Raw genomic sequence first — 72,089 nt, 5'->3', positions numbered from 1 at the left:
AACAGTCACCGAATTGATTTCTTGGAATCAAAATTAGTGTAAATGAAGATTAAATGTTCATATTTCCGAGCCTATGAGGAACATTGAACATTGTTGGTAATAATTGCTCGAACTTAAAGTCTTTTATTGATCTAATCTAAGAGCTTGTTTGGATTTTATCAACTAAAAGAAGTTTACTTAAAGATCATATTTTGAGTAAAATACTTTTGTCAATTTTGAGATATTAGAGTTTCTTAATATCTTAATTACCAACCAAGATAAACATAAATTGAAGTTACATTACATCTTACAACATAATGCTCAAATAAGACTTGAAACCGGAAATATCTTTTAAATTCTGAATTTAGTCTTTAATTTATCTGTTATGAAGTTTAATTTTATGTTAACAAACCCCCATTTTACTTTATCAATTGGTAATGAAGTCGTGTGAGACTATGGTTAAATATTAAGTCTCGTATCCCTATGGACCGACCCTGCTTACTCTATACTATCTTTAGTATATTTTTAGTAGCAGTGACTTGTGTTTTATTGTCATTATTTTATCCCTTTTATTTGTTGGTTTGACACACTAAACAATATATGTATCATTAGCTTGTTCACAATATCCTCCCTATCTATTCCATTTTCATTCTACACATAAGTAGTGCTATCCACCCAAATATCTGATTTAACTAATCATGTTACCTATCATCCTTATTAGATGATCACATAACAATGTCATTCAATCACCGCTACTATCAACTGAGAATGCCTATCCAAAGCACTACCACTTCCTACTGATGACCTTTATCTTAGAGTCTTGGTCACACACAAACAATAAACTCCATCTTAAAGCATTGTCCAATTTATTTAGTGATCTCCATATCAAAGCATCACTCTTTTATATCAAGAATCTCCATATTAGAGCATTCCATGAATCCAATTAATAACATTTATCCTAGGTTCTTATGAATTTCATTTGATAGCTTTTTATGTAAGGACATTATTGTTGTAATATGTACTCCAAGATTAACGCCATTTGGGGATAGCTTTATCTGGGTTAACGTCGTTTGGGGATAACTTCACGTTGGTCAGTGGAAGTACATTGATCAATATATGTGAGCTTCTAACAGCATGAAAGCACTGGTGGGTGCTTGAGCTGCCGTAAGGCAAGAAATTTAGATTAAGCGAAGTTCAGTACATGAAGGAGAAATAAATGTGCTCTTGGTTTGTCCTAAACCTTGTCTTATGAATATAGGTTGGAATTGAAAGATTCAAATGGATAGGAACATATGCACCTTAAAAGTTAATTGGCTAAAGGTTTTGCTCTAATTCATGAATATGGTTATGATGAAATACTTTCTCTAATAGATTCTAAAGATCTTATCTATACGGATATTGGTTGTATTAATTGCATTCTCAAATTCACAATATGATTACGACATCCCTCTTCATATTTCGAATTGTGAGGAATGACAATTAATTGTTTAGATTTCAGGATATATGTTTATCACGTCTTGAAAGATATTGAACACACACACACTATCCAGATAAAGTGCATAAGCTTAAGAAGCCTAATTAGAGGCTTGACGAAGCATCACAGAATAGGAATTTGTATATCCTTGAGAAAGTCAAAAGGTATTGATTTCTAGAAGTCCAGTTGATTTCTGAGTACCTGTCAAAGCTAGTGGGAGCATAATTGTTATGCCTGGTATTGCATGTTGACAATACTATCGATAGGGAACAATGTCTCTAATGTGTAAGTTGCAAAAGTTGGGAACTGTTACGCTATAGTGGACATAAAGGAGAGGGCACTTATACTTCATTTTGAATCTAAAGGTTTAGATTGGATAATTTAATAAAACTTAGTCAAAGGCATAAAATGTTGAAATGTTTCGACATTGGGTATTCTATATATGGAAATATTATAGCAAGAAATTGAACATATATTGAACCCTTGTAATATTGAATCGAGTCCCATATGCTTTGGATATAGGATCGATTACATGTGCTATAATATTTTTTTAATCTAAATTTTCAAATGCTCTAAGCATTGTGAGAAAAAAGGACTAGAATTTTAAGTGACTAGAACTATTACATAAACTGTCAAGAACATTCTGAGGTTTACTGAAGATTGGTTGCTTGTGGACAGTTGGAAGTATGGTATTGTTTTGGAAGAACCATAGTGACATGTTTTGGATCGAGATGATTCTTGGTCAGAATTGATGGTCATATGGGAATATGGAAATGATTCCATAATGGGAGATGGGTATATGGAAATGTCTCAATAATAATAGTTTGCTATAAAATCTACAAGTGAGTTGGAAACTTTAATGTAAGAAAGGTGTTCAAGGAGTGTACCTTGAATTTGAGACCTAATTACCATGGAATTGTTTCTAGTAACAAAGTTCTAGTGGAATATTCTGTAATATTGGAGAGTCTTTGAGACTTTAGAATCTCGATATCACAATAAATCAATGCATGTAAAGTTGGAATTCCACCACATCTTGGATAGCGATAAGAATTTAGAACCTTTAATTGAGCATCATTGGACTAATGTCTAATCGATCTATTCATAAAGGAAGGACCATTGAGATACATAATATGCATGTTCAGAACATGACATGATTGATGTTATCTAAGTCAAGTGGTTAGTTGATTACTCGAAACATTATATAATGAATAAATTCATAATTATTATGGTGATTAAATAATATAGATTTATTTATGATCAATGGGTTTGATGCCAAAGTTAATTAATTTATTATTGTGTTTCACTTTTCATGTTTTACTTCCCTGAGTAATTTAAATATTATTCAAAATTTCACAGTCGTTCATACTTTTGGAAGTAAGTAGTGAATTAAGACTGTCATGAATTGATTGTAGATTGTCGATTGAGGTTAAGACATTGCAGTTAGAGTTGCTATAATATTCATGATTACTTTAAAAATAGAGATTTTAAGTATTGGATAAACCCACGCTTAGAGATTACTTCATGGATCTTGTCATGAGTAATTCTAAGATGATAATATCTTTTATTCTTAAACAGAGATATATAGTTCATAGTTTATAGATCAATTGTGCATTGGTTTACTCAAACGCATCTCGTAACTGGGTGTTATAAATGGTTATTCCATGTGTGATTGATGTGTGAATTGTATGACTATATAGTCAAAGTAATTCGTTCCTTTTGCCCTAACAGGAAAAGCGATATCATTGGGCCCCTCGATGATTTGATGTTGACTATATAGTGCTGGGCCCAACCAGGACTAATTGATGTGTTAAATTTGAAATCCAATCAAGTCTTTACAAATCGAGAAATCGGGAAATAGAATTTTGGACAATGAGATTGATTCTGATCCATATCTCGTGTTCATACGATATCTTGAAAAACGAAGGAATAACTGATCACTTATCTTAGGGCCAATAGCTGATTTGAATCAGAGTTCGACAGTGGCTTTGGACAATACTCTTTGCTGCTTATTTCAATGTATATACTTGCAATTGTAGTTATAGACTTATCCAAGTGGGAGACTGTTGGATTAAGGTTTCTAAGCCAATAACTAAATTGGTATATTCTTGAATTAGAAGCAAAGTCCTTTTTGAGTTTCCCCTAAAAACTAGTAACTAATTAGAATGACAGTTGGAGATAGGGGATAATTTGTTAGTTTATTATACGAATAATAAACTAATTGGAAATTGAAATATATGATTTATTAATATATTATATGATTAATATAGTAATTAGAAATAGTAATGACTAATTGATTAATTAGAGTTAGTTTGGATTTAATTCTAGGATTAATTAGAATTGATCATTCAAGGACTCTTTGGTTTCCATGGGAGTTTCCTTAAACAAGTATAAATAGGACACCATAGGTGCCTATTTTCGTCCCACCTTTACTTGCTTTCATATATCCGAATTTATGCTCAAGCCTCCTCTCTCCTCAAGTCTTCTTGCTACTAGGGTTTTGGGTACAAGCCATTAGAGGCATCCATTCTTTTGGTGATAGCATTCCAAGATCTAGAAGAAGGATTCCACTTTGATTATTAACAATAATAATCAAAAGATATGTAACCCTAGTTTTGTATGAATTTCAATTTCATAGCCTCTCTCCTAGGGTTTCTTTATATTCATAGTTAGTTGCTATCAATAGAAAAAACATAGGTTCTTTCTTAGTTGCATCTGAAATTAAGGGTTTAAGTGTTTTTTCCACCACATGTAATTTTTGTTTATAACCGAGAAAATCCATCACTTTTGAGCTCTTGTATGGTCGGAGATGTCGTACCCCTGTATGCTGGGGAGAGGTTGGTCACAGGGTCATGGGAAGTGTAACACCCCAAAATTCAATTGTTCAATGAAGGGCCAAAAGTGTAAATGTAGGAAAGGGACTCGACGAGTAGGTCCGTCTACTCGCCGAGTCGGAGCGGGATTCTATCGCGGTTTAAGCGGCCAACTCGCCGAGTCGGCGGCTTGGACTCGACGAGTTGGTGCTGAAGAAAGAAAACCCTAATCCTAAGGGGTGCACCCTATTTAAAGGGCTTTATGTCCTTCTCCCAGCCTCCTAATCCCCCTGAGAGTTCCAGAAACCCTAATTTCGTGTGAGACTCCATTGTTGAGGAGATTTGAGCTTGGAAGAGGAATTTGGTGGAAGGGGCTTGAGAAATTAGAGGCTAGCATCAAGGGGCTTGTGTAGATCTGGAATCTACATCGGTTTGGGCACATCTCAGAGGTAAGGAGCCATTATCTTAAGCTATTTCCTTTTTGGTTCATCCTTGGTGGTTGATTTGGAGTTCCTTAGCTTGGTTGTGAGCTATTTCGAGTTAGAGGCTTAGATCTGAGGTTGCTACTTCAGATCTAGGGTTGTGATGGTCCATAATGTCATAAAGTTTCTGTTTAAGAGTTGTTGGTGAAGCCCCTTAGTCCTTAAACCTAGCCATAGTGTGTTTTGGACCTATATCTCATTGGTTTCACGTAAAGTTTGCAACTTTATGTGAGGGTTAGGCTGTAGAAGAGTGGATCTATGGATTGGAGCCCCTGCATGGCTCGAAAAGCCTCTGTATGGATTAAGAACCGAAGAGACTCGGCGAGTCACATGGGTGTACTCGACGAGTTGTATGAACATATGCATGGACTCGGCGAGTTGGAAGAACAACTCGGCGAGTCTGTTGAAGATTGCCTTGGACTCGACGAGTCTGTTCTTGGACTCGGCGAGTCTGGTCGCAGAACCCAACCTCTGGTGGTTAAAGCTTTGGTTTAGTGAGTCGGTTGGCGACTCAGTGAGTTGGACAGGATGGGATTCCGAGATCGTTGAACTCGACGAGTCTTGGGGCGACTCGGCGAGTTAAGTCGTGTTATGGGAGTTTTCTGAGTATGGGAACTCGGCGAGTCGACGGGTTGACTCGGCGAGTAGAGTCAACCAGGAAGGTTGACTTTGACTGAGGACTTTGACTTTGACCACGAGTTGACCAATTTGACTTCCAAGGATACTTTGGTAATATTGGTATTTATGGAATTGGTTCCTTGGTAGTGTTCTGTGGTCGTGTCGGTGATCGGAGCAGCTTGGTCTTATCTTTTCAGTCGGCAATTGCAGGTGAGTTATCCTCACTATATCGACAGGGTCTACGGCACCAAGGCCGGCCCTTTATCGGATGGAAATCCGGGTATTGTTTGTTATGTTATTGCTTTGCTAGATCTGCATCCTGGTATTTAGGATGGCGTTATGTTAGTGACCTGGTTAAGGTCGGTACCCGGTATATAGGGTAATGTTATGCTAGTGACCAGTTAGGTCGGAATCCTGGTTAGGATGTTGATCTGCTATATGATCTGTTAGACTGTTTGTCTGGTTGAGGATTGTTATGTGATAAATTGTTTTATGTGCACATGGTTGTTTGACGGGGGTTGGGTTGAGGCGGGTCCTGCTTTGTGCTGTAGGCCAACATACCCAGGGCGGACCGGATATTCCGAAGGCCCAGCGAGCGGTCCGGATAGGCGGAAGGCCCCAAGAGGGCGGACGAGACGTGCCGAGGCTCGGAGAGTGGACCAGGCCGACTGAAGGCCCGGTACGGGCGGACCAGTCATACTGTAGACTCAGAGAGTGGACCAGGTGGATTGAAGGCCCGGTGCGGGCGGACCAATCACACTGTAGACTCGATGTGCATGGCTAGACTCGGAGGGTGGACCGGATGGACTGAAGGCCCGGTGCGGGCGGACCAGTCACACAGTAGACCTGATGTGCATGGCTGTTCTATTTGCGATATGTTATGAGTATGTTTATGTGTGGTTGGTATTTTGGGGGTAACTCCTTAAGCTTTCGGGCTTATAGTTTCAGTGTATTGTTTCAGGTACTTCAGGAGATCGTGGCAAGGCGAAGGCGTGATCGTACCGCTCCTCATGTTTTATGACTTATGTGATATGGTTCTGGGGGATACTCTGATGTTTAAACTATTTTGAAAACGAGATGTATGAATTTAATGGTTTTTGAATGAATTAAAATGTTTTAATTTGGCTCAATTTTTATGGGTGTACAAGTTGGTATCAGAGCCTTGGTTTGAGTGAATTGGAGGAACATTCGTGTGAATCCAGTCTCAAATCAAGGAGAGATTTTCAAAAAAATGGTTTTCAAAAGGTTTTCAAAATGAGTAAAGGAGGACGCAGAGGGTACGATCAGCCGGAGCCAGTAAGTAGACCCCAAAATACCATGCAAGTTATTTGATTATGTGATATGTTAGAACAGCATGCTAGTACTAGGCTAGGGATCTTCAGGAATTTGCATGATAAAATTGCCTGATTATATGATGCCTGCTAGCCTAGGGTTTTCCTTATATGAGATATTCAGCTTTCCTCTAGGAGTGAGGATTGAGCGCTCGCCGTGTGTGTGTTTATAGTTAGAGTGTTGTGGTGATACTTGAGACAAATATGGGTAGGTGTGGAAGGTAGTATGGGCCCGTACTACTGAAAGCACAGGACCCATACACGTATCAAGGAAGTCACAACTCTCTAGGGTATCGGTTATGAGCTAGTTCCTCGGGTGGATATGTGATATGTCCAAGGGTCTCGTTGGTGTATTGCAGTATGGCGATTATGAGGCGTGTCGTGACTGGATCCGGATCGGGATCAGGACAGGGTGAGCAGGAGGCCCCTGTGGCACCTGAGATTATCGGCCAGGAGGGGCCAATGTTGACAGAGGATCGGGTCAGGGAGATCATTCGCGAGGAGGTGGTCGAGATTGTCTGGGGTTAGATCCCGGAGTTGTTTGGGACTATTAAGTCCGCTATGAGAGAGTACTTCGATGATCGTTATGTACCTCTTACTGAGACGGCTGCCGCGACAGCTACATCGGCTGTAGCAGCGACAAGGGGAGGATCCGGTCGAGGTTTTCAGTATCGGGACTTCGATAACACGAAGCCCCCTACCTTTGATGGAGTTCAGGATCTTATCATTGCTATGAGATGGTTGTCAGACGTGGAGGGTTGTTTCTTCACGTGTTCATGCCCTGCGGATCAGAGGGTGAGGTGTGCTCTGAACCTTTTGAGGCTCGGGGCGAAGGATTGGTGGAGGTTGACTACGGGATCTTATTCGGATGCGCAGCGGGCTGTAGTTACTTGGGATCAGTTTCGGGAGATGTTCAGCACTCGTTATGTTCCACGGGTTGAGAGAGAGAGGTTGGCTCAGGAGTTCCTGGAGCTGAAGCAGGATTCAGAGTCGGTGACGGAGATCACCATGATGTTCACTGAGAGGGCGATGTTTTGCCCGGAGTTCGCGTCGGAGCAGGCTCAGATGTCCCGGTATCTGAGTATCCTCAAGAGGGATATTAGATAGTTTGTGTCAAAGCAGAGATGTGATACCTTATTAGAGTTTCAGGAGGCCGCCAGGCGGCGTGAGGTGGAGATTAAGTTGCAGTTGCGAAAGCAGAGGCAGGCACCGGTGCAGTCGCAGCCAGCGCCGAAACGGTTCAAAACCGTTGATTCCAGGATTGGGGGTCAGAGCAGCCACACTTGTGAGAAGTGTGGGAAGGGGCATACCGGAGTTTGTAGGTCCAGTGGTGCGTGCCGCAAGTGCGGGAGAGAGGGGCATTATGCGAGGGATTGCCGCCAGTCAGCCCCGGTTCAGGATATGAGGATTTGTTATCACTGCCATCAGGTTGGACACTTGAGGGCCAACTGCCCACAGTTTGCTGCAGGATCGGTGCAGGCTCCATCACCGGCCACTTTGAGGATTACTGGCGGGGGTCAGGGTGGAGCGGAGCCTCCGAGGGCTCAGGGACGCGCATTCCAGCTTACAACAGAGGAGGTCAGGGCAGAGCCAGATGCAGCTGCGGGTATGTTTCCATCTTGTTATCTTGTTATTTGTGGTATTGTAAATCTGTCTGCATTGTTCCGCGTGTTTGTAGTATGATTGAGGATCTTAGTAGTTAGGAGTTGTAGTTAGCGTTCAGGAGAATTCTTGGTCGAAAGATAAGGTATATGATCTCGTTGCTAGGAATAGCAACTGCGATGCGAGAAGTGTTCAGTTGAGATTCGAACTTCCTTGGAGTTCGGGATGTGCGATGACGGGAGAGTGTTCTGTGGAGGTTGCTCACTCCGGAGGGATTTAGTTCCGAGAGAAGAGGAGGGAAACTCTATCAAGTAAGGTCGATCGAGTTATGTCGGTTTGTCAGTGGAAGTGAGTAGTTGGTACACTATGCGGGGAGAATTGGAAAATTCTCCGGTAAAACAGCAAGTATCCAGGGTTGGTTAGCTGCTTATATTTATCAGTGTTGTTAGCCGAGAGTGTGGCATGATGGGAGCAAGTGATAGACAAGTGGGGCAGGGAACAGACCATGGTTTCAGGTAAGGTAGTTGGTCGATGTGAGGCCTGGGTTTAGGCCATGGAAAGGATTCCGGGATCGGGACTGGAGTTCGGAACCCCAAGAGGGCTAGAACAGACTGCATGGGAGAGATTCCCGGGAAGGATGGTTCAGGGTGACGTACGATAGTTTTGAGCGGTCCGGATAGACTGAAGGCCGGAAGGCGTACCAGTCAGGCCAAAGGCTTGGGGAACGGTCCAGAGAGGCTGAAGGCCCAGGAGGGCGGTCCAGACATGCTGAAGGTTCCGTGAGTGGTCCAGATAGGCTGAAGGCCTGGAAAGGCGGTCCAGTCATGCTGAGGACTCTGTATGTGTTAGTGGACCGGTAGGAGGAGAATGAGTGAATATGTCACCATGCAATAGTAATCGATATGGTATGGCCCCAAGTATTGATCATGATGATGAAGTTGGCTGGAGGCCGTGCGTGGGCCTTGTTAGTTATGTGATCGGATACGGAGTATATGGGAGTTCGAGAATAACAGTTGCTCTACATGGATAGTGTAGAGTGGTGTTTAGCTCAGTGGCACTTATAAGTGCGGTAAGGGTTGTTGAGTAGACTTCCTGGAAAGGAAAGGTATGTAGCTCCGGAAGGAGTATGGGTCCTCTGAGAGGGAGGCAGCAGAGTAAAAGGATGATCGAAAGTGCTTCGGTTATTGGTAGTAAGCACTGGGATTGTACCATATATATGGAAGCACATACGGGTTGGATGCCCGTTGAGGTTGTGGCAATGTTGGATGATGCGCAGGCATGTTTTCAGTCTCCTTGGAAGAGGAGGAGGATAGTGGTTCCAGATTGGAGATTAGGACAGAGGAAGGTGAGTCAGCAGGATAACAGACGCGGGAGTAGTCTGGACCGGTGCTGAGGACGGTATAAGGATATTACAGTCGGAGGTCAAGGACCTAGAGATCGTGATAGGGAGGTGTAGGTGGGTTGCACTCCGTTGTGTCAAACCGAAGGGTTCGAGGGTAACGCAAGGACAAGGTCCTTAGTTCCGAGTACGGATGTAGACTTGAGTTATGTATGTGGAGGTATTTCAATCTGGGGTATTCCATCATGAGGATGACCGGACCCTATGATTGATTCGACATGGTGTGTTTGGTACTCCAGCCCGAGGCTGTTTGGGCCAGGTACAAGTGGTTACGCGATATGTTGGGTTGATGGGTTATGGGAGCCGAAGGATGCGGTATCCTGGCAACGCGTAAGAGATAGAAACCAGAGGGTGGAACAGGATTCGTTCCAGGTTGCAAGTTATCAGGGTTATCGCCAATTTTGGGCGAAGGAAGATGGATTAGTGTCTTGGCAGAGCTCAGTGGGTGTTTGTGGTATCTAGCGTTCGCAGGGCGCGAGGGTGTGTCCCTGATATGAAGGGTTAGTATTACCGGGTGATTCGTGGTTAATTCGTGGTGCTATTGAGTTGAAAGGCCGATGATCGGCTTGGAGTAGTGGCACGGATGCCACGTGAGAATAAGCCCTTTTAAGAGAGATGCAGAAGTAGGGTTTGTAAGAGCGTGAGTTGATTGAGAAATCGGAGCCTGCAGTGCAAGGGGTTTGTTCTGAAGCGTATACTACAGTAGGCTTCGAGGACGAAGCCTAATTTAAGTGGGGGAGAGTTGTAACACTCCAAATTTCAATTGTTCAATGAAGGGCCAAAAGTGTAAATGTAGGAAAGGGACTCGACGAGTAGGTCCGTCTACTCGCCGAGTCGGAGCGGGATTCTATCGCGGTTTAAGTGGCCAACTCGCCGAGTCAGCGGCTTGGACTCGACGAGTTGGTGCTGAAGAAAGAAAACCCTAATCCCGAGGGTTGCACCCTATTTAAAGGACTTTATGTCCTTCTCCCAGCCTCTTAATCCCCCTGAGAGTTCCAGAAACCCTAATTTCGTGTGAGACTCCATTGTTGAGGAGATTTGAGCTTGGAAGAGGAATTTGGTGGAAGAGGCTTGAGAAATTAGAGGCTAGCATCATGGGGCTTGTGTAGATCTGGAATCTACATCAGTTTGGGCACATCTCAGAGGTAAGGAGCCATTATCTTAAGCTATTTCCTTTTTGGTTCATCCTTGGTGGTTGATTTGGAGTTCCTTAGCTTGGTTGTGAGCTATTTCGAGTTAGAGGCTTAGATCTGAGGTTGCTACTTCAGATCTAGGGTTGTGATGGTCCATAATGTCATAAAGTTTCTGTTTAAGAGTTGTTGGTGAAGCCCCTTAGTCCTTAAACCTAGCCATAGTGTGTTTTGGACCTATATCTCATTGGTTTCACGTAAAGTTTGCAACTTTATGTGAGGGTTAGGCTGTAGAAGAGTGGATCTATGGATTGGAGCCTCTGCATGGCTCGAAAATCCTCTGTATGGATTAAGAACTGAAGAGACTCGGCGAGTCACATGGGTGTACTCGACGAGTTGTACGAACATGTGCATGGACTCGTCGAGTTGGAAGAACAACTCGGCGAGTCTGGTCGCAGAACCCAACCTCTGGTGGTTAAAGCTTTGGTTTAGTGAGTCGGTTGGCGACTTAGTGAGTTAGACAGGATGGGATTCCGAGATCGTTGAACTCGACGAGTCTTGGGGCGACTCGGCGAGTTAAGTCGTGTTATGGGAGTTTTCTGAGTATGGGAACTCGACGAGTCGACGGGTTGACTCGATGAGTAGAGTCAACCAAGAAGGTTGACTTTGACTGAGGACTTTGACTTTGACCAAGAGTTGACCAATTTGACTTCCAAGGATACTTTGGTAATATTGGTATTTATGGAATTAGTTCCTTGGCAGTGTTCTGTGGTGAAGATCGTGTCGGTGATCGGAGCAGCTTGGTCTTGTCTTTTCAGTCGGCAATTGCATGTGAGTTATCCTCACTATATCGACAGGGTCTACGGCACCAAGGCCAGCCCTTTATCGGATGGAAATCCGGGTATTGTTTGTTATGTTATTACTTTGCTAGATCTGCATCCTGGTATTTAGGATGGCGTTATGTTAGTGACCTGGTTAAGGTCGGTACCCGGTATATAGGGTAATGTTATGCTAGTGACCGGTTAGATCGGAATCCTGGTTAGGATGTTGATCTGCTATGTGATCTGTTAGACTGTTTGTCTGGTTGAGGATTGTTATGTGATAAATTGTTTTATGTGCACATGGTTGTTTGACGGGGGTTGGGTTGAGGCGGGTCCTGCTTTGTGCTGTAGGCCAACATACCCAGGGCGGACCGGATATTCCGAAGGCCCAGCGAGCGGTCCGGATAGGCGGAAGGCCCCAAGAGGGCGGACGAGACGTGCCGAGGCTCGGAGAGTGGACCAGGCCGACTGAAGGCCCGGTGCGGGCGGACCAGTCATACTGTAGACTCAGAGAGTGGACCAGGTGGATTGAAGGCCCGGTGCGGGCGGACCAATCACACTGTAGACTCGATGTGCATGGCTATACTCGGAGGGTGGACCGGGTGGACTGAAGGCCCGGTGCGGGCGGACCAGTCACACCGTAGACCTGATGTGCATGGCTGTTCTATTTGTGATATGTTATGAGTATGTTTATGTGTGGTTGGTATTTTGGGGGTAACTCACTAAGCTTTCGGGCTTACAGTTTCAGTGTATTGTTTCAGGTACTTCAGGAGATCGTGGCAAGGCGAAGGCGTGATCGTACCGCTCCTCATGTTTTATCACTTATATGATATGGTTCTGGGGGATACTCTGATGTTTAAACTATTTTGAAAACGAGATGTATGAATTTAATGGTTTTTGAATGAATTAAAATGTTTTAATTTGGCTCAATTTTTATGGGTGTTACAGGAAGGACCAAAGTAGTACTTCAGACCATGAAGCTTATTCAACAGATCAGGCAGAGGTTGTAGATAGCTCAGAGTCGACAGAAGAGTTATACCGACCGACGCCGATCGGAGTTGGAATTTCAGGTCGACGAGATGGTAAAACTGAAGGTCTCACCTTGGAAGGGTGCGATACGCTTCAGGAAGAAGGGGAAATTGGGTCCCTAGTATATTGGATCCTTCTGTGTGATCGCTAGGGTAGGCAGGGTGGCCTACCTGTTGAATATGCCAAGTGAGCTCAGTCAGATCCACAACACTTTTCATGTATTCAGTTGCGGAAGTGTGTGTTGGACGGTGAGGTAGTGGTCCCGTTGGATGATATTCAGGTCGATGAGCGCCTAAATTATATTGAGAGACAGGTGGCTATATTGGAGAGTGCATTTTGAGCCCATTGGAGTGTTTTGGAGGTGTACTTGAAGAAGAAGAAGGTGGTGAGAAGAGCTTGGAGCTTAAAAGCGTCTTGGATCTGGGATTTCCTTCATGCTAGCAACCTCCATAAGGTATAAAGTTTACAACTTGATCACTCCATCTTGTAGATCTAGAAATTTCTTCGTTTAAGACTCTTTTTGTCCCAAATATTGTAATTCTTGAGCATGACATGTTCTTGACCCAATAAGTCGTTCTTTCAGACCTTAGGATGGGTCTTAAGTCATAAAATGTGGTCTTGATGGTTAGTTTTGCTCCATGCATGCTATAGAAGGTCTTAATGTATTAAGATGTTGAAATTTTGTGTTTTAAGCACTTAATGGACATGCAAAGTCATAAAGTTGGATCTTGAGGATATTTTGGCATTGGATCTGATTTTGGACGTGGAGATCTGGAGTATTAAGCTCTTAATAGGGAAAGGGCTGAACTGGCACATACGATGGGCGTACCAAGTGGTACGATGCATGCACGTGTTTAGTCCCCAGTAAGCTGGTCAACCACCGAGTACGCCCCGTGTACAGAAGAGTATGCCCAACGTACTTGGCTGAGTCGACTCGTTTGGGTTGGCTCAGCTAGGTTGACTCGGATAGGTGTTGATTTGACTTCTGACCGTTAACCAGGTTTGACCAAGGGTATTTTGGGGAAAATATTATTAATGGGTAATGTTGTGACATTTAGGAGTTGCGTTGAACCAATATTTGGGAGCAGAGTAGTGATCAGCTATTCGTCAGATTTTGAGGTGAGTTTTCCTCACTATACTTACGAGTTGGAAGGCACCAAGGCCAGTCCATTGGATTGATATCCTGTTATACATTGATTTATGATATGATGAGTGAGGGATAGACCTGTATGATTATATGATAGTTGCTGATATGCATAGACTGGTAGATCTGTAGGACTACCTGTAATTTTTGGTTGCATAATTATCTGTCTGTTTGATTTTGTTGTTATCTATTATATGTCGACATATTATGTTGGGTTGAAACTTTACTGCTCTGTGCGTAGGTCAACAGACCAGAGGTATTCTAGCCCGATGGCTGAGTGGATCCGAGGGTATTCTAGTCTAATGACTGAGTGGGCCCGATGTATATTGGTATCCCAGTCCGATGACTGAGTGTACCTGTTGTATATTGACATTCCAGTCCGATGACTGATTGGGCCCGGGCTAATCCACACCGATGGCTGTGGACCCGGGGGTATTCCAGTCCGATGACTGATTGGACCCGACATGTTTGTTTGTATATGATATTTGGAACTTGTAACTCATCAAGTAGTCTACTAAGCCATGCCAACTCAGCAGTGACGCGTCTCATTGAAAGGTATTCAGGTTCAGCTGAAGATAGAGAGACGATGGTATGCTTCTTTGACTTCGATGAGATAGGAGTGTCTCCAAATAAAATGAAGAACCCGCTGACAGATCTTCATATGATTGGGCAAGCAGCCCAATCCGAGTTACAAAATGCTTCAACTTGAAAGGATGCATTTTTGTTAAAAAACCAACCTTTTGTTGGACTACTTTTGCGATACTATAAAACATGAATGGTGGATGCATAATGTTCTTGACAAGGATTTTAATTGAATTGACTTAAATGTTGAACAACATAAGACAAATATGGTCGAGTATGAACTAAAAAATTCAACTTTCCAATTAATTTCCGATATGTAGTAGGATCTTTTAAAGGATTGTCCATCGAAGGCATCAATTGAGGCTTAGAAGGCAAAGGTGTTAGCACTTTATTTGAAGAATCAATAGAATAGAGATCAAATATTTCATTCATAAACTTTTGTTGATGAAGAATTATACCATCTGCAGTTGAACGGAATTCTAAACAAAGAAAATAATTTAGAAATCCTAAGTCTTTGATTTGAAATTGAGCGTGAAGAAAATACTTCAAATTGCCGATCTCTTGTGAATCATCTCCAGTAACCAATATTTCATCCACGTTAACAGCAACAATGATCATTGAACCATTACTTTTCTTGTGGAATAATGAGTGATCGTTTTGAGAAAGTGAATATCCTTTAGATCTTAAGGCATTTGACAGCTTTGAATACCATTTCCTGTGAAGCTTGTCGTAAGGCATGGAGGGAATTCTTAAGTTTTCACACAAGTGAAGGTGAAGATACTTGAAATCCAGAAGGAGGCTTCATATAAACCTCTTCATGCAAGTCTCCATGTGAAAAAACATTATTTACATCAAATTGATGTGTTGGCCAATTCTTTTTAACTGCAAGTGCAATAATGCAACAAATGGTGTTGAATTTGACAATAGGAGGAAACATTTCGTGAAAATTTATCCCTTCTTTTTGTGTAAAGCCCTCCTTTGCCACAAGGTGGGCTTTATATCTTTCAAGAGTTCCATTAGATTTGTATTTAACTTTGTATACCCGCCTGCATGATGCATGAGATTGGTTTCTTGCCTTTTGGAAGCTTACAACCTCCATTGTTTGATTATCCTATAAAGATTTTAATTCATTGACCATAGCTTGTTACCATTCTGGATGTTCCTTTGCTTGATGATAAAAGGAAGGCTCAAATATATGAGACATTACATTGAAAGCATAATGAATTAGGACAAAAATTTGATAATGTTCAGAAATGTCACCATTACAGAAATTGGTGATTGTGTGATGACAAGAATGAAATGAAGATGAGTGACATACATAATCACGCAAATGAGAAGGTGGATGAGTGATACGAGTTGTTCGTCTTAAAGGAACAGGTTGAAGTTCTGTTTAATCATGTGTAGATTTTGTGGTAGATGCGGATTTAGATGGTATTGGTTCAGGGGTATATTTGGAATTTGTAAGAAAAAAGAAGTATTTGAAGTGTGAAATTGGTTTTTAGGTTTGGAAAGTAAAGGGAAAACATCTTCAAAAAATTTAACATCTCTGGAAAGAGATATGGTGGAGTTTGCTATGTTTAAGACTTTATATGCTTTTGTACGAGATGGATATCCAATGAATATGCAGGGATTTGATCTAGCCATAAACTTAACACGACCAGCAACTATAGTTTGAACAAAACATAAGCATTCAAAAGCCTTGAGCATAGAAAGATCAGGCTTTTGATTGTATAACATATTTAAGGAGTCTTATTATGTAAGCCTTTGGATGGAATTTCATCAAATAAACAACAATCTTCACACATTCACTCTAATAAGCTATGCCCAATCCTCATTGAAAGAATAAAGCTCTAGCTATTTCAAGTATGTGACAATGTTTTCTTTCCACTAAATCGTTTTGTTGTTGATTATATGGCGTGGAAGTTTGATGGATAATGTCATTCTATTGAAAGAAAGATTTCCCTTCATTTATTGAGCCTAGTTCATACGCATTGTCTGAAAGAATGATCTTTAGTTGTTTTGAAAATTATGTTTTCACAAATTCAACAAATCCTTTTATTAGTGTAAAAGCATATCTTTTTTTGTTCATTAAATGCACCCAAGTATGCCTGCTGTAGCCATCCATAATTGTAATGAAATATTTATATCCATCATGAGAAATATGCTTGTAAGACCCCCATACATAAAAATGGATAATTTCATAAGGAGTATTGGTGATTGTAATACTTTTTGGAAAAGGAAGTTTATGTTGTTTAGCTTTTGCACAAACAGAAAAAGGATCAACGTGATGAGAAGAAGAAATAAGAGAAAGTATTTGAAGTTTATGAAATGGAAGATGGCCAAAACGTCTATGCCACAACAAAGCATTACAATCAGGTTTGATTACAAACGTATTGAAACAAGCTGGGAATTGTAAATTGAAATACAAAGTCGATTGAAGAATATTATGATAAAAAAACATAAAGATCGTTCACTCGTTTGCCAAGTGTGCCAAAAACAAGTATATTCTTCAATGAGGGGCCCTGCATTAAACAACTTGAATCGGTGAAGATTATCAAGTTTTGCAGTTGAGAAGTGAGTTTTGTTATGGAGAGGAAATTGTATCTGAAATAATGCATGAAGTAAACACCATGAAGAATGATGTTTTCACGAAGTCTTACATCACCAATGAAAGTAATAGGAGTAGAATGACCATCAGGAAGACTAATGTGAATTGGCTGAAGTAATTTGGTCATGTATAAGAAAATAGAACGATTAGAACATATGTGATCAGTTGCACCAGTATTAATGATCCATGTTTCACCAGGAGTTAATAATGAAGAAGATTTGTAAATATTTGTAACAAATACACTGAAGGAAATTTTTTTACATCCATTGTTCAAAGAGCCTTCTGTGATTGAGGAATGAATTTGATTGACTGTTGATGATTGAGTAATAGTGTTAGTACTCAACAGTTGAAGCAAGTGTTCATATTGTTCTGGTGAAATAGAAGAAGCAGACATGGTGGTGACATTTTGAACTGTAGCTTTATGATCTTCTCTTTTGGATTTTAGGAATTTGAAGTTTGCAGGGAATCCAACCAGCATCTAACACTGAGCTTTTGTGTGGCCAAACTTCTTACAATGATTACAACAGAGTTGTTTCTTGTTTGTAGAATTTTCATTTGAAATATGCATAACAACAACATCTGAATTAAAAAAAGAAGATGCAGTAATACCTCTTTGTCTCTCTTCTTGAACGATCATTGAATAAGCTGTAGACACAGTTGGTAATGGCTTCATTATTAATATCTAACCACAAAGAATTTTATAAGACTCATTAAGTCACATCAAAAATTGAATGGGTCTTTGATCTTCTAAGAACTTGTGAATTGTAGCAACAGATGTGCAGGAGCAAGGTGGAATTGCTTGAACGATTCTTAATTCATCCCAAATTTTACTCAATTTGGTGAAATAAGTCTAAAAATCTTCAGATCCTTGTGACATAGAGTACAAGTGTTGTTGAATCTGATAGAGTAAAGCACCATCAGCTTGTTCATAACGATGATTTAGTTCAATCCATATTCCTCTTACAGTTTGAAGGAAGAGTAAGCACTCTGCAATGTTTTTGTGTACAAAATTTAGGATCCAACTTATCACCATTGAATTAGCTCGAAACCAACTGGAATACGATGAATCAGACGAAAGAGGCTGCTGAATTGATCTATCCACAAATCTGATTTTTTTTCTTAGCTAAAGCAATCGTCATTGATCGCTTCCGTGAATGAAAACCAACTCCATTAAATACGGATGTTACTAAAAGAGAATTTGGATTATCAGAAGAATTAAGAAAATACGGACTGGATTGATCAAGAATTGAAGAATTAACATAATTTAATTGAGACATGCTGATTGAATTGAAAAAAGAAATAAAGAATTGAACAAATGATGAGGAAAAAACGATTTCAAAAAAAATCAATTCAGAAAGAAAGATCGAGAACCAAATCTAATACAATGTTAAGATCAAGAGAGAGAGAAATTCTGATCATTCTTTCATTGACTGAATTCATTAAGTTACAACTGAACCAAAGGAAACTATTTATATACAAAGATTTGTCTAAAAACTAATTGTAACAAATAGTAATATAGAACTGACTAAAATGCCCCTGAGTCTATAAGAGACAATAACAATTGTAACTAACTTCCATGTGGGAGACTATAAATGGTGATATAATCAGATTTGTGAAATTCTTCGAAGAGACGGGAAGGACTTCAAAGGGTTGCAACTCATCTTTTATTACTCTTGTCCTGAAGACTAAAGATCCTTTCATGCTTAGAGACTATAGACCCATCAGCCTCATTGGTTGTATGTACAAAATCATCACCAAGGTTCACGCTTCTAGGCTAAAGGTGGTGATTGGTAGCATTATAGATGAGACATAATCACTATACGTAGATGGCAGGAACATTCTTGACGGGCCTCTAATTATGAATGAAGTATGTACTTGGACAAAAAAGTCGAAAAAGAAAACTTTTTTGTTTAAAGTTGATTTCGAAAAAAGCTTTCAATTCAGTAAACTGGAGTTTCCTAGAATCAATCATGGAGTAGATGGGGTTCAGAATAAATGGATATTATGGATTTGGGGGTGCCTCCAATCGGCTAGGGCCTCGGTTATTGTTAAGGGCTCTCCCACCCGTGAATTCCCGTTATCGAAATTAGTCCGACAAGGCGATCCCTTTAACCTTTTCTCTGCATTATTGTAATGGAGAGTCTGAATATAGCCATGAGAACCGCGTGTACAAAGTCCATTTTTAGCGGCATCAAACTTCCAAATAATGGTCCTTTGATCTCACATCTACTCTATGCCGACAACGTTATATTTGTGGGTGAAGGGACTCATGCTAATATAAAAAACATTGTTAGGATTCTTAGATACTTCCAAGTCTCATCGGGGCTTAAGGTCAATTTTCACAAATCAAAAGTAATTGGGTTATGTGTGGAAAATAGTGAAACAAGGATGTGGGCAATCGAACTCGGATATCTAGTGGAGTCTCTTCTGTTTGTGTACCTCGGAGTTCAGGTAGGGGCGAACATATCACACAAGAAATATTGGCAACCCATTATTGAAAGATTTCAGTCTATGTTATCGGACTGGAAAGCTAGACCTTTATCTTTTGGTGGAAGCGTGACATTGATCAAAGTGGTTCTTGGTAGTTTGCCGGCCTGTGATTTCTCATTATTCAAAGCACCTGCATGTGTTATTGAGGAATTAGAGACGCTGAGAAGAAATTTCTTATGGGGAAGTTCAGTTGTTGGGAGGAAGATCAATTGGATAGCTTGGGATAAGGTTTTATCACCAAAAAAAGAAGGTGATCTCTGTCACACCCCAAAACCGGAACGGCGGAAACGTTATGGGGTGGAGGACATCATGTTTAGTATCACAAGACATGTATCATAGTAAGCAAAGTAATGAACAACCGTTTCATTAGAAAGAAAGTGTTTACAAAGGGTGTGTTCACAAAACATGTTGGATATAGTGTCTAAGTCCATAACTATATTTGGTATGTACTTGACCCGACCCGGCATGGTCCATTTGGGTTGCACTTCACCCGAACAATTTATGGATAATCGTTTGAGAATAGTATAAGTTATGATTTATTAATATATTATAAGTCCTAATATATTAATATAAAATCATATTATTTAATTAGTATTGATCTATAATTAATCTAGAATTAATTTAGAGATCAAAAGTATGACTAATTAAATATGGGCTCTTGTATTTATATAGTGTGGGCTAATGCTTATTTGGAATGGGCTAGGCTTGCATGGAAAGTCCATGGATACTCCATGGAGCTTTAACCCATGGATCTCATGGAAATGAAAAGACATGGGTATTAGGGTTTACATGAATGTAACCCTAATCCACCACACTATATAAAGGAGGCTTTGGTTCTTGAAATCACACGAGTTGTGGCGAGTAAAGTAAGAGGGCCGATTTCAAGAAAGGTGATTACTATTCTCTCAAAATTCCAAGTTTGTGGTGATTTGTGATTTCCATTTGAGGCATCCACACTATTGGTGCTAGGCTCTAAAACTCCAAGCAATCAACTACAACTACAAGGTAAGTAATTCTACTAGCTTTATTTGATTCAAGTTCCCCATGCCATGCTAGATAGGATAAGAACCTTGGAAAAATAATTATTTGCATGTATCTTAGTCAAACATAGATCCAAGGTTTCTAGGGTTGCATGTACACCATAGGAGTGTTAGAATGTGCAAAACCCATCAAAACATAGAATACATAAGCAAATAACAAACAAGACTTGAAGCTATACTGCTCCATCTTCTGAATCCCAGTGCGAGTACCTGTCTACTAGGCTCCTGAGAATACAAGTTATTTGAAGGAGTTGATCAGCAATTAAGCTGGTGAGTTCATAAGATTTTAGTGATGTAAGTAAGTTGTAAAATGTTGTTGGAAAATGTAGTTGTAACATGTAGTAAGTTGTAAGTTTTGTTTAGAAAAGTTCGCCTGTTCCTCCAGGAAATTCTATATTTCCTGCCTTGAAGAAAGATAAGTAAAATGACTCTACACTCCTTTCTATGTGTACTAAATGGATACAAGTTACATAAAACTCAGAGTAAACAAACAATCGATTGTGTGTATCAGCCCTAAGCCCACAACCAAACAAGGAACAGGGAATGAGGCAGATGACACACATCCCATTGGTTGTTAGATCCTTATTGTATATAACCCTGGTGTATCCTCTTGGTACTCACGGAGTTAATTGTAATAGTTCCTTTGTATTTGAATGAAAAGATTCTTTAAGAAAACCCTTATTTCTTATAATAACATGGTGACCACAGTGATTACTTCTATAATCACTAAGTTTATACAGGCTATATATGATCTAATATCGGATAGAGAGTTAATTGGGTGAATCTGCCCTAAGCCCACAACCAAACAAGGAACAGGAAGTAAGGCGGAAAGCACACATCCAACTATATATTGGGTATTAATGATATATAACCGAACTGTATAAACTAAAATATTATAGAGTTAGTCACCTAAGGTCCTTTGAGTTTATACTGGTTTAATAAAATGGATTAAACCCTTAACTGGTAAGTTTCTAGTTTTGTAAACCAAACATTCTGATTTGGAAAGTATGTTTTGTACTAGAAAGCTGTGCATTAACTCTGTGTCCTACGACTTGACCCATACCTGGTACCCTTATGATGACACAATGTATACTGGACATATATATCTAGAATCGAATAGATAATAGACTGGGTGAATCTGCTCCAAGCCCACAACCAAACAAGGAACAGGAAATGAAGCGGAGAACACACATCCTATTACCTGTCGGATCCTATTGATATATATGTATCCTTTTATGTATACATTAAAGCATCATAAGATTAGCATTATGGTCCTTTCTATTAAACGTAGCCTTCTACCAAGGTCTCAACTGTTATGTATGTTTGTTTCTTGTATGAGTGTGTATTTTCCCGAGTGAGACTCTCATTAACTAATTATAGTTTATACATTAACGAATGTATGAGAAGATCTCAAAGTAAATGTAATAGGGAAAATAATGTTTTACCCCAGCAGTGACACTGCTGGCTAAAAGTGATAAAAATACAGACTCCATGTAGTATTAAATGTACAATACACCTCGGGGAGTCTGTTTGCCCTTAATCCTTAATTGGTTAATTAAAGGTCTGAATGTGAACTCATATGTAACCATGCTGATCGACGGCTGAATAACTGATGACCCTCTGGTGTCATATGTAGTGTGGTAACATTCTGTCACCCCTTGGCCTTATCGGCTGGGACTGTAGCTAGCAGTCGGGGTGTAGGAGTGTCTGTCCCGTATAGATCTATACATACAATGCCCGCTCTCCCTCCAGGAAACTCTGGTTACAAAGTGATACCACAATGAAGTGTTGTATCGAGAAGTAGTATGTCACATTCTAGTTATAGTATTCAAATGTTGTATAGTATGTTATAGTGTAGTAATGTTTTCTCTGTACTAGTGTATAGTATATCCTCTTGTATAGTGTATAGTGTGTATTGTTTCTCATAATAGTGTGTTCTGACTCGTGTATGAACTGACTCTAAACTATACCTATTATAGTTTACTAGTAATGTTTTCCTTGAACTGTTATTGAAAAGACTCTTTTATCTACTAAGTTATGCTTGCACTTTAAAACGGAGTTTTGATAAAACTATAAAGTAACATAACTTTAAAAGAGTTTTTGAAATGTTTTGACAACTTATAAATGACATAAGTAATCCTTTTGAAAATGTTTATAACAAACAAATACACAATTAACATTATGTTCAACTTGTATCCCCCCCTTAAAACATTTAAAACAGTTAAAAGATTCATTACGGGGTATGAACTCACCTGATGTGGGTGATTCAACGAATATGCGCGTAAGGATGAGAAGTTCCACGAATGTAACTCCCGAGGCTTAACGAGTCCTAAATGACATATAATGGCACATTTTGACATAAATATAGTGTTTAGAAGCAACCAAATGCAAGGAAACACCTTACGGGACTAGGAAACACTTTGTCTAAGTGTTGGAATCACATGTGATTCAATTTAAGGGAGTGTACGACCACTTGAGGGAGTGTGCGGCCATGGGTGTGCGGCCAGGGAGTGTGCGGCCGCACACTCATGGTAAAGAGTGCACAAAACGTTTTCCAGATGGTAGGGAGGCTCATAGGACTGATGCCCATCAAGTGTTGAAGCTAGAAAGGCACTTTGGAGGCCCTTAAGCACTACACAAAGGGGTGTACGGCCACATGGAGTGTGTGCGGCCGCACACACCATATGTTCTTGAGTTCTGGGCAGTTTCAAGGACTTAAACTAGTGTTCTAAACAAGATTCAAGTGTAGGGAAGAAGTGCTTACTATCCGGAAGCTAGAGAAGGCCCAAAATCGCCAAGAACAAGTGTGTGTTCTTGGTGTTCTTGGTGAAATGGATGAAGATTTGAAGATCTAGTCAAAACATGATTTCCAATGGATGAAATCAAAGAGTGTTAATAGTTTGGAAGGATTAACAACAAATCAAGTGAAGAACACTTACATTCTTGAAGATCTAGGCTGAAAATTGGATGATAATTGAGAGAGAAATCGAGTTCTAAGCCTTGGAGAGTGAAAAGGAATGAATGAAGGCTAAACCCCTCCTTTGTACACGTGAGTGTGCTGCCAGAAGAGGGGTGTGCGGCCGCACACCCATGTGTGCGGCCGTACACTCCTTGTGTTGGAGTGTAAGGCCCAGTTTTGATGCTAGAAGTGTACGCGGTCCATTCCTATGCTTAATGCTTGAATGTACTGACCTTTGGGCCTTTAAATGGACTCTAAACGAGGGTAAATGATAGCAGAAATGAGTTTGACACTCAGTCGAGTTGACTGGCGGAGCTTTACCAGGCAAAATTTAAAATTTTTCGGGTTGTCACTGTCTCAGGATTGGGTCGCTCAAAGCGCAAAATCTGTCACTGTTATGTAAATGGCTTTGGAGATTACATATTGAACCAGGTTCTCTGTGGAGTTCGGTCATTTATGGGATCCATAATTTAGAATGAAAACCATGGCATAACTTCTCGAAAAAAACCTTATCACGTGTATGGCATAATAGTTCTAAAGTCTTTGAAGATCTTGCTATGATGAATATTTATGCTGATGATATCTTCCAACAACATGTCTTCTCGGGGAACAAAACATTGCTGTGGAAAGACAAGTGGTTCGCCCGCAACACACTTCAGGAACTGTTCCCAAATTTATATGCTTCAAAATCCCAGAATTCTTGCTTCATTTCTGAAAGGAGAGAGGACGGAGTCTTTAAATGGACCTGGAAATCAACACCAAATTCTGATTAGGCTAATCAAGAACTGGTCAACTTGAATTTGGTTTTATGTGGTTATAACTTTCTGCATGAACATGATAAATTCTGGTGTAAGCTTAACCCAGACGGTAAGTTCACAGCGGAAGCTTTGTGGAGACTTGTTGACTCAAAAATCACGATCACAGGAGGCGAAGCATTTATATGGCTTAAAATAGTCCCGATAAAGGTGTCCAACTTTGCTTGGAGGGCAAAGCAAGGGAGGATTCCGGTTGCAACTGCTCTGTCAATGAGAGGTGTTCAAACTGACTCACTGATCTGCAAGCTTTGTAATACAGGTGAAGAATTTGCAGACCATCTGCTTACGAGCTACTCATTTTCTTTAGAAGTCGTTAAAAGGATTCTTAACTGGTGCAGAATTCCTCAAGGGCAATTTACAAAGGTGGCAGAGTTGCTAGATTTTGGTACGCGATGGGGAAATTGCCCCAAAAAACGCAAAAGGCTATTAGCCATTCTATATGGGCTTATTTGGCGAATCTTGAAGGCTAGGAACAACAGAATCTACAACAACATAGTTCAATCCCCGCGATGTTAGTTGACAATGTCATCTTATTGGTTTTCTCTTGGCATAAATTAGGGGTCTCATAATTCATGTAAATGATTTGAGTGGTGTTGCTCTCCTTTCTTATGTTATAATATGTAAACTCTTGTTTGTCTTTCGTGCCGCTAGTTTCTTGCTAATCTCGTGGTTTTTTTATAATATTATTTGCCGTTTACCAAAAAAAAAAAATAATAAAGAAAACTTCTCAAGAGTAATCAAGATTTAAAGGAGAAATACGGAGACTATGGAGATATACATACTTCCCCAATAGAATATAATAATATATTTACTAATTTAAGGAAAAGTTATTTTAAGATTCAAATGTATGGCAGGCATGCATATGGTTTTGTTTGTGTGAATTGTGATGAAATTGGTTAAATCTTCTGACTTCTGATCCTTTCTTTAATACTACAAGACTGATTATTATTATTTCTATTTCTCAATGGAAAACACATAAAAAAGGCACATAAATATATAGGTGATTTTGTTTTCGTTTTTCTATCAACCCTAAAATATTACATCTTCAAACCAAGTGATTCAATACTATCGAATTATACCTTGTATGTAATGCGATGATATATAGGAAGTACATGAATTATGTCTTGTATGTAATGCGATGGTAGATAGGAATAACATACAAAATCACTAAATCATGAGAATAATATATTATAAAATAGCAAAGTTATTTTAATACATAAAGCATTCAAACTTAATAATATTAATATATAACTAAATTTACCGTGTACAATAAAAACATTATAAAATTAAGAAATCATATACACATATAAAATATTATAAACATTGATTAAAAATGATAGAAAAATATAATTTTGGGCTGGTATATTGATTTTTTTATTTATTTTGGTTCAAGGACAAATGTCATATAAAAATTGAACACCTATGTTGTTAAGTTGAACGGCACATGGATCAAAATCGTCAAAAAAAACATCAATATAAGGACCACATTTGTAGACAAATATGTAATATCAGTAGGAACTAAAGACATAATTTTACTTAAATGATAAAATAATAAAAAAGCTTTTATATATTAATAAAAAATATTTATGTAACAAGTAATAACCCAATATAAGGACCACATTTATAAACAAATATGCAAATAAGTTTAACCTTCAACCTTGTTATATAGTAAAAAGAAAAATGGTTTAAATATTTTGAATATTAATGAACAATTATTAAAGTCATATTTCCATTACTAGTAATAAGTCAAATAACTCAGTAAAACGTCTGCAACTCTGCATACTATAATTACCTTCTTATTCTTGGAAAAGAGAATCCCGTTTATTCTCCCTTTCAAACCCGTTTTCCCTCATCATGCCTATAAGAAAGAACTAACCTCATTTGAAAACAAGCACACCTCTCTCATCTTCTTTCCAATATCTGTCTCATAAAGATATCACAAAACTTATTCCGATCATAGTTTTTTCTGATAGATATATGTTGCTTTTTTTGGAGATAGAAGAATAGGATAATGGGAAAGAAAGATAATGTTTGTTGGAGCTGTTGGAATATGTGCTTCGTAAGAAGAAATGAAACCATCAATGAATCTATTCATTTAAGGATATGTGGGTTGTGTTGTGGTGGTGTAATTTCTTTCGAGGCCACCTATTCCAACGTCTTCCCCAAACTATCTTCCCCTCCCTTCTTATCCTTTTATTTGGTGCTTGGTGAAAAGAAATGGTGATTATGGCGTTACTTAGTAGAGTTGTTTACACTTTTAAAACTTCTTAAGGAAATCTCAAGTATGGTTTCTAAAAATGAAGTTTATGGGAATGGGAACTGCATGTGGTCTATGGATTTCAATGATGTTTCTTTTCATTTTTTGGTTTTTATTTCTATGTTTGATCTATTTGATTTGTTTTGCTTATGTCTTTGGTTGTGCTTATGCTAGAAAAATTGTTGTATGGAAGAAGTGTTGGTGACTTTTTTTTTCAACTAACTGGATATTTTTTATTAAACGGCTTTTGGCTTTGTGGTATTATATTTGGTTTGATAATTTTTTGGTAAAGAACTCGTATTGACAAGTGGGTAAATAATACATCGATTGAGAGGGAATAAAAACACTCTAGAAACCAACTTATAATGTTATGTGATTAGGTTGTATAACATCTTAGTAATTTTACATTTTGTGCACATTAGTGGTTTTTTTTATATATTTATCATCATGATTAATATAAAAATATGGAAATGAAAATTATTTGGAAATTGATTTGTAAATTGTAGGTTTGATACTTTGATCTAGGTTTTCAATAAGTAACGAAAGTGCTTGTTTCGATTTGGTCTTGGATGCTTAAATGGACTTGTCTGTTTCCCTTTTCTCCTGGAAAACCGTTTGGAACTCCTGTCCAACTTGAAGATTGGATAAAAATAGGCTTAAACTGGAGTGATCTCAAATCTATACCTTCTTTTGGGCTATTTGTAAGGCTAGAAATGACTGTTTGTTCAAAAACATTCATAGCAACATGAATTCATCAACGGATGAGTTACAAGTTACTCTTTCAAGTGGTTAAAACATAGATTGAATTGTTTTTTTTTTAAACAAGTTTGATTGGTTTTGTGCTCTTAATTTTCATTATTGTATTTTGTAACGCTATAGTGCCTTGCTATTTTTCATCTTTAATGTTTTATGCTTTAGTTTAATTTAGTTGTTCAAATTGAAAACCTAATTAATCAATTAGTTGTTCACTTGATATTTTGTTGGTGAAATCAGGTTTAAATCTTTAATTGTGAATTTTTAAATATTTTATTTTGTTTGTAGTGTTTTATTGAATTTTTTTAAAAAGAAAATGATGCAGATCAAATAGCCTTAAATTACATGAAGAAAGTTGAACATCCAAAGAATTTTCACATCTTTTAAGTTGTTGCGTTGCTGCCTTTGTTGAGATAAAGTCTCAATTTATTGTTTTGGTATTTTTTAGTAGTTGTCTCAAACTTGAGGGACCTTGGTTGTTATTTCTTTAATTTGGTGTTTGAGTTTTGCTTTTAAAACTCTCGTTGACGTCTTTTGTTCAGAGAGACTTAATTTTCTTTTGGTGAATAAAATTAGGGGTTGGTTTTCCCTAATATTTGTGAGTTATCGGCATTCAATTGAATCAACGATAGTTCTTTTTTATTTATTCTTTCAATTAGCCACGTACGCTGCATCAGAGTGGTATCAGTTTCCAGCCTGATCCTGTGTTATGCCGCCTCGCAAACTAAGGAACGGTAACGCTGCGACGCCCATGTATGATGCTGATTTACGCAGGGTTAATGCAGATCTACGACGTTAGGTCGAACTTCTGACCCAACGACTTGATGCACTAAACCAGGAGCAAGACGATGACACTGTTACAGCAGAAAATCCTTGGTTTCATCGAAACCCTTCCCCTGAACATTGTGATCGTCATTGGGAACGTGGCTTCCGGGTGGATATTCCTGATTTCGATGGTGGTCTCAAAGGTGATGAGTTCGTTGACTTGTTATCGCAGGTTGAAGAAATTATGGACTTTAAAGAAGTCCCAGATGACCGTCGTGTCCCGTTAGTCACGACCCGTCTACGTGGCCGTGCGCAAGCTTGGTGGCATCAATTGAAACAGACTCGCATGCGTTCTGGTAAGGACAAGATTTCAAGTTGGGGGAAATTCAAGAAACATATCCGTGCTGCGTTTTTACCTTATAATTTTGAGCGAGAATTGTATCAACGATTTCAAAACCTCCGTCAGGGCCCTCGCTCAGTTGATGATTACACCACCGACTTTTACCAATTGCTCGCTCGTACTGACCTCAACGAATCACCAGTTCAATTGGTTTCTCGTTATATTGGCGGCTTACGTCTACAATTACAAGATACTTTGAACATGTTTGACCCGTTAACCATTGCAGAAGCACATCAACGTGCTTCTCAAGCAGAAAAACAGTTAGCAAGACGTGCAAATGTGAACTTTCGTCAACCTTCTAGTTCAACAGGTGCTACTGGTTCTTTCACTCCGCCTGGTCGAAAATATATTGAACAAGCCCCACCCCCACCAGTTCGAGGTCCTTGTGTGGTCCTTCATAAGGACGTCCACGAGGCGGTATGCGTTGCTTTAGTTGTGGTGAGTCTGGTCACCGACAAGCCGACTGCCGCAAAGCACCCGTTGCTACACATGGACTCTTTACCAATGACACTGTTGAGGTTGATCCGGATCATATTGATGATAAACCCATATATGATGATTACCCATGTGATGAGGATGTCCATGAGGAATATGTTGCAGGCGATACCGGTCCGCTCTTGATGTTACGACGTATTTTCCTCACCCCACGTACACCCGATCAAACAGAGTGGTTACGCCACAATTTACTCCAGTCAACTTGTACTATTGGTGGGAAAGTCTGGACCTTTATAATTGATGTAGATAGTTGTGAGAATGTGATTTCGGAGCTTGCGGTTTCAAAATTGGGGCTTACTTTGGAAACTCACCCCAAGCCGTATAAGCTTGCTTGGCTCAGTAAAGGTATTGATGTTACCGTTTCCAAACGTGTCATGGTGAGTTTTTCTATTGGTTCGACTTATAGTGATAATATCTTTTGTGATGTCGTACCGATGGATGCTTGTCATCTCCTACTGGGGTGCCCTTGGCAATATGACCGGTCTGTTATACATGACGGTCGTTCCAATACTTACTCGTTCATGTGTCGTGGCAAGAAAATTGTGTTAGTTCCGACTAAACCTCGTGTGGGTTCTTCGGTAAGTGTTGCTCCACCAACTACTCTGTTGTCTCGAGTTCCTTTTCAAGCAGCCATGGAAGCATTTGGTATAGTCTTTGTTTTATTTTGTGCCCTAGTGACTACGGCTAGCTCTGTTGTTCCAGCTCTAGAGATTCAGTCATTACTGCATGAATTTTCTGATGTATTTACTGAATTATTACCCTCGGTTTTACCACCATTGCGTGATATTCAACATCAAATTGATTTGGTGCCGGGTGCTCCACTACCAAACCGTCCCCATTATCGTATGAGCCCAATAGAACATGAAGAATTGCGTAGACAGGTAGAGGGCTTGCTTGGTAAGGGTCATATTCGTCAAAGTCTTAGTCCTTGCGCTGTACCAGCCCTAATTACTCCAAAGAAAGATGGCACTTGGCGTATGTGCATGGATAGTCGTGCTATTAACAAGATCACAATTCGTTATCGATTTCCTATTCCTCGACTGGATGACTTGTTAGATCAATTGAGTGGTGCTTGCGTGTTTAGTAAACTGGATTTTAAGAGCGGATACCATCAGATTCGTATCTGTATGGGAGATGAATGGAAAACTGCATTTAAAACTCGTGAAGGCTTATACGAGTGGTTGGTAATGCCATTTGGTCTCTCTAATGCTCCTAGCACATTTATGCGCATCATGAATCAGGCGTTACGCCCTTTCATTGGAAAGTTTGTTGTAGTTTATTTCGATGATATTTTGATTTATAGTATCAATCCTACTGTACACCTTGAACACTTGAGAGAGGTTTTGTTGGTCCTTCGTAAGGACAAATTCTATGTTGCTGCTGCAAAATGTGTTTTTCTAACTGAGTCGATTCAATTTTTAGGCTACGTGGTCTCCCGAGATGGACTTCGAGTTGACCCTAGTAAAGTTGTTGCCGTAAAAAACTGGCCACACCCTAATTCTATCACGGAAGTGCGCAGTTTCCATGGTTTAGCATCTTTTTATCGACGTTTTATTCCACACTTTAGTTGCATTATGGCCCCAATTACTGATTGCATGAAGGGCACTTTATTTCGCTGGTATGATGAAGCTGAAGACGCTTTTAATGAAATTAAGCATCGTTTAACCTCCGCCCCTATTCTTGTGCTTCCGGATTTTTCGCAACCATTTGAGCTTCATTGTGATGCCTCAAAAACTGGTATTGGTGCAGTTCTTAGTCAGTCTGGACGACCTGTTGCTTATTTTAGTGAGAAGCTTTCGGGTGCTAAGCTTCGTTTTAGCACATATGATATGGCATTTTATGCGGTTGTTCAAGCCGTGAAACATTAGCGTCATTACCTTTTTCAACGCGAGTTTGTTCTTTATACTGATCATGACTCACTCAAACACTTTGGAAGCCAAGATAAAGTCTCTCATCGACATGCTTCCTGGCTTTCTTATTTGCAACAATTCACTTTTGTTATCAAGCATAAGGCGGGCGTTTCTAATCTTGTCGCTGATGCTCTGAGTCGTCGTCACAGTTTACTCATAGAGATGTGTGTTCATGTGCCTGGATTTGATTCATTTGTGGACCTGTATGCGGATGATCCTTTGTTCTCTCATGTTATTATCAAACTTCAGCAAGGTGATACTACCGACTTCTTACTGGAGAATGGTTTTCTTTTTCGCGGGGTTCAACTGTGCATTCCAGATTGTAGTCTACCTGTGAAAATTATACAGGAGCTACATAATGAAGGTTATGTTGGGCGGGATCGTACGTTTCAGTTGATTACACGATCATATTATTGGCCTTCCATGCATAAGGAAGCTGGGAAATTTGTTGCTCGATGTCGTATTTGCCAGCTAGCAAAGGGTGTCGCGACTAATGCTGGGTTGTATATGCCTCTTGCTATTCCTACACAACCATGGTCTGATGTTAGTATAGATTTTTTTCTTGGTCTTCCCTGAACCCAGCGTGGGAACGACTCTATTTATGTGGTGGTCGATCGTTTTTCCAAGATGACTCACTTCATTCCATGTAAGCGTACGACTGATGCTATTCTTGTCGCCCAACTTTATTTTCGTGATGTATATCGTCTTCATGGTCTTCCCGCCTCTATAGTTTCCGACCGTGATACTCGGTTTGTGAGCCACTTTTGGAGGAGTTTATGGCGCATGGTCAACACCTAATTAAACTTTAGTAGTGCTTATCACCCCCAAACGGACGGCCAAACTGAAGTTGTGAATCCTCTCTAGGCAATCTGTTACGTAGTCTAGTGGGGGATCAACCTAAATCATGGGATTTGAAGTTGCCACAGGCTGAGTTTGCCCATAATCATGTTGTTAATCGCAGCACATGTTTTAGCCCTTTTCATGTGGTGTACGGCTTAACACCACGGGGCCCTCTTGACTTGCTCGCTTTTCCAAGTAAAGTGCGACCATATACTACTGTCATGGTTTTTGTTGCGCAACTGAACCAAATTCACCAACAAACTCACACTAACCTTACTGCTAGCACTGTGAAATATAAGGCGCATGCTGACCAGAAACGTCGCGCTGTCGAATTCGAGGTTGGTGATTTTGTTTGGGCGATTCTAACTAAGGATCGTTTTCCTGCTCATGAGTATAGTAAGCTTGCTGCTAAGAAGATCGGCCATGTCGAAATTGTGGAAAGATCAATCCTAATGCATATCGCCTTCAGCTGCCGAGCCATGTTCATACTTCTGATGTGTTTAATGTGAAGCACCTCGTTCCTTTCGTCGGCGATTCCTCCTCTGACGATGATGTGGCTTCAGATTCGGGGTCGAATCTTCCCTACCCTGGCGAGAATGATGCAGATCAAATAGCCTTAAATTACATGAAGAAAGTTGAACATCCAAAGAATTTTCACATCTTTTAAGTTGTTGCGTTGCTGCCTTTGTTGAGATAAAGTCTCAATTTATTGTTTTGGTATTTTTTAGTAGTTGTCTCAAACTTGAGGGACCTTGGTTGTTATTTCTTTAATTTGGTGTTTGAGTTTTGCTTTTAAAACTCTCGTTGACGTCTTTTGTTCAGAGAGACTTAGGGGCTGTTTGGTAGGATCTGAATTTTTAAGATCTGAATTTTTAAGAGATCTGAATTTCTAAAAGGGTCTGAAATTTTAAGAGCCGAATGTTTAACATGCTGTTTGGTTGAGACCTCTGAATTGCTGTGCTGAATTATTAAAATGACCATTTTACCCTTTTGTTTTATTTTTTATTAAATTCAACTGTTTGTTTAGAAAATAACCTAATAAATTTCTTAAATATGTATTAAAAAAATATAAACACCATATAAAATCCAAATTTAACATAAATCAAAATTAAACGACACAAAAAGTAGTATAAATTTTCCAGAATTGTGCAACAAACCAAACAAAAAACATCTAAAGACATTTCACAACAAAAGTTGATACATGAATACATCCTTTCAAAACTCTAACTTTCATTCAACAAATATAATGAATCTATATAAATCATCTACCTACAATTACACAATATCCCCCACACTACACTGCATCCTTCTTTCCTAGCCAAATGTCAAGTAGTTCAATACTTGTTTCTTCAACTGCTTTTATAATCAATTCATTGATTAATCTTGCTTCTTAGTTTACTCCATTGTTTCTGGTATCAAACCACAAGTCAACTTGTATGCAAATATTGTATACAACCCACCATCAACCATTATCCAGCCACCATATCCATTAATCCAAATCCAACATTACCGTCCTTCACTCTTTCCTGAACCAACGAACACCACCCACACAAACACCATTCCTACATTTTACCACCATCACCACAAACTATACCGACAAAACCAAATCACCCAAAAAAACACACAAAAAAATTGACCATTAACATCAAATATAGATTACAATTGAAGAAATCAGAAATTGAATAGCATAACATAAGAACTGATTAGCATAACATAAGAACTGATTTGGAGCATAACAAAAGAAGAGCAATCAATTTTCAGAAGAAGAGAATAAACTTGTTATCGATTTCTGATTTTGGACTTTAGGGCACAGAAAATGCTGCTGAGACGAAACAAACGGGGTTGCAAGGCTGTTGGGACGACGGCGATCGGCTGGGCGGCGTCGTTTCAGGCGGTCTTCGGCGACGGGAACTATGTGAAGGAAGCAGACTCGAGCCGGGGAAGAAAACGCAACTCGAAAATCAGAAATCGCTACTGAGACGAAACAAACGGGGTTGCAACGCTGCTGGGACGTCGACGATCGGCTGGGCGGCGTCGTTTCAGGCGGTCGTCGGCGACGGGAACTAGGCGACGGAAGCAGACGCGACTGGGGAAGAAAACGAAGGAGGAAGACGCAAGAACAGGAGAATAGGAGGCAGGTATGTCTGACCGTGTGGTTTAGGGGCAAAACAAGATGCGCGTTTCTTTTTTTTTATTTTCAGACTTTGTTCAGGATCTGAAAAATTAAGAGGTGTTTTTGATTTTAAGAGGTAAAAAATAAGAACCAAACAAACGATCTGAATCTGAATTTTTCAGACATTGCCTCTTAATTTTACAATTAAGAGGTAAACAAACGAGACCTTAATTTTCTTTTGGTGAATAAAATTAGGGGTTGGTTTTCCCTAATATTTGTGAGTTATTGGCATTCAATTGAATCAACGATAGTTCTTTTTTATTTATTCTTTCAATTAGCCACGTACGCTGCATCAGAGTGGTATCAGTTTCCAGCCCGATCATGTGTTATGCCGCCTCGCAAACCAAGGAACGGTAACGCTGCGACGCCCATGTATGATGTTGATTTACGCAGGGTTAATGCAGATCTACGACGTCAGGTCGAACTTCTGACCCAACGACTGAAATGGTTTTTTAAACAGTCTTAAAACCGAAAAATAAATTTATATATATTGCGTGTGACATGCTTTTTATGGATTTTTTTTGGGGGGGGGGGGGGGTGGAATGAAAAGTTATTTCACCGCATAAAATGGTTTCAATAAGCTAAATGCCTATTCCATTAAATGTAGAAAATACTAGTAAACGAAAAACAAGACACTACTAAGGTCCCGTTTGATAGTTTCTGTCTGGGAAAGTGCTGTCTGGTAAAGTGCTGTCTGGGAAAGTTTTCTGACTGGGAAAAAATCATGATGTTTGATTGTACATCTGATTGACTGTTCTGAATGATGAAAAAAAGTAATAATTCAATAAAAAATAAATTTAAAAAAAGTTATTTTAAAAAATTAATAATCCAATAAAGAAAAAAAGAGGCGGGGTTTGGTGTATAATTGTCTTTCCAGCCCATTCAGCCAGAAAGATATGATTTTGGGGCTTTCTGGGAAAGACATATCTTACCGGGAAAGACCCATTCTTTTGTGCAAATCAAACAGTCTTTCCGGTCCATTCAACCAGAAAGATCTGTTTGGACCTGGAAAGAGCGTATCAAACGGGGCCTAAAGACCATAAGAATTATATACGGCACCACTCAAGTTCAAAATTTTTAGGCGAAAAAACATCATAAATGGTCCCTGTGGTTTCCCCAAATCTGAAGTTTAATCATCGTGGTTTAAAAACGTCATACATGGTCCCTGTGCTCTCAAAACTTTTGATGTTTGGTCCTTTTTGCTAACTCTGTTAGCTTTCCACCGTTAAATGAAGGGTATTTTTGTCATTTAACTATCCAGGGACCTTTTATGAGGTTTTCTTTTCTTTTATTTTTTTAAATTAAATTTAATATGTAAGGTCTCTCCTCTTTCTCTCTCGGAAGCCTTAAATGGAAAAACCCACCACCATAAATTAACACCTTACACCATCACCACTCTTCCATAAATTTCACTACTGAGCACCCACCAACTTTCGAGCCTACAGATGGTATTCTCCACCCCATTAAACCTGCAGAAAGTTAGGTTCAGAAGGAAGTCATTATTGTTCGTTTGTTTTTCTGATACACACCAGAAAATGAGGGGTGGGGGTGAGAGCACACATGTGAAAGAGAAAGAGCTAAGGGTTGTTGGTCGTTTTTTCAACTACAGGGAACCATTGGATCGTCACCACCATTAACCCATCAAGATTCAAGACCCTCTACACCATTGTTAAATTTATGAACCCTAAATCACAAATCATCACCCTCCATATTTCATCTTCTAATATGAATTCAAGATGTGGATTTCATCAGGTGGATTCCTTGAAATAAAATATGAAATTGTGTCTTTGTGTGTTTTCATTTCTAAAATCAATTTGGGTGTGTTTTCCTTTACTGTAATCGACAAAATCAGGTATTAATGGTGTATTTACATCATATCTAAAAGATTTAGATGTCGATTTTGGACCAACAGTCGATGATATCATCTCTACCTCCTCTTCTTCTTCCTCTTAACTACTGTGTTCTTCCGATTCAGATTCCGGTAGGCTATAGAAAGACAAGTCATCACTGTTACCAACACTTCTTTCCTCATCTGTTTGATTCAGATTCCGGTAGGCTATAGAAAGACAAGTCATCACTGTTACCAACACTTCTTTCCTCATCTGTTTTCTAAAGGCCGCTCACGACTTCTTCATCAAAAACTATGGAGTTTTGACATGAACTTGTTGGACTAGTCTGAAAAAAACGAGAGTTGTTCGTCATCACCGGTTATATCTGCAATTACAGAAGTTTCTTCGATGGAGAGTTCGAGTTCTTGAAAGAGGAATAAAGATGCTTTAATTCAATCCTGGAGGTGTTAATTCAATGATTCAAGTCACCGATCTTAAAGATATGCCCAAAAGAGAGCTTTGTGTTGCTTCAAATCACATCCTTTGTGTGTGTATGTGCGATGTGTTATAATTTTTCGGAGAGTTATAAGAGATAGAAGAGGAAACACGAAGAAGATGAAGTAAAAGTGTACATGTGGGTACAGTATGTGTGTGTGTGTGAAGAGAGAGAGAGAGAGAGAGAGAGAGAGAGAGAGAGAGAGCGCCCTCTTATTTAAGATAATGGCGGTGGTGAAGGGTATGTGGTGGTTTGGTAGGGGGAAGTTATCGGAGGAGGTGGGAACCGGAAACGCCAATGGTGGGAGGTTTGGTTCACCAGCAGTGAATCGATGGATGATTAGATTAGGAAGCAAGGATCGATGAAGGTGAATGGTTAGACTGGGGAAGAGAGAGACCTTGGATATTAAATTTAATTTAAAAAAATAAAAGAAAAGAAAACCTCAAAAAAGGTACCTGTATAGTTAAATGACAAAAATACCCTTCATTTAACGGTAGAAAGCTAACGGAGTTAGCAAAAAGGACCAAACATCAAAAGTTTTGAAAGCACAGCGACCATCTATGACGTTTTTAAACCACGAGGATTAAACTTCAGATTTGGGGAAACCACATGATCATTTATGATGTTTTTTCTTTTTAGGCCGAAGAGTTTCAAACATGTTCTTTAGAAACATATTTTCGAACTCATTTTCCATACTAAAGGATGAACAAAGTACAAGTACGTGTCATTTTATGGCTGTTACTAATGAATGAGTATTTAACATCATAACTACCTTTTTTCCACATTTAACAAAATAATAAATTGTTTTGCAATTATTTATTTCGAAAGCACTTTATATTTGAAATGGTTTTTTGCACGGTCTTAAAACTGAAAAATAAATTTATATATATTGCGTGTTACATGATTTTTATGGATTTTGTGTGTGTGTGTGTGATAAATTAAAAAGTTATTTCACAGCATAAATAGTAAGCTAAATGCTTATTCCATTAAATGTAGAAAATACTGGTAAATAAAAAACAAGACACTACTAACGACCATAAGAAATATATACGACACCACTCAAGTTCAAAATTTTAAGGCCGAAGAGTTTCAAACATGTTTGTTAGAAGCGTATTTTCGAACTCATTTTCCATACTAAAAGATGAACAAACTACAAGTACATGCCATTTTATGGCTGTTACTAAGCAATATATAGCAAATAATCCATAAATTATAACAACAAAAAATCAAAATAACAGTTTATAACATGATCCGATAAAAACTTGCACATGTATGCTTCATCAGCATATGTTCGAAAGTCGAAACTACTTTCCCGAGTATACGAAGATAATGACACCCCAAAAGACAATGTTTATGCACATAATATGCAAAACATAATATAACTTACAATATAAATAGTATATATGGAGATTTTCAAATTGAAACCATCTCATAGAAAAACATAGAAATTAAGTTAAAAAATGTTAAAAATTCGAACTACATGGTTTATCTAGACTATGGAGCTGTTTTTTTTTTTTTTTTTCATATAAAGGTAAATTTGAAACAAGTTGAAGTTATTTTTTTTCATCAAAGGTAAAAATGTAGTTGCATAATTTAAAACTCGCCTTCTATATTTTTCCCCTTAAACTCTCACGTTTAGCTAATAACGACCCCAAGATAGGCTAGTTCCACATTCAAAACGCAATTTCAAATATTATTTATTTAAAAAAAATGTAACACCTCTAGTTCAAAGTAAACTTCGAAAAGCCATTTGATGATCAAAGTCTAACAGTTAATTACCATTATACATCAACTTTCTCAGAACATTAAACATCCCAAACATAAATGTGATCAAGAATCCCAAAAATTGCCAACTTTCAAACTTGCTTCAAGTATCTTAATCTTCCATTTTCCAATACACTTTGTGAGCATACTGATGATGATGAATGAAGTCAGGAATTCTTGGAAGCTAATAATGGCATTCGATCTGTTGTTAAAAGAAATGATGGAAGAAAAGATGGGATCACAAATGCCACACCCAAACAAATAATTACAAACATCACAACCCACCAAGCCTTGTGTGGAATACCTAACACTAGTTCATCACAAACTGCCATTCAAAATAAATTCGTTAAGTAATTTAAAAAAAAACAGATGATAACAAGCTGCAATAATAAAAGAGACTAAATTACAAATATGGTCCTCTCATGGTAATGCATTTTTTTTTATGAAACCCTGCAGTAGGGACCAAAACTGATAACAGATTCTCTTTTCGACCTAATTCATAAAAAAAATCTCATACCACAGGGACTAAATTTGTAAATTTAATGTTAACTAAATAAAAGTTACCTATGTTATATATAACCATTTCCCTCTCCTTTCCATTTGGGATAGCAACCACCCCCTCAGTCTCCACAGTCAACATGACATACATTCCACTCTAATAAAACAAGAAACCAAAATTACTACTTCTCAAAATAAATAAATAAAAATTAAGTAATAAAACACTATGAAAGAGATATTTAAGCTTAAACCTGGTAAATTTGTAAGTCTTCATCATCATTCTTGAAAATCAACTTTTCAGTATTGAGTAATTTCCTCTGTTGCTTTGATTCTAAGTTTGAATTTTCCTTTTTAAGTTGTAATGAAAAGCTAGCGGGTATCTGATATTAAATATACCAAGTTTTTGTTAACTATAATAATAATAAAAAAGCTAAAAGATTATGTATTATTATTATTATTATTATTATTATTATTATTATAATATACCTACAGAAGCAGGATATGATATCTTCACTTCATACCAATGATTTGGCTTAAGGCCTTGAAGTTGGTAGACACGGGATCCTGATTGTAATGGTAGGGTTTCCTTTTGCAATTCTTCCCCGACATTTAAAATGTCCAAATTAGCCCTGTAATTGGAATATTTTAAAAATATAATTGCTGGAAAAAGTTGCTAAAATGTAACTGACTTATTAAAACAAGTATATACTAGAATTTAGAAAGTACCCGTATACAGTTTGTAGGAGTATTATGCAAAGCAAGAAGCAAAACTTGTGAACAATTGCATGATGATGTATCCAAATCAGCATTTCTGTAATGTTAACAGTCCACGCAAGCTGCCATGTCAGCTTTCTTAATGATAATGAATCCAAAAAGCACTGGCTCAACTTTCAAGGCAATTGATTTCGATTGCTTAATTGTAAAATTGAAACTTCACTTGCTAAATTTTTAAGAAAATGGGAAATGTAATCACATATAAAGAAGGTAATCTCTCTCAGGCATTTGATCAAACAGCTTGCATGCAATCTGATTTCTAATCTTTTGGTCATTCTAAGCAATCTGATTTCAAACCTTTCTATTAATTTTGATCGATTTTTTCATCATCTAAACTTTGGTTCCTCAGAAATCCAAGTTATAAGACTAAACAAATCAAGACACTTCATAATCAGAAAAGCTAGATGAACATGGTTATTAACATCAATCGATGACCCCAGACAACAAACAATTAGAAACATGAACAAGAAACACGAAAGTAGAAAAAGTTGAAGAAAAATGGAACCTGTAGCTGTGGGGTGCGAAGGTCTCTAGTCGTTGATACGAATCTGCTTCAATTCATCTCCCTCGTCGCTCTTGATACGAATCTGCTTCCTTTCCTGGATTGGAAATGTAAAGGGGCTGGTATATGATATAATGTGGGCTCAATTGCTAACTTATATATTTTGGGCTAATACTTGGATCACTTCAATAATGTTTAGGCTAACAATTTATATCATCACCATGATTCCAAAACTCCAACTCCCCAGTATATTTTAATATTTAACTCTAAAATAAAAAAATAATAATAAATAAAACAAATACTATTTTATTTTCAACCCTACTAGCCTACTCAAATTTTTCGTTCAAAAGATGTATTGTTTAGTAATATTCCTTTTTTCAATTTATAAAAATTATCAAACCTTTCGACATATTAGATTTTAAAATATATTCATAATTTATATGAATTCCATATAAAAATATTTTATTTTATATTTTTATTTAATTAATATCATTTAAAGTGTAGGTAGTTAATTAAAACAAAAAAAATGATAAACTTAAATTGTAAAGGACTAAAATTGACAAACGATAGTTCACTTCCATTTTGAAGTAAATAAAAAGGATTACTCCATATTTAGAGTTATACTATCCATTTACTCAAAAAATGGATTGGAGATGGTTTAACTAGAAAATAGAGAAATTAATGGAGTTTGGAGTTCCCAGATAGGGGTGTTTAGAGTTCCTTATTTGAAATAATTTATGTTTATTTTTGAAAATGTCTATTAGCTTATTTGTTATTAAAATCAAGTTTTATAAAAAAATGTTTAGCTTTATTTATATGGTATCAAAATGAAATAAACTGCTAAATTATTTTTCAGTGTTTGACAATTTCAACTTATACCTATAAAAATGTCAAAAAAGGATACACTAATTTATTATTGACTTATCTGTTTATTTTTACATATACTTTTCAAACTCGTCTTAATTCGTTCCGAAGTTTGTTTGTTTGTTTGTTTTTGGTTTTGTTTTTATTTTTGTTTTGTTTTTGTTTTGTTTTTTTTAATTATTATTATTATTATTATTATTATTAATCTCTACATGTTACCAGGCAACTTCAATGATAGATATTTGGATGAATATGCCAATTTAAATTTATTTGTTTAGATAAATCGATTTAGGTTGCATTTTATGTTCAACATGTTACTTCGGAAAAATCAAAAATAGATACTTGGATGAATATGACAATTTAAATAAGAAATCAAAGACAACCTTGTAAAATCAAAGAAATCAAAGCATTACATAAGAACAAAACAAGTGATATAAGACGAACTTATCAAATATCATCCAAAATGTATTATGAGATTAGCATATTTAGTTATTAACTATATGTAAAATTTTGAAAAATATAAAAAATATCAATCCATTTTAACTAGTACTAAAAAAATTAATATATGTATATATGCATGAAGTATGAACACCCTTAAATGTTTTCATATATGCCTAGTAAACAAAAATATGATAAATAAAAGGTGTGTTCATATGACGAATCAGAGAGAGCTAATGTGAACGATATAATTTCCTACCAAAAACATTAAAAGACATGAAGAAAAGAACAAGTGGTTGATGTTTTAGTTGACTTTATATACTTAAAACAGTGGTTGAATCATTTGTGAATATTGAGGAAGTTTGAATTTTGTCTCCATGGCCTCCATCAAAATGAGAAGTGCTTCCATCATCTTCATCTTTATTTGTGCTATCTTCATAATGCAAATGGTTTTGCTCGCTGCAGGTTTGTTTTATTATTCTAACTCTCTTAATTTTCCCTAATTATCTTTTTGGTATTAATATGATAATAATTCTCTTAACTTTCATGTTCATATTTGTTTACAACTGATGGATAATATAATGATGATAAATATTACAGATCAAGGGGGGTCATTCAGAACCGAACGATATGATCCAAGAGCACCACCAACACCACAAGGAAACCCACGTCATGGCATGAATCCACCTGACTCCCCGCCACCAATTTATACTTAAGTTTGTGTTTATATTGATCGACAATTACCTTGTTAATTAAGCTTGTGTGTTGTTTGTTTTAAAGAAAAAAAAAACATAGACATGGTTGTTGGGTATGTAACATTTTATAGCATGTAATGTGATTGTGAATCATGCAGCTCGATAGTTTATTATTGTTGTTTAGGCAATCTTTTAAGTTCATGTCATATACAATTAAAGTTAAAAATTGAGAATCATACAATGCATTGTCTTCAATCTTACAACTAACAATGAAAGGTACTCAGATGTTCATCCTAGATATTCAGATTTCAGAACAGATTCAAGATGTCGAACTCCAAATCCTAAGGCAAACCAATAAATCTAAAAAATCAGACCTCCTGAATCAAAACACATAAAGTCGATTTGAGATTTGAATAAGAAAAATAGCGGTTGAGACCCAAAAGCAAATGTCGAAATCCAACTCACACAAACAAACCGCAGATTAAGAATAATACAGTTGAAAGATAAATATGGTAATGCCTCCTGGAGACCTCTCTCCTGATACCAATTTCGAACAGAAGAATACTACATGAGGATGAGCGGTGATGACAGTCGATTTAAAGAGGAGGAGTCGGCTTCTACAACAAGTTTTTCTAGCTTGGATTGGAAAAAGAAGAGAAATCAGAAAATTAGAATAGGAATTAAGGATTAACGATTCATATATATATATATATATATATATATATATATATATATTCTAGTCGTGTACCAGCGCAAAGCGGCGGCGCCAAATAGTGTTCAGACAGTGATTAATTTATATAAATGAATAGGTTCTTTACGGCTATTAGGTCAAAGCATAAAAACCATTAAGTATTAACAAAGTTCCAAACGTTGATTGATTAATCTATTTATGCATCACTTCTTATCGAATTGCAATTAATGACTTCATATGTTAACTCTAAACAACTGTAACATAATAACCATTAAAGTTATCATTTTGTTCAAAAAAAGAAAAAACATTAAAATAATCATCTTTTTGCAATGTTTTTGCCGAAAATGTCTTATTTTCTTTTGGTTAGTAGCTTGGAAGCGTTGAACAATTTTCTTTCTAAAAACTTCTTATTTCAAAAAACAAATAATGTATCAACAAATTATTCATTCATGATTTTGGCATTAAACATGTTTTAAAACTATATTTCTAAAAACTATTAAATTTTGTCTTTTTAATACGTTACTTTTATATATGAGTATAATAGTCATCTAATCAGATATAGAAAAATTAGTTAGCCCATAAAAAAAAATTATCTATTCAAACATAATAACTCATTAAGTCATGTTACTCCATACTTGACTTAATGTAAAAAATAGGGTTATTGTTAGAAAAGTTCCATATTTTGCACTAATATATGAAAAAGTCCAATTTTTATCTTTTAAACAAAAAGTCGAGATTATCAAATATTTTGTCCAAATTAATAGAAAAGTTTTAGTTTTTTTTTAACATAAAATTACATATTATCATGTAAATTATAATTAGAACTTTTATATTAAAAAAAGTTATGACTTTTCCACAAACTTGGTCAAAATAATAGGATTTTTTAACAATAACTTGTAAAAAATATAACCATAAAACAAAAAATGTAAATAACCATGATTCTAGCAAACTTATGAGGTGGAGTGTTTGTTTGCTCTCTATTTCCATTTATATACATCTAAGGTTGATTAAGTATTTATTTAATCCTCTTTTTAAGGATAGTTCTACTTCTTTTTAAGCAAACAATAAAACCAATATGTTTCCAAGGAAACATGCATTTGTTTTGTAAGATACGTGCCCTTCTCCCTATTGAATCGAAATATAACATCACAGTAAGAGTTTCATAATTACACATCTTGAAATGGATAATTAAGAGCTCTAATTATACTCCATTATCATTTTCACTATCATGTTGCAATTGATGGATTAAATAGCAAGTTTTGTGGGCCACAAAGACTTCTTTATAAAAATCATAACTTTGGATGTAAACTACAATAAGGAAAAGTCAACAGTCAACACCATTGTGTATACAATGGTGGATCTCTTATTTGCAACAATTGCAAGAATATCTCAATTGGTCGTCAAATACCTTGGTATATGACAAACCTTACCAAAAAACCTGACTTTGATCTTGCCATCCGTATGCATGGCCATTCACCCCTACTTGATAAAAACATTATACTACTCACTAAGTTCCTTTTCCCTTTATCTTCTTCAAAAAGAGATTTTGATGTTTCATCTTATTTCAAGTCTTTACCTCAATAGGAAGTTTTCAGAAACAATTATGCGTAATGGGCATGTGATCTGTCCTACATAAGCTATGGTAATAAGAAATATAATAGATATTAGCATGCTTACAAGCTTCCCGTGTGAAACTATAGCCAATGCAATCGAAATCCCTTGTAATTCAATTTAATCATTAGCTTTTGAATCAACAATTGAAATTCAAATTACAATTCAAAGATAAGAATTACACGTCACCTACTAAAAAGAGATTATAGCACAAATATTAAAGAAATTGTGTGTTCATGAAATTTACTGAAGATTGGAGGCCAAAGTGCGACTGCCACACCAATATTGTTCTTTTCTGAAAAAGTACATAACCTAATTTTAGAAAACTAAATAAAAGATATTTGAAATCTTATATTTTTTTTCCTTTTAATACAATATTACCTTTGTGGGAGAAGTACTTGTGTCTATGTGAATGTTGGGGTGCCATCCATTAATCACATATACAGATCTGCACACGAAATCTATAATAATGTGAGAAAAACAATGTAAAAACAAAGTAGCCCTTAGAAAATACTTCAACAAACAATTATATAATAAACCTCATTAAAATATAATTTTACAATGAAAACCAATGATGTACACCCTGCACCATCAAATAAAATATAAATTCACAAGAAATAAAGGTGATTTTGATGCTTCCCTATAAATGATTAAATTAACTGGAAACAAATTAGAACTAAAACCAGGAAATATGACCAGTAAGCAAGGTCTGCTATCTACATGACCCACATATTAGGCCATCTATGTGCCTCACCTTCTCTGTTTCGAATCACCATCTTCAATACAGAGTTGAATTTGGAATGTTATTTGAAACAGAGAGCAAAGACTGGACAATTTTGTATGTATATTCAAACGGTTGCAGAAAAAAAAAAGCAAATGAGTAGAAATGATGAAGATATATACCTATAGGACCAATGGAGTATGAAATTTGTCTTTGGATTGTGCATGAATTTGAATCATCAAAACTTCATAATCCAGCAAAGCATGCCTGAAGCTTGGCTATGCCATATTTATTATCAAGAAACCTGCCCCCACATGATAAATACAACACAAATCACCAAAAACTCATCTTAAGTTGAAAATTACATCTAGAGTACATTAGGTTTTGCAAGCTCATGCTGAACTTTCTTGGTGTCAGTTAAATACTAAAAGCTTGAAGAACACTTCATACCTTTCCACTCCTACAAGATTCATAAACATTAAATTGACAAGAAAAGAATATGATTAAAAAATATTTGAAAGAAAATTTTCAAGAAATGTCTACTCACAGATTCAGAAGCATAATCGTTAGGTGCATATTTGATTCTAAAATATACAACTGGAACAGTTTCAACATCCATGCAAGTAAGTTAATTTTCAAAATTTTGTTGGTGTTCGAAGATAGTTTGCCCAAATTACAGAAATACCAATATACATACACACATAGCTTTAATGAGATTGACATACACACATTTGTACATATTTATACATCATAAACATGTAGCCTGTACAAATTTATCCGATTGTAATACATATATTTATACATACAAACAAATTTGTCCACACATAGCTTTAATCATCAACATAAAAATGAAAAATAAACGAAAGAAGTACCTTTGAGTTCAGATTCCCGTCCGACTAAAAGGGAAAGTAGAAAATTAATTTAGCAGTTTCACAAACCTACATAAATGGAAAAGAAAACAAATCAAATTAAAACCAAAATCGGAAAACTTCATATTCTAAAAGTATAATCAAAATTACACAATGTAGACGGTGGTTGCTCATAATTTCCATAGTTAGGGTTTATTTGATAGAGTAATACATAGAGAGATAGAGAGAAGAAAGAGATGTTGATGGTGCATTGGTGGTTAAGTAGAGATAAGAAGGAAGTACCAGACTCTCAGTGAGATTCATTGCTTGAGGTATCAGAAAAATGGAGGCGGCAGTGATCTAACAACGTTGGATGCAGTGACAAATGCCAGAGTTTTTGTTCGTGCAAACGGTAATGTGAGAAAGTGAGAGGAAAAAAAGAGATCGAAAGTTCTTCCAATTTGAATGAGTCTCCACTAAATCTCGGATTGACCGATTCAAGTGGGTGAAGATGAAGAGCCAATCTGATTTAATTGGGTGAAGATGAAAAGCAGGGTCAATATATGCATAATTTAAGATATTTGCTCAAGCGTATTTGGATTAAAAAGCTTTCAAATTTTGAAGAATATCAGATTTATAAGGATTAAAAAAAGTGGTTAAAATTTAATATTATTTTACTGATGGTTAATTGTACAACTAGTTTAATGGTTTGGACGTCTTAAAAAAATAATAATATTATATTCAGTATATTTTTAGAAATAGATAGATTTCTTTTATAAGACAGTATATATATATATATATATATATATATATATATATATATATATATATATATATATATATATATATATATCAGGTAGGAGACTTATGTACTATATCAGTTTATTTAAAAAAAAAGTTAAATGACATTCTAAACATTTGAGAAGTTTGAATTTATAAGAAAAACGATAAAAATATTGAATACTATGTGAAATTTAATAAAGGGAAAAAACATAAAATGACATGTTGAAAAATGAATAAGAATGTGACATATAGCCAAAAAGATCTTTTATATATATATATATATATATATATATATATATATATAAATAATGCAGTGGTGATCCATGTTTCTATACCGATTTATAATGCATATATATAATAGAAGCCCAAAAGTTTTTAAGACCAAAGTGTTAAAAATAAGGAGGTGAAATATGAACCTTAGATTTAATTTGAATGGTATGAATTATTATGTACTGGTGATCCATATTAAAAAGTTTAAGCCAATCATTTACACTATAAATACAATTAATCAGTCGTACAACGCATTGTTGCATCTCACTCTTGGTCCGATAAAACGTTTTTTGTGGATTACATGGATCCTAAACGACCTCTCTTCCAGCTGTAGCGGTATCTATCTCAGATGTGGCGCTTAGTTATACGAGCTTTTTCTTTACCCTAGATGACCTTTCATCCTCCAATCTTCTAAAACATACAATAAGTTCACATACATTGCCTCATTACCCCCTTCGATATCCAAGATTCTCCATTGTCGACATCCCCTTCATCCACCAAGAGTCGCGATCATGTTTGTCGTCGTCAACCACGAGAGGCTTCTCTTTATCCGGTACTACATCTCTCTTCTTGTGGTTTTCGTATTTTCTGGATTTTAGCTGTGTCCGTCACCGGGATCATCTCCCTTGATCATAATACACCTATGCTACTATTATAAAAGTCACCCCAATCTCTCAATCCCCCCCCCCCCTCTGACTACACCCTGTTCCTACAACCTTCGCTGCCACGGTCCTTGACACCACCATGCACGTCTCCCTAGTTACCACCACAGTAAAGTCTTTAAAATAGTGCTTCTACCACTGTTACTGCTCCCTCTTCACTTTGTTACCATCAATCACCACCGCCATAGCCTATTCTTCACCTTCAGAAAAAGCCCCAACCATAACACCTCCTCTATTATAGAAAAAACACTGAGGTTTCTGTCTTAAAATTGAATATATGATCTATCTAATGTATATTGTTGTGTAGAATTTCGATATGAACTTATGTTTTCTTTGAACTTGCTGTAGAAAAGATTTTGGAACTGCATAAATAGGTGTTCCTAGAAGAAGTGGACATCATAAGGGGAAGATTTCTTTAAAGATGGAGTATGTAGCTGTCTAGCTGAGTATGGACCAGAAAAATAGAGTACAATTCTCAAAGCATTCTAATATCAACCTAAGCTTGAAGTGGGTTTTTTTTATATACACATACTGTTGTAAATGGATTATATGATCCAATTTGATAGGAAACATAGATTAGGATAAATGGAGAAATATGAACTTAGCGTGTAGTGGATATGGTCTTATGGTACTTACCAAGGATACGAGTTTTGTTAATGTGTTAAGTATGGAATATTGGCATTGGCATACTTCTGTTTGGAAGGTACAATAAAATGTAAAAATCACTATTATATAATGTATCATATTGCAATTTTTTTTTGCTTTTTATAGCAACATACTTTCTTTTTCTTATTTTACAATATTGTACTTTTTTGGTATATAATTACTTTAAATTTAACCTTCAAAGTTGTGTTGTTGAGGATTGATTAAATATATTTCATTTTAAACATGGGGTATGAAATTGAAGTTCAATTTCTTAAAATGTCAAACATAACTTGCTCAACCGATCAGTTTATGTTTAACTGCAAAGTTGAGGGCCTGTTTTGAATGCTCTTAATGGCAGTATATTGCAACATTGTTTAGGTAATTTGGTGTTCCTTCTTGGTACTGATCCATAAGTATAATTTTAACCTGTGTTGTGTAATAAAATATGATGAATTTGTGTTATATTGGAAAATTGTGTGTATAATATCTCTAAGTCTGGTTCTCTCTCAAGCCCCTCTGATTAGTTCTTCTCCTATTAGCTCCTTCTCAAGATTGGATTCAATAATATTCTTAGAGTAGGTATATGAGAGAGTAGAGTTAGGTTTATGTATTGATGATTGGTTGTAACTTGAAAAGAAATTGGTCACTAATAATAATGACTGTTTATGTTGTGATTCAGCTTGTTTTACGTGTTTGTTCATTAACCCTTCCAAGTTTTGATTAATTTGTTGACAGATTACATTTTGCTAAAAAAGAAAATCTCATTACTGTTTTTGCAGGTAATGGAACAACTTCTTCTAGTGAAGTACTCAATTTACAAATATTGGGCAGAAATCATGGAAGTGCTGCTTTTTGAGTTTATTTTTTTTTATATAAATGTTATAATTCTTAGAATTATGTTCTTGGCGATGAACGAATAGTATCTTCTTGATAAACTTTGATTGTAAACCATGTCAAGCGGAGTTTTTAGAGTTATAAATGAGATTATTGTTAAACTATTTTAATTTTTTTTTACTAACAAACATTTTCGAGATGGTTTTTAAACATCACATTAAATAATAACATATTAAAACATTAAGAATATCGAACAAACTTCATGGATGCGAGACTAGACTAAATCTTGAAATATTTGTATTTAAGAATATTATTGATTGAGAATTTATAAATTCTCTATTTATAGAAAATAAAATACAAATATTATTTTCAATTGCATAAACCTCAAATATGGTCTTTATGGTTAGTAGGCTTTCTTTGGTTAATTTTAAAATATTATGAACTTTGTAAAATGTTTATCAACAAAATCTTGAACTGATTTTCATTTTCGTAATTATAGTTATTAAATACGACTTATTGAGTGATAACCGAAGTAAAAGCCTTTTGGTAACAAAATCTTGAACTGATTTTCATTTTCGTAATCTTGATTGCTTTACTCTCGCTTTTTTCACAACCCTATCAAATAATCGCAAAGTAAAAACCAGGACATTAGAAGACACCGAAAATAAAACTATTTGACCCTTGTGCTTACATACCTAGCTAGAAATCGTTTGCTGAAAGCAATTGTCCGACACAAAAGAGTCTGCCAAAAGGGCAAAAGGAACTATCCGATACAAAAAGAAAAATAATTGTTGAATGGAAACTATCCGTCGTAAGAAACTATATCGCGTCACTGCATCGCGCGGGTACCCCACTAGTATTAATGTGTGTGTGTATGTGTGTGTGTGTCTATATATATATATATATATATATATATATATATATATATATATATATATATATATATATATATGGCGGAGTTATTTTGCGAACCAAAAAAAAGTGTGAACTTGCGAACTCATAATCAAATCATCATTTTTCAAAACCAAAATCATCAATCTTTTCCAAATGGTGCGTCTAAACCATATCTAGACTAAAAATAATTGACAATTTATTTATTTATTTTCGAAATTTGCATGTATGCACAGTGAGCAGTCTATAGGATTGTTGATGGGTACAATCAGCCGTCATATGGACTGCTGATGTGCACAATCAGCAGCCATATGAATTGCTGATGAGCAATCAACAGTCCATATGACTGCTCATTGTGCATATCCGCAGTCCATATAACTATTGATTGTGTTCATCAACAGTCTATCTGACTGTTGATTGTGCTCATCAACAGTCATACAAAAAAATCGTCAATTTTTTTATATTTTATTTTGAGCCTAGAAATGGCTTAGATGCACAATTTGAAAAGATTGGTGTTTTTGGTGTTGAAAAATGATGAGTTGATTATGATTTCACAAGTTCTCACAAATCTTTTGGTTCTCTCTCTCTCTCTCTCTCTCTCTATATATATATATATATATATATATATATATATATATATATATATATATATATATATATATATATGGGAAAAGTGAATATACATTACAGCCCCACCTAAGCTTAGGTACTAAACCTCATGAAAATACGTTGTTTTACTATATAAAGATTACGATTAGGTTACCACTTGAAGTTGTAGTTTCATAATATACATAACAGTTTTGATAAGGAAGCAAGAACGTTGATTATCTTCCTCCTTCGTGACGATGGAAAACAATATTGTTCACTAGGGTGAAGTAAAAACGATAATGAAGGAAAAAAAACAATGATGGTAAAACGATAATGGAGGGAAGAAATGTTATTAGGGATGATATATTTACCAAGTGAAAACCAAATCGAGTATAACTACTAAGTTAAAACGATATATTTTAGAGGTTTAGTACCTCCGAAATCATATTTACACGTTTCGAAGATCGACACGTAACCCACCTTCCGAAACGACGCCATGGACATCAACATCCATTCAGACCATCTCATTTTTCGTTGTGTCGTATCGATTGATCAACGATGGCAGTAATTGATTTCATTTTTCGCTTCATCGCATATTCTTTGTCATTTTTAATTGCTCAAATAGGGGTAAGGGTTATCCGACGCCTTAACTGACTTACGATGATGGATTCTTAAAAAGTTGTCTTTCTTCAATTCATCACATATATATTTTTGGAATTACTGGAGGAGAAAACCAAGGAAGATGGCATAAAGAACGTCTCTTCTCCATCTGTCATTCTTTGATATTGGTACAATTTCATATATTTTTTTGGTTAAATTTCTCCACCTTTAGGATGAACCCTAAATTTATTTTGTGGTACTATATGGACACTGAAAACGTTGTTAGTTATTTATCATGGGTAAGGAGAAAATTGATCACCATTATCTTTAGGATGAAAATTTTCATTCTAATTTGTATATGTAGTAATTCATGTACTTATGAAGATAATAATAAATTTTGATTTTTACTTTCAAATGATTGATATTTGGGCTCCAATACACAAATTCTGAAGAATAAATTTACTATAATTTTCAAAGTTTTAGCCAAAGTCATCATCTTTTTGCCTATTGTCCAGTTTTAAAGTAAGCGTTATGGGATATATGACTTAAATGCTTCTTCTTTCTCTAGAATTCATTATTGGGTGTTTGGTGGCTGAGTGGTTGATAGGTGTGTTTCTTGGTTTACCCCTTTTAGAATGTTTTATTTGTAAGTTTACTGTTGTGATAGATTAATGATGTGTGCTCTTTGTTCAGTTAGATGCTAATCATATTTGACTTTGACCAATTCCAATCTCATACTCATAGATTTATCATAATCAAGCACCTAGACAAAGCAACATTAATTGTGCACTTCAACTGTCAGTGTAAATGGCAATACCATTATTTTGTTACTAATATACATCTATCATTTGTGGGCATCTGTTCTTGGGTTGAATTGCAATTTCAGTCGGTCAATTTGTTCTTTTAAAAGAAATGGTGAACGAAAGTGATTGCAAGAAGCAGGATCCCACCAAAATTCAAGAAAACAAAACACAAAAAACATCTCTACATGGATGGTGAACTCATTATGAAGCTCTTGAAACTTTTTTTTTGAAATTATACAAACTAACTTTTAAAATTAGTGTAACATCCCAATTTTCAAGGCCAAAAATTTCATTTTTAATTGAGTAACTTATAAAATAGTTTAACAAAAAACATTGCCAATGTCATACTAATTGATAAAACCGTAACAACGCGTCTCATAGTAATAAAAATCAGAGTACAATCGCAGAAAACTCAAAGCGGAAATCATGTGTGTGTGTGTGATGCGCTGCTACACCGCCGGCTCCTTCCCTTAGATGAAGATGTACCTGAAACCAAAACTAAAAACCGTAAGCACAAAGCTTAGTGAGTTCCCCAATCATACCCATACCAGATATTGCATAATCCTCGGTATCTTTCAACCGGTAACTGTCAGGCATAGCTGGGAGCTGGACTCCCCCTCGGTATCTTTCAACCGGTAACTGGGAACTAACCTCCCCTTCGGTATCTTTCAACCGGTAACTGGGAACTAACCTCCCCTTTGGTATCTTTCAACCGGTAACCGGGGACTATTTCACCCCTACTAGTGCTTCAACATTTTATTTAGGGGGGGGGGGAATATAATATGTATAAAAATCAATGAGCACGGGGGGCCACAGCCAAAATTTTATATTTTTGGGCCTAATATGTATAAAATTAAAATATAGGGACTAATTGTGATAAAAAAATCAGGGGGGGCACAACCCCCCTAGCCCTAATAAAGATCCGCCCTTGAAGTACATTAATCATATGAAGCACACTAAGCATATCACATATCAATCCTAGATAATTATCACAAAGACAATCATCTATCCAACACTCTCACTTGTGGGCCGACATTGTGGCCGTAGACCCACCCCTACTAGAAGGAAACTCACCTCAAAGTCGTGTAGTGTCTGCACTCATCTCGGTGTGGAAATCGACACTCCCCAACTCCTCAATCCCTACACGACAACTCTTCTAAGTTATCAACTCATACTCGTAACCCTTACAAGGGTCACTCAATTCAAGTCAAAGTCAAAGTCAAATCCATGGTCAATGTCAACTTTTGGTCAAAGTCAACATCAGGTTGACTCGACTCGCCGAGTTGGCCCGTCAACTCGTCGAGTCTAGCAAGAGCTCGACGAGTTCGCCTTCAACAATACATCGGACAATCTTCAACCGACTCGCCGAGTTCGTCCTTGAACTCGCCGAGTTCATCTTCATCAATAAGAAGATATTCAGTCTATGACTCGCCGAGTTCCCTTTGAACTCGTCGAGTCCGTCTTCATGTGGCTGGGACATTGCCTTGAACTCGCCGAGTCTGTTCATCCACTCGTCGAATCCTATGATTTCCAGGTCCCTAGTGAACCTAAACAACTGGGGGAACCTTCGATCTTAACAACTGGTCTCCCCCTCGGTATCTTTCAACCGGTAACTGTCAGGCATAGCCGGAAGCTGGACTCCCCCTCGGTATCTTTCAACCGGTAACTGGGAACTAACCTCCCATTCAATATCTTTCAACCGGTAATTGGGAACTAACCTCCCCTTCGGTATCTTTCAACCGGTAACCGGGGACTATTTCACCCCTACTACTGCTAACACATATTAAGCATAATAATCATATCAAGCACATTAATCATATCAAGCACAGTAAGCATATCACATATTAATCCTAGATAATTATCACAAAGACAATCATTTATCCAACACTCTCACTTGTGGGACGGTATTGTGGCCGTAGACCCACCCCTACTATAAGGAAATTCACCTCGAAGTCGTGTAGTGTTTGCACTCATCTCGGTGTGGAAATCGACTCTCCCCGACTCCTCAATCCCTACAAGACAACTCTTCTAAGTTATCAACTCATACTCGTAACCCTTACAAGGGTCACTCAATCCAAGTCAAAGTCAAATTCAAATCCATGGTCAACGTCAACTTTTGGTCAAAGTCAACATCTAGTTGACTTGACTCGCCGAGTTGGCCCGTCAACTCATCGAGTCCCCATTTTCCCAATATTCCATAATCCCGTCCCTACTCGTCGATTCTAGCAAGAGCTCGATGAGTTCGCCTTCAACAACACATCAGACAATCTTCAACCGACTCGCCGAGTTCGTCCTTTAACTCGCCGAGTTCATCTTCATCCACAAGAAGACGTTCAGTCTATGACTCGCCGAGTTCCCTTTGAACTCGCCGAGTCCATCTTCATGTGGCTGGGACATTGCCTTGAACTCGTCGAGTATGTTCTTCCACTCATCGAGTCCTATGATTTCCAGGTCCCTAGTGAACCTAAACAACTGGGGGAACCTTCGATCTTAACAATTGGTTCATAAACAGAAAGGATTTGGTGGAAAATACACCCTGACTCACCGAGTCCCAAGAACGACTCGTCGAGTCCCTCTATGTCCAAAACTATACAGTCGATTATAACGGGTCTTAACGCGTCAAAACCATAGATCTGGCTTCCTAGTGTCCATTTTATATGTAAAGCTTCAAACTTGATTTACATGCATGGGGCCTTTGGCTCAGAAAGCCATAAAAGGAGGTCTACAAGATGCATGGGTCTCCCATGGCCATAAAGTTGGCACCTTTATGCCATGGGAACCCTCAATGGTTCCAGATCTGATGCACAAATCCACTTCTACACCCAACCCCGAATATAACTTCACTAATACTTAGAAAAATATAGAAAATAGCCCCAAATCAAGATCTAAGCAATGAGTAGCCATGGTTTCAGCTTTATACCTCAAATAAGCTGGAAATGCGCCCAAAACTCTGGATCTTCTTTCTTCCTCTTGATCTCACAAGCTTCCTTCTCCTTCTCAAACTTCAATCACACAAAAATGGCACCACAAAGCTCAAGAACACTTAAATAAGGCTTAGCGTTTCGTGAACAGGGTATGGAGGTGATGGAGGCTGGGATGGAGTCATCATAAAGTGTTTAAAAAGGGTGCAAACCCTCAAATTTAGGGTTTCACTCAGACAGCTCCTACTCGCCGAGTCGGTCTCCCGACTCGTCGAGTAGGTCACTTAAGCCCCTGATAAATGACGAGTCTACTCGACGAGTCGGGCCTCCAACTCGTCGAGTCCCAGAGTAAATTGCAACATTTCTTGAATTTAAATACATACCAGGAATCGGGTGTTACAATTAGTTTTATATATCATATGAAATGTCACAAGATATATTCTCACGTTGATTATGTTTATGATTTTGGGTCTAAGGAGAGTAATGTCAGATCAAGTACCGGATGGTAGACAACCAGTTCATTTCTCTAAGCACCTATCTAGAATCGTTCCTACTCTTCAGTAATTCGTGTTCTAATTCTTCACTATGCATATTTTTTATTTCTAACATGATCCCGTAATCCGGTATGCGCTTTTGGTGTTTGAGTGGGAATGAACTTAGTCAAGTAAACATGTTAGCAAAACCTCAATGTGGCAATACAATGCATTTGGAGTTGCATTAATTGGTTAGTAGTTGTTTAATTTTATTTAAATTGGATGAAAAAACATTCAAATGGTTGGAGTTGTAAGAGATAAAGGTAGATTTCCCAACACTGATTCCGAGGTCGAATCGGAAAAGGGTAGTGGTTGGGAGAAGGAGTAGAGCTCATAACCATTGATAAAGGGTTTAGTTTTGAGTTGGATGAGTTGTTGATAGCTTCAGTTTAGTTTATCTGTACAAAGTGTTGCTCGGAAATGGGATAGTGGTGGTCGTGAGGTGGTTCGTTGGGGACGGTGAACAGCGGTACAAGGAGTTTGTGGCCGAGATTAAATTCATTTGGTTCGTTGGGATTGTGTTGGCCGTGAGGTGGTTCGGAAATGGCATCCTAATAAAAAGCTAAAGCTACTGATCAGTGGTTTCCTTTATAACGACAACTTCACTTTTACACATTCGTGGTTGTTTTTCTTTACCAATGATTTTTAATTAGTCAACAGTTTTTTCTCTTTTGTTTTTTAATTAATAAATGGGTAATTAAATTCATTCCAATGTTTACTCAGAGATTACAATGCGTAATATTGTAGAAATTGTTTTAATATGTATTAAATTAACTTAGTTTTTTTTCTAACTTTTTAGTTTAAAACTTTTCTACAAAATATATCTACTATGCTTAAAGTTCTATTTGTTTGTTGTCTTATATTTTTATTGCATGCGAAGTGAAATGTCTCTGCAATGTCATTTATTTTATTTATATTATTTTTTGTTTTTAATAGATGAATATAACCTCAATAAGTTAGTTGGTGCTATATGTGAAAATTCTTCATTCACACGGTAGGGACGACCCCAACCAACCATTAGTTACCTCTCAAACGTGGAGCTGCAATGCTAGTTTGTGGGATTTTGATAGGTGTCATGGCTATAGTCTTATAAGATTTCAACAAGATATATCATCATACTTTCAATTTTATCTTATTAAAATCGAAAGTTTGAAATTTCCAGCCAAATATAGTGTTTTACTTTTTTATTCGTATGAAATATGGTCAAAGTCAAATATGGAATTGGGGAAGGAATCTATTCCACCGAATTGAAAAAAAAAAATTTGATTCTGTTATCTAATGGAATGGAATGGACACTTTTTGAAGGAATGTAATTTGGTCATTTTTTTTTTAATTTTTTTTTAATTTTTAATTTTTAATTTCATTGCTTAGTCTGAGGGTTGTTTGTTTTCATTCCTTAATGGAAAATGAAATAGTAAATTGCAATATTATCCATTATCGTAACGAATGATGCTCAAGATATAGCTTATATTCATCGTTTGACATTTTACCTTACTTTGGAAAAAACACAAATTATCCTTCATTGGTTGTGTTTGGTACATGCCTTAGAACTGATATGTGGTATTTACATTGAGATTCTTTTTTTGAATCAAACATAATGAAATATTATTAAGTGAGCTAAGAATCATTCAACTTTAATAAGTAACTAAGAGTTGGTGAGAAAATGATTGTCATCACTCTGAGATCACAACATAGACATATCATGCATAACCACCCCAAAAACTTTTCTTGGCTCTGATACCATTTTATTTGACTATGCTATAAATATCATTTATTGTTATCGTTCATGTTAACTATGACATGAATATCATTTTTAGAAAACAAATAGTTTTGTTTTTAGATAACGTATTTGTTTGTAACGAATTTTAATACTAGCTCTTATGAGCCATCTAGCATCATGAATATGATTATTGTTTAAAATCGTACCTAGATTAGTAGGTTTGTAAGAATCCTTGAGATTTTGCTCAGAATTATTTATATATTCTTGGATTTGTTGTATTCTTAAAAGAATATCTCTATTAGGAATACAATTCATCAAGATTTTGTTATACATAATTAAATAATTCAAGCATGAATTTGATTAATTTGATTATTAAAAACGAGTACTATTTTAACAAAAATTTCAAATCTTGTAGAATTAATAGTTAGAATAACTCGAAATGAAACTATCATGGAGAAATAAATTTAATAACAACAATACAACAATTGAATAAAATATTTTAGATAGTACCTTCTTGAATTAAGCTTGAATTACAATCAATACATACATCTGGAGAAAAAATTATCTGAAAATCTAGAGACTTTGAACATCTACTAGTAGAAAGAGAGACTCTTGGAGATTTTTTAGACATGGGATGAACATTTTTTAGAGAATGAATATTTTTCTTGCCCCTTCTACTGAAATATGATGTCTATTTATATTGATCTTGAAGTCTTCAAAGCCTTGAAATCTTGTAGTGAAATTCGCCGTATGATTCAATGGCCAATCAATTACTTGTAAGTGGTTGTCACTCATCTTTTGAAGAAATTGTCGTTTGTAATCAATAAATATCACCTTTTGATAAAGCATGTCATCATAGAGCATCTTCTAAAGTTTTTTGTCTTCATATTATCATTGATGATAAGAATAAATAATTTTGATAATAAATTTGATAATATTTGTTTATACACTATAAATACATATATAGTGTATACTCACACAGTTTATACACACTCGTATTTGAAAATAATAATTTTGATAAATAGAAGAAACGAAATACCCTACATTGAAGGTATTACACCAAATTTAATGATAAAAATTTCTTATTCTTCATAAGGATCATCAAAAGGCTCTTGAGCGTCTTGAAATAAATCATTCTTTATAGATTTTGGAGAATCGTCAGAAACTGATGGAGTTTGGCGAATTTCTTGAAGTAAGCTTTGAAGTTCTTCAGGAGAAGAGGTAGCAGCATCTTTAATTCTTGCAATTAGATCCACATCACTTTGAGGAAGACTGTTGATAAAATTTGCTTCAACCTCTGGTTTTTGAATATATATTTCTTGATAATGTTTAATTACTGCTTGTTCATTGGTTTGAGAAATCTTCATTTTATCCCACCATTTTGAGCGAAATTGGCGATTAAGCCAGGGAGGAGAGGAATCCTTTGCTTCTTGATAATGAAAAGTCCAAGACATTATCCATGGAACTTTGAATATCATAGTGAATTGTAGCATATATTCAAATTCTGGAATTTGTTGAATAAACAATTCCTTAAATTTGAGATATTCATCGTAAATTTCTTTTGGTAAACAATTTGGAAGAATTCCCATATATTTGTACCAATTGATAAACCATCTTGGATATTCACAATTGAATTTCAAATCAAAGAAGATAAATCATGAGTGTGAATAATTCCGAATAAAGAACGCCTTAGTCCAGGCATCTTGATAATCATAGTAAGAAAATTTGGGATAAGCAGGATAACTTGTTTTTCAGAGTGAAGGTTTGGAACCCAACTTTCTGGAGAAATGATTTTGATGATATGAGCTTCGCTAAAATCAATGTTTCCCTCTTTTGAATTAGAACGATGAACAAAATTGACCGAACCAGATTCTTGCAAAATAGCTTGATAATATTCTCGAGTTTTATATGAATCAACATAAAAGGTTTTCCCTTGACCAAATAGATGATTTGTGAGAATATGAAAACCTTGATGTAACTTATGGATTTGAAAATCTTCAAGAATTTGAACTCTTAAGAAATTTGGATTAAGAACATAAGGAGTTTTTGTAGAAGGGCTAGGAGTAACAGATTTTTGAGTTTGAGGAGTGATAGGTTTTACAAAAGGGTTTATCGTGTTTGTTGAAGTAACTTTTGGAGTAACAAGTTTTGACTGAAGGATATTAGAATAAAGTTGTGAATTCTTAGAAGTAGGAGTTAAAGGAGAAAAACGATTTTGATTTTGAAATGGAACAAGCTTTTGAGAGACGGGCTTCTTGTCATCATGTTTAGAAGAGGACGACGAACTTATTTTCCCTGCAAAAATTCTCGAGAAAGAAAGTCAGGAAGCGAATTATTTTCTCTTTTTATAAATTCTATTTCGAAATCAAAGTTACCTAAGAGGGCTTGCCATCGAGCAAAAATTTGCTTGGAAATAATATTTTTCACATCTTTTTCTAAAATAGTTTTTGCAGATTGACAATCTATTCTTAATAAAAAAACTTTTCATAAATAAATCATCTTCAAATTTTTTAATACATAAAACAATGCTTAAAATTTCTTTTTTGACAGTTGAATAATTTTTTTGTGTATCATTCAATGCACCAGAGTAATATCGAACCAATTGTTCCTCTTTTGAGTTAACAAATTTTTGTTTTAGAATTCCTCCGAATCCAATATCAATAACATCGGTTTCAACTATGATATTGGCATTGGGATGAGGTAAATTTAAACATGGCAAAGTAGGAACCTTTTGTTTTATATATTTAATTATATCTGTATGTTTTTGAGTCCATGGTTCAGGATTATCTTTTAATCTATTATAAAGTGGTTTACATATAATCCTTAAATCTTTGAAAAAATCATGGATATAATTAAAGATCCTAAAAATCTTTGAAGTTGCCTTTTATCTTTAATTTCATCAGGAAATTTAGTAGAAAATTACAAGCTTCTTGTAATAGGTCTAATAGTGTTTTTGACAATATCATGTCCTAAAAAACGAATTTAATTTTTAAATAAATGCATTTTTGCTGCAGAGACAGCTAAACCATTTTGATAAATTAAATCATGAAATTGATTTAAATGTTTGAAATGTTGATCAATTGATTTTGAAAAAATTAGGACATTGTCAATATAAGCAATAGCAAAACTACTTATAGGAGTTATGATGTCATTCATAATATTTTGGAATTCAGAAAGGGGCATTTTTTAATCCAAAAGGCATTACATTCCATTCAAAATGCCTGAAGGGAACATTAAAACCAGTTTTGTATTTATCTTCCCCATGAAGTTGTATTTGCCAAAATCCTTATTTCATATCAAACTTTGAAAATATGTTTGAATCATAAAGTTTTTTTTAGCAAATTTCGTTTATTAGGAATAGGATAACGAATCCATTCTAAAACTTTGTTTAAAGGTTTATAATTGATAACTAATCTTGGTGATCCTCTTTCTAATTTTGCGGCACTCATAACATAAAATGTTGAACAAGACCATGGTGATTTAGAAGGTCTTATGAGTATTTTATTTATTAAATCTTGAATTTCATTTTTACAATGACTTTCTAGTTCACTATTCATGTGAATGGCTCTAGATTTTGAAGGAATATCCTTTTCATTAAAAAAATTTATATACGGTAATTTTACAATATGTTGTTTTCTATTCCAAAAGGCATTAGGATATTAGAACAGAGATTTTTTTTCAAATTTTAATTTTAAACCTATTATTTTATTTTGAATATTATTATCATTTAATTGATTAGTTATTCGAACATTATTTATTTCGTTAATAAGATATTTGGCTTGTTGTGTTTTATAATTAAGGACATTAATCGTTGAATATATTGGAGGTTCACAAAATTTAAATATAATTTATTTTCCAAAAACATTGGTTCTTATACCATCATCATGAACCATAAAAGGATATAGTTTTGTAATGAAAGGTGTTTCTAGAATTAAAGGAAAAGAGAGATCTTTTACTAAAATTAGGTGAGTTTTATAACAGTAATCTTGGTTATTACAAATATGAACATCGGAAACTTTATAATTTCAATTAATTTTGTACCTCCGGCACCAGTAAGTCTAGATGCAGTTTTTTCATAGAATTGTGTAGGAAAAATTCATTCTTGAATACAATTCATATCAGCACCACTATCAATTAAAGCAGTTAGGTTGATTTTAAAATTATCTTTGACTAAAGTAATTTGAGTGTTCCATTTTTAAGAAACTTGATTATTTATAATTTTACCAATAGTTACATTTTCAATTTTATTTTCTTTTTCGTTATTAATTTCTATATTTTTGTTTTTAAAAGTAGAAGGTTTTTCTTTTTCTAAAATTAAAATTTTATTTTTTATTTCTTTTATTTCTTGTTTTACTATTTTTAATTCTTCTTGAAATTCTTACATAGAAATTGGCTTTGCTTCAGTAAATCTTTCATATATATTTTTTAAATTAAAATTTTCATTATTAGCAGGAGTTATGTTATTAGTTTTATTAAGCATCTGCTTTATTAATAATTCTTGGATATTTTTATCTTTGATAGAATCAAGAGAGTTTAAAATATCTTTATCATCTTGTGAAAGAACATTAATAGAACTACTAGTAATTACATTGATTAAATTATTACAATTATATTTACCAATACATTCGTAAATATCAGAATCTTCTGAACTTGAAGTAGTATTTTCGAGAATATTTAAATCATTTGTTTGAAAATCAGAAATACTTTCATCGGAATCTGAATCAGTATTTAAAATAATTTTTCTTATTTGTTCTTTTAAATCATCAGAAACATTTAACTCATTTATTTTTGTCTTAGCATAACAATTATTAGCTGTATGACCATTACGCCCACATTTATGACAAATAATAATATCTTTTGATTTTCTTTTAGATTTTTTATAATTTGGTTTATAAGGTTTTTTAGATTTTGAAGCATAATCTTGGCATTTTTTATAATTTTCTGGAATATTATATTTCCTTTTCCTGAAATATTTTGAAGATCTTTTCTTATATACTTTAGATTTTGAAGTAGACGGGCCATTCAAGGGCTGATAACCATATTGTTGGCAAAAATTTCCCAATTCATTTTTACTGTTAATTCTATCTTTTTTTAGCTTTTCCTTAAACCTAAGATCAGCACAAACTGCTAATCCCTCTTTATTAATGTAGTTTATTAAATCTCCATAAGTTAAATTTTGATAAGGGATGATATTATTAAAATTTTCTCTTAATTTTTGTCTAACTCTTTCTGCAAAGAGTTTTGGAAAGTCAGCAATAAAACGTTCTTTCCAATAAGACTCTTTACAATCAGGTCTCGAAAAAACTTTACCAAGATAATTATCTTTATACCATCTAAAATCAGTAAGTTTTCTGCAATGTAAATTCATTAAAATTTCTGAAGTTTTTTCTTGAAAAGTAGTTGGTTCTCCTACAAAGTTTTTGATTATAGCAAAAATTAAAGTGTTAACCATATCATCTTCAAACGTTTGTATTTGTTGATTATTTTCTTGTTTTATAATAGTTTTCTTAGCAGATAAAATATAATCTTTTTCTTCTTGTGAAATATAGAAATCTCACCATCCTTTAAGACTGTCAGTAAAACTAGAAGTAATAATATTAACAATTTGAAGTTGAGTATTATTATGAGCTTTATAAGCATTAGCAGCCATAGTCATTTCTTGTACAACATTCATAATTTGATGTTCAGAATGGCCATCAATATTACATTCATAAACAGAATTACCATCATATTGAGAACGATCAAATTGAAAAGTTCGTTCTTCAAGTTGAACATCTGGAAGAGAGGGTCTATTCCAATAATTTCTTATGGTTGGTTTTGGATTCTTTCCGAAGGTGCTTCGCTTTGATTGATGAATTTTATTAAGATTTGAAAACTCATTAGTGAGTTGACTAATATCATCATTTGAATTAATAAATTGTTGAGCAAGAGTTTCAAAATTTGTTTCACTATTAATATCACTATTTTCAGATTCATCATTTGTAAGAGTATTAATATTGTTAGTGTTTGAGATATGCAGTTTTGAAAGTCTTTTTTCTAATTCGTTAATTAAATCCGTATTTCCTAGATTAAAATTACCATCGATTTGACAAGGAACAAAACTTATATTACTAGTGCTTGCCATATCTTGCTTATTAACATTTTTATCTTTGAAAATTTTTTCTTCAATTTTAACTAAATGCTCAGTAATACTAGATAAAGTTTCGTTTGCATAATTATTTTGGTAAATAATTTTTTGAAGACCATTTTCAGTAGTTAATTGATTTGGGGCTTGAACTAAAGGAGTCGCAATAAACATATCGTTAATAATAATTTCTCCTTTTGGTGGAAAATTAGCAATAATTTCTTTATTAGAAATAATATCTTTATATTTTTTTTCTAAAATGGGAGTGATAGAATCATTTTTAAATGGGTAATTTATTTATGTTTAGGGGCATAAATTAATTCAAACCATTGAAAAAAAGGAGAATGAATTTTATTTGATAAAACATAATCTTCCTAAAGGCCTAAATGGAGAAATTTTAAGTAGTATGAAAAATTTTCTTCGTGTCAAGCTCTTTTTTTATTATTGTAATATTTATAATACTCAATATTTTTTAAGTAATCAAAGTCAACTTGATATTCTAAATTCGAGAAATTCATTTTAACAGGTTGTTCTTGTTAGGATTGAAGAAATATGTTTTATTGACTCTAAATTATGACTTCGTGATTTTTCGAATTTTTTTATTCCTATCGTTAGCCTAGAAATTTTTTCTATTTGTTTATTATATTTATTAGTATATGGTTTTGTATAAATTATAATCTTCATGAGTTCTAGTTTCTTCTAAATGTTGAATGGTTTTGCATATATTAGAATTTATCTTCCAATGTCTTTTTAACATATTAGCCCAAAGCTTATTATTTTTTGAACAATTAATTTGTACTTTAGAACTCATATTTGTTGTTTAAAATTTTGAAGTTCATCAATAAAATCTGATTTAGTAGGACTAGGAAGACTATTTTCACTATTTTGATCATCTTGATATAATGGTTTGGGAATAGAATTAGTATAGTCAACAGTTTTTAGTTTTAAAGATCTTGACTTTAATAATGTAACGCCCGCAGATCTGGGCTAGTCAATTTAGAGATAATAGGGGTCGAAAACGACTTTTCGACAAAAAATTATTTAGAATAAATAATCTTAACCAAGTTGTAGAATATGTCTCAAGGGTTCCGTACATATGAAGAACGCCGAAATCTGAGTTATAATGAAAAAGTTATGGCCCGTCGAAGTTTTACGGCAAAACCGGCACGGCACGGCACCGGGAGACGTAAATAGTGAATTTTTGATAAAGGACTTTTTAGCCTTAGAAATCTAAACAAAAGTTGTAGTAAACGTTAAACTGAGAACATACAAAAAAAGAACGCCCAAATCTGACTTCGTATGAGGAAGTTACGAATTTTCTAAGATTTGGCATAGCAGTGCACGACCCGAAACTCGAATTTTAGATCGAGCGGTTTTTGGCCTACGCGACTTAAATGAGAATTGAAGATCTCATTAATAGGAACTCAACGGTATAAAGACAGACGAAAACAGAGTCCGTATGTAGAAGTTATGAATTTTACGCGGACATTTAACAGTATAATCTCCTCGTACTGTTAAATTTAAGATCGGTCGAGAATTAGCCGACGGAGTCAAAATGAAAGTTGTAGATCTTATTTTTACCTACGCGTGGATATAAAGAACGTCAAAAACGGAGGTCGTATGTGAAAGTTACGGATTTTAGAAGTCGGAAGTGTGTTGTGCGGAAATGGGTGATGTGGCACAATCTTGGCCATTGCTTTCTCCCCAAGTCTTGCCACTAGATGGTGACATGTGGCACCAAGTTCAGCCATTTTTCACCCTATAAATAGAACCTCTCTCACCCTCATTTTCTTCACACATTTCCCATTCCTTCTTTCTCTCACTAGTTTCTCTCTCTAACCCCCCAAACCCCCCGAAAAGCCTAAGGAACCTCCCTAGCACGAGGCGGAAGCCCCGGAGTGCTCGACGGCTCCGAGAAGAAGAGCTTTTCGGCTCGGGAAGGCTGCTCCAAGCAAAGCCCAGTTTTCTATAAAACTCGTTGTAAGTGAGCTACGCCTACGCTATTTTTAATATATCGTTTATTTAATTATAGTAGCGTTATTACGAACTTATAATAAGTACTTGGGCTATCATTATGGGTTATATAAGTATTTTTTTAACGCTTATATAATAGTAATAATAGCTAGACTATTAATTAGTCTCAGCGAATAATAGACTAAACTCTAGTGGTAATAATACTAGGTTTCATCGAAGGAAATTATTTTTTTTTAAGAAGCGAAGCGCTGTCTGAGTTCGGAATCACCACCTTTTCAAGTGAGTGCATGGTCCCTTTCATCTTACACATAGATATGAAGTATTTTATATAAATTACGTGCTATGTGTGCATATTATCTGAATACTTGCTGTCTATGACGGATGAATGATTTTATACATGTTTTAAATGATTTAAATATATATTTATTTTATATCTACAAATACGTTGGGATAAAACATGGGTAGATGAAATAGTTGGTGTGTGATGAAATAAAATGATGAGAGATAGGTGATGATAGGAAGGTGATGATAATTAGGTGATGGATAGGTGATGATGAATCGGTGATGTAGGATGAAAGATACTATAACCTTGTCCGACAATTTGGAGATGTAGTCATCTACTAGAGTATAGATGGCGGCCACGGAATATTCTAGACAACCCCGTGGAAACACCAGCAGACTTATAACCTGTAGGTGATGAATTACGAGTTCAGGCGATGTTGTGACTGCGTATTTATGTGATGATACTCTAACCCTTACTATGAATTACGAGTTCAGGCGACGTTGTAACTACGTATTCATGCCTTAGGAACGAGCATATAAGGAAATGTGAGGTAAAAAGATGAGAGGTAAAAATGATATAGGAGATGACCCTTAAGATAATTCTTTAAGGAATATTAAAGAAGATAACGGGGATGGGTAATTGGGTTGATTGTTTAAACATAATAATTATATTATTGTGGGTTGAAAACCCTATGTACTCACCAGGTTTCCCAACCTGACCCACTCAAGCTTATTTGTATCACAGGTGTCGATATGAAGCTACTTTAAACTGAGAGATTTAAAAGAGATGTAGATCACTAGTGTAAATGAATGTAAGTTCTGTTTATGCTTATGTTTTTGTATTGACGATGACATCCCAATGTTTTGAAAATGAATGAAATACATTTCTTCGGAAATGATTTGATAACGTATTTATCATGTTTTTCTGGGAACAAATTCCACAACATTTTTATTAAAAGAGGTACTCTGATTTTTATAAAGCATAAACAAAATCGGTCTTTTCTGGCCGTGAAAACGGGGATGTCACAGATAACGAAGATTTTGAAGAGCCTGTTTATGGGATAAAAGAAGTTGATAATCTGGATGATGAAATATTTAAGGAAAAAAAATTTATATCTACTGAACCATCATTATATTCTATAATATTTGAGATTTGTTTTGAAGAGTCTAGTGGTTTTGGATCGATAACATTTTGTAAGTTCCAATTATATGATTGAGTTATGTCAGACCATTTTAATCTTTTTGGTGTGTGAACTTTGGTATGGTTAGTATTTGCTTCAAAAATAGTTGTTTCATTTTTAGGACTTGATAAATGTGTTTACGGTTCAAGTGTAGTTGTCATAGTGTTGTAACAAACACGATAAATTATTGTTAAAGGCTTTGTATCATCTTTAAATTCTAAATTTTTTGTTTCTACATGAAACCCCCATTTATTTTTCCTTTCACCACATTCATTTGAAACTCCCATGACTTTTCAATTTCTTTCTAATAATGATTATAAGTTGGTTAATATGGTTAATAAATATAAAACCTAAAGTGTAATTATATATAAACTAAATTTCAATATTAAAAGAATATATTTTCTTCTACTTCTAGAGTTATGTTTTTAACTTTTAACATATTATACTTAATTTATTAGGTCTAATATGTTGTTGTAAGTAAACCATTATCATTTTAAAGCTACAACTTTTGAACAATTTGTATAAAATACTTAAATTGTTAATTTAAATATAACCTTACAGGATCAACTTAAATATAAATTTTAGTTCAACTTAAACAACCTAAAGAATATTTTGTAAATAGTTAAAAGTGATAAATTGTAGTGTCTTTCTAATAATGATTATAAGTTGGTTAATAAGGTAAAATAAGTATCAAACCTAAAGTGTAATCATAAATAAACTAAATTTCAATATTAAAATAATATTTTTACTTCTACTTATAAAGTTATGTCTTTAACTTTTAACATATTATACTTAATTTATTAGATTTAATATGTTGTTGTATGTAAACCATTATCAAATTAAAGCTACAGCTTTTGAACAGTTTGGACAAAATACTTAAATTGTTAATTTAAATATAACATTACAGGGTCAATTTTAATATAAATTTCAGTTCCACTTAAAAAAACTCAAAGAATATTTTGTGAATAGTTAAAAGTGATAAATTGTAATGCTGAATGCAAAAACTAAATTGTATATCAATTTAACTAAAATATTTCCTAAAGATATTTTATAATCATTAAAAGTTTTCAAATAAGTATCTTAAAATAACTTACAATAATGATAGTTAAAAATAACTCTATATAAATGATTATATTGTTACCTTTAAAATAGATTAAAAAACAATTTGTTTGATGTTTTAAATAATTACAATGATAGAAATTAAAACTTTAAGCAAATAAAATTTAAAAAAATAATTAACAATAACAACAACTATAAATAACATTAAACGATATATTATATTTAATTTTATTCATGAGTAACCCGCGGGTAGAGGTCATTCAAAATAATCAATATATTATATTAACTTAGTATACGAATTATTATATCAAATTTAACAACAATATTATTGTTATATTTAAAAAAACATATATTTATAAAGATTTTAGCTATATAGATGTTTCTGCGCAACGCGCGGGCATTCGCCTAATATATATATATATATATATATATATATATATATATATATATATATATATATATATATATATATATATATATATATATATATATATATATATATATATATATATATACTATTGAGACTAGAAGATATCATGAACAGTGAAGAACAGATTGACACAGAACCAGGATCACCGATTTCTATTGACAGTACTCATCGGGACTTTTAGCAAGTGATGATTTTTTAGCAAAGAATACAAAGTGATAAGTTTGAGCAAATTTAAGGGTCATTTGTGAAAATAAGACAAGACATGACAAGTTCAAGGGCAATTTATGAAATTATAATATAGAATTATTATAGTTGTGTTTAGAATCATTATTTTCTACTTTATGTAGGTGTGCAATCGTTTTCTACTTTATGTAGGTGTGCAAGTCATTTTCTACTTTATGTATTTTCAAGTGTCTGTCTATTGAATTGTAATTCTTACGCTACCCTTTGCCTATTTAAAGGGTTGTAAACGATTGAAAAAATCATCGAAATCTCATACGAATAAAAATTTTGTTGTTATTAATTCTTTCATGTCTCTCAAAATACTTTCTTTCCGATTCTCTTAGCCTATCTCTTACGTTCCTAGTTCTTTCAAACACTTAATATTATATCCCTTATACATAAAAAAAAAAAAAAAAGAGCTGCTACAACTCTGGTTGCTTCTCCCCTCGTAACCTTCATTGTAAGTTTACTCTTCTTGATTTTAATTGTTGTTCATATTATGTTTATGGTTTAACGGTAAACCCGGAAAAAACCGTCATACCATATATATATATATATATATATATATATATATATATATATATATATATATATATATATATATATATATAAAAGTGGATGTAATCGGTAGAATAACATGGTGTTAGGTGGCAATCAAAATGTGAAGCGAGGAAACAAATCTAACTTGATCAAATAGTTTGGTACGGTTCTTATGTAAGACATGGCTAAGGCTCTATTTATTTTTTGAGTTTATTATAACGTGATGTTTGATTATACTATAAAAATAATTTATTGTAACTTATAAATTAATTTATAAGTTAATTTTTTGATATGTTACATGTAAGTTAGTTTATAAGCTAAAAACTATATTTTCATTTGATGTGTTACACATGTAAACAGTATGACCTTGTACTAAGTTTAGAATTTAGCTTACATTATACTAAAATTGATTCAATTATAATTTTTTGAATCACCGAAAAAATGGGGAAAAAAAAAATAATAAAATAAAATAAAATTGGACGTTGGCCCAGTCTTGGTTTTTTATATATATAAAAGATGTGACACACTTTCATACTCTCATACTAGTAAGAATTATATATAAAAAAATACATACAATTTAATCCAATGTTGTTTTTATATAATAATTACGAACATGATGTTCGACTCAAGATCAACACCTAGCCAATATAGACGAGAACCAAATAAAGTAGTCGGTAATCTAAAACGTTAGTAGGAAATTGAAATTTTACTTTAAATGGTGTATAAATATATGTACGAAAAGGTTATTGTCAAATTGTTGACTACGCACATACAAACAAAATCAATATAAAGTAACGGATAATCGAAGTCCAAATATCGAAAAGAATTTCCGCACTAATGTGGGATCCAATGTTTGTCCATTCATACTTACATTTAATATCAAAAATAGAGCTTAATGGATTTTGCAATTTTTAATTAATAGAATAATAATTTTAATATGTGCTATTTTATAAAAATAATGTTAGTTAAATATGTAAAGAAAAAACACCATAGGTTTAGTTCACTTGTTTTATTTTATATAACTAAATATAAATTTTTATGATATGTGTGCTCAACTACTTTCACATCAACAACACATCCATCTTTTTTTATGATATGTCTGCTCAACTATTGTCACATCTTTTTTTTCTTTTAATTCTATAGTTTGGTTAGATTTGTACTTTCATATTCCAGTCTAATATGTGAAAATTTAACAAGATGCATCTTGTGGTTTAAAGAAATTGCAGTGCAAACCCTTAGTCTATTAAAAAAAAGAAATTGCAGTGCATACCCTTAGAAATTTTTTTATATTTTTTCGCTTACATTTTTTTTTATTATTTAGATTTTATTTGACATATTTTCGAATTTATGATTTAATGTTTTTTTATATTTTGTTCGTTTATATTTTTTGATGTCTTTTTGAATAGTTTGTGCTAGTTTTTTGACGTATTGTTTGAATAAATTTAATTTTTTTGACATTTTGTTTTTTTATATTTTTTGAAAAAATATAAAAAAGTTTGTTAAATGTGAATATTATTAACATAGATTATATATAAAATTGTTTTTTTAATAAGATTAATATATGTCACACCCCGAAATCGGGACGACGGAATCGTTCCGGGGTGGAGGACGTCATGCGTAGTATCACAACAGTTGTATCATAGCAAGCATACTAAACACAATCAAACATTAAATACATATATGAAAAAGGTTTACATTGTTTGATACATAGTTTTGTTCATATCAAAAGGAAAATGAAAGACATGACTCTAACGCTCCGACTTCTCCGAACTCCTGGAAGTACCTGTCTACTAATTTCCTGAGAATACAAGCAGTTTTGAAAGAATATCAGCATAAAGCTGGTGAGTTCATAAGCATTTAGTTTTGGTGGAAAATGTTTCTTTGATCCTTTTGAAGGTGACTTTGAGGTGTGTGGCCACCTTAAGTGTGTGTGCGGCCATGGGTGTGCGGCCCAATGGGTGTGCGGCCGTACACTCATGATGGAAGGTGCCTTTGAGGTGTTTTCAAGGTCCATACTTTCATCCATGAAGTGTTCTAGGTCCATACTTAGTTGTAGTACAAGTTTAGGGTCTTAGAAATGGGTTTGTGGTCCTAGGGTGAGTGTGTGGTCGCACACACATGAGTGTGCTGCCGCACAAGGGAGTGTGATACCTCACACATGAGTGTGCTGCTGCACAAGGGTGTGTGCGGCCGTACACATGCGTGTGTGGTCGTACACCCTACATGTTTGTGTCCACAACGCAAATTCTAAGGTGCAGCAAGGCTATGGTCATGTCTAACTCGAAGATGGAAGTCCAACTCTCACTTTGGAGGGTCTTTTAGGAGTGTGAGGCCACCTTATGTGGGTGTGCGGTCGCACTCCTTCAAAGAGATGAAGAACATGACGGGACTCAATGATTCAAGGCTTAGATCAAGTGGTTCTTCGAGCACAACAAGCTAAGGGATGGATTACTCACGTTTTTGAAGCTTTGGAGAGTTTGTGGTTGAAGAAGCTTGAGAGAAATGGTGTTGTGTGCTGCCAAGGTGTTAAAGGAATGAAAGGAAAGGGGTCTACCCTTTATATAGGGGTGGGTGTGCTGCCTAGAAGTGAGTGTGCGGCCGCACACCCATGTGTACGACCGTACACTCCCCCTAAGGGTGTGTATGGCCCGATTTTGTCATCCTACGGCTTGCTAACTCATTCCTAACCTCAACCTTGGCTATACTCAAGCTTAGAACGCTTAACTGAACCCTTAATCAGTGCTAGGAGTTAACAGAAACGAGTTTAACTTAGATTAACTGACTAGATGTACCAGGTAGAAGTTTTGGGTTGTCACATCATCCCCCCGTTAGAGGGAATTTCGTCCCGAAATTCAAGAATAAAGATGTAACCTGTGGACTTGGAAATGATGGGGGTACTTCTGTTTCCTTGGATTCTCGTGCTCCCAAGTGAATTCAGGTCCCCGCTTGGCATTCCAGCGAACCTTCACTATCGGGATGTGGCTCTGCTTCGTGCGTTTGACTTCTCGGTCCATGATTTCGACAGGTTCTTCCATGAAACGTAGACTTTCGTCTAGCTCGATCTCGTCGAGGGGAGCCACAAGTGTCTCATCGGACGGACACTTATTTGGTTCGACACAAGGAAGATGGGATGAACGCTGCTAAGCGCTCGAGGTAACTGGAGTTTGTACGCTACGGGACCGATCCTAGCAAGGATCTCAGACGGTCCAACGTATCTTGGATTTAGCTTTCTACGCTTTCCGAAGCGTATCAGGCCTTTCCAGGGTGAGACCTTTAAAAGGACACGGTCACCAAATTGGAATTTCAAGGGTTTTTGTCTCTCATCGGCGTAGCCCTTTCGTACGATCCTTTTCAGTCGCCTCTCGGATGATTTCAGGACTCATGAGAGTA

At 35.4% G+C, this 72,089-nt stretch overlaps 3 protein-coding genes and 3 long non-coding RNA genes across 9 annotated transcripts in view; 4 read left to right on the top strand and 2 right to left on the bottom strand.

Annotated features, from left to right (window-relative positions):
• The first annotated feature begins 19,142 nt into the window (after window positions 1-19,142).
• Window positions 19,143-24,829, top strand: LOC145163963 (uncharacterized). Its single transcript, XM_079082697.1, has 3 exons — window positions 19,143-19,749; window positions 23,860-23,930; window positions 24,353-24,829. The coding sequence occupies exons 1-3, from the start codon at window positions 19,143-19,145 to the stop codon at window positions 24,827-24,829; spliced, it is 1,155 nt and encodes a 384-aa protein (XP_078938823.1).
• A 3,203-nt stretch (window positions 24,830-28,032) lies between these two features.
• Window positions 28,033-30,851, top strand: LOC145163962 (uncharacterized). The gene is made up of 3 exons (XM_079082695.1): window positions 28,033-28,098; window positions 28,162-28,905; window positions 29,007-30,851. Exons 1-3 carry the CDS (start codon window positions 28,033-28,035, stop codon window positions 30,849-30,851), a joined length of 2,655 nt encoding a protein of 884 aa, XP_078938821.1.
• Window positions 30,852-37,956: 7,105 nt separating this feature from the next.
• On the bottom strand, window positions 37,957-39,912 carry LOC145162572 (uncharacterized). 2 transcript variants are annotated; one of them, XM_079081681.1, is made up of 6 exons: window positions 39,773-39,912; window positions 39,220-39,329; window positions 38,984-39,122; window positions 38,745-38,873; window positions 38,560-38,650; window positions 37,957-38,320 (listed from the first exon to the last, which is right to left on the bottom strand). In XM_079081681.1, the coding sequence occupies exons 2-6, from the start codon at window positions 39,300-39,302 to the stop codon at window positions 38,163-38,165; spliced, it is 600 nt and encodes a 199-aa protein (XP_078937807.1). In that variant the 5' UTR covers window positions 39,303-39,329; window positions 39,773-39,912; the 3' UTR covers window positions 37,957-38,162. The 2 variants fall into 2 exon arrangements, with proteins under 2 accessions (XP_078937807.1, XP_078937806.1); XM_079081680.1 differs by having other exon boundaries at window positions 39,220-39,304; window positions 39,773-39,910.
• A 1,510-nt stretch (window positions 39,913-41,422) lies between these two features.
• On the top strand, window positions 41,423-41,941 carry LOC145162571 (uncharacterized). Its single transcript, XR_013739184.1, has 2 exons — window positions 41,423-41,536; window positions 41,672-41,941. It is a non-coding gene; the product is annotated as an uncharacterized LOC145162571 (long non-coding RNA).
• Window positions 41,942-43,942: 2,001 nt separating this feature from the next.
• Window positions 43,943-46,230, bottom strand: LOC145162570 (uncharacterized). 3 transcript variants are annotated; one of them, XR_013739182.1, is made up of 5 exons: window positions 45,941-46,221; window positions 45,662-45,727; window positions 44,972-45,093; window positions 44,450-44,529; window positions 43,957-44,363 (listed from the first exon to the last, which is right to left on the bottom strand). It is a non-coding gene; the product is annotated as an uncharacterized LOC145162570 (long non-coding RNA). The 3 variants fall into 3 exon arrangements; XR_013739181.1 differs by having other exon boundaries at window positions 43,943-44,363; window positions 44,972-45,727; window positions 45,941-46,230; XR_013739183.1 differs by having other exon boundaries at window positions 43,943-44,363; window positions 44,450-44,516; window positions 44,972-45,727; window positions 45,941-46,230.
• Window positions 46,231-68,484: 22,254 nt separating this feature from the next.
• Window positions 68,485-72,089, top strand: part of LOC145162569 (uncharacterized) — a 13,522-nt gene continuing 9,917 nt past the window's right edge. Inside the window, exon 1 of the long non-coding RNA XR_013739180.1 lies at window positions 68,485-68,619. This is a non-coding gene — a long non-coding RNA (uncharacterized LOC145162569). The remainder of the gene's footprint in view (window positions 68,620-72,089) is intronic.

Source organism: Lactuca virosa, chromosome 3, assembly GCF_052849685.1.
Source record: "Lactuca virosa cultivar CGN04683 chromosome 3, Lactuca_virosa_CGN04683_v6, whole genome shotgun sequence".
Taxonomy (NCBI): Eukaryota; Viridiplantae; Streptophyta; class Magnoliopsida; order Asterales; family Asteraceae; genus Lactuca; species Lactuca virosa.
This window is presented reverse-complemented; position numbering and strand designations above follow the sequence as displayed.

Coding starts and splice junctions, on each gene's coding strand:
- LOC145163963 (XM_079082697.1), top strand. CDS start 19,143: ATGGAGAGTCTGAATATAGCCATGAGAACCGCGTGTACAAAGTCCATT. Junction 19,750..23,859: donor TTTATCACCAAAAAAAGAAG/GTGATCTCTGTC, acceptor TCACTGTCTCAG/GATTGGGTCGCTCAAAGCGC. Junction 23,931..24,352: donor GAGATTACATATTGAACCAG/GTTCTCTGTGGA, acceptor TTCTGGTGTAAG/CTTAACCCAGACGGTAAGTT.
- LOC145163962 (XM_079082695.1), top strand. CDS start 28,033: ATGCCGCCTCGCAAACTAAGGAACGGTAACGCTGCGACGCCCATGTAT. Junction 28,099..28,161: donor ATGATGCTGATTTACGCAGG/GTTAATGCAGAT, acceptor GCACTAAACCAG/GAGCAAGACGATGACACTGT. Junction 28,906..29,006: donor ATAAGGACGTCCACGAGGCG/GTATGCGTTGCT, acceptor GACACTGTTGAG/GTTGATCCGGATCATATTGA.
- LOC145162572 (XM_079081681.1), bottom strand. CDS start 39,302: ATGCTGATTTGGATACATCATCATGCAATTGTTCACAAGTTTTGCTTC. Junction 38,651..38,744: donor AAGACTTACAAATTTACCAG/GTTTAAGCTTAA, acceptor TTGTTTTATTAG/AGTGGAATGTATGTCATGTT. Junction 38,321..38,559: donor AATGGTTATATATAACATAG/GTAACTTTTATT, acceptor TTTGAATGGCAG/TTTGTGATGAACTAGTGTTA.